The sequence below is a fragment of the Pseudopodoces humilis genome, chromosome 11 (genome assembly GCF_049639895.1).
Source record: "Pseudopodoces humilis isolate 2021_Gansu_Grassland_sample_001 chromosome 11, ASM4963989v1, whole genome shotgun sequence".
Taxonomy (NCBI): domain Eukaryota; kingdom Metazoa; phylum Chordata; class Aves; order Passeriformes; family Paridae; genus Pseudopodoces; species Pseudopodoces humilis.
In genome coordinates, this window is record NC_142210.1 from 20,460,547 (window position 1) to 20,517,107 (window position 56,561).

The 56,561-nt window shown below is 40.8% G+C and overlaps 2 protein-coding genes across 9 annotated transcripts; one reads left to right on the plus strand and one right to left on the minus strand.

Annotated features, from left to right (window-relative positions):
- Window positions 1-4,403: 4,403 nt before the first annotated feature.
- On the minus strand, window positions 4,404-31,015 carry ECT2 (epithelial cell transforming 2). 8 transcript variants are annotated; one of them, XM_088061164.1, is made up of 26 exons: window positions 30,974-31,015; window positions 28,433-28,590; window positions 27,347-27,429; window positions 27,153-27,245; window positions 26,056-26,238; window positions 25,421-25,510; window positions 24,433-24,540; window positions 23,251-23,324; window positions 23,000-23,130; window positions 22,745-22,860; window positions 22,509-22,571; window positions 21,914-22,136; window positions 20,255-20,391; window positions 19,460-19,579; window positions 18,346-18,414; window positions 17,336-17,446; window positions 16,287-16,383; window positions 15,509-15,590; window positions 14,589-14,667; window positions 14,283-14,402; window positions 12,900-13,038; window positions 11,776-11,930; window positions 9,754-9,861; window positions 9,006-9,152; window positions 7,097-7,403; window positions 4,404-5,761 (listed from the first exon to the last, which is right to left on the minus strand). In XM_088061164.1, the coding sequence occupies exons 2-25, from the start codon at window positions 28,560-28,562 to the stop codon at window positions 7,116-7,118; spliced, it is 2,946 nt and encodes a 981-aa protein (XP_087917290.1). In that variant the 5' UTR covers window positions 28,563-28,590; window positions 30,974-31,015; the 3' UTR covers window positions 4,404-5,761; window positions 7,097-7,115. The 8 variants fall into 8 exon arrangements, with proteins under 8 accessions (XP_087917290.1, XP_087917289.1, XP_087917292.1 ...); XM_088061163.1 differs by having other exon boundaries at window positions 7,074-7,403; XM_088061166.1 differs by lacking the exon at window positions 27,153-27,245 and having other exon boundaries at window positions 7,074-7,403; window positions 27,347-27,426.
- Window positions 31,016-35,394: 4,379 nt separating this feature from the next.
- Window positions 35,395-54,181, plus strand: NCEH1 (neutral cholesterol ester hydrolase 1). The gene is made up of 5 exons (XM_005525082.3): window positions 35,395-35,572; window positions 43,738-43,966; window positions 45,818-45,887; window positions 47,820-47,991; window positions 49,345-54,181. The coding sequence occupies exons 1-5, from the start codon at window positions 35,435-35,437 to the stop codon at window positions 49,960-49,962; spliced, it is 1,227 nt and encodes a 408-aa protein (XP_005525139.2). The 5' UTR covers window positions 35,395-35,434; the 3' UTR covers window positions 49,963-54,181.
- The last annotated feature ends 2,380 nt before the right edge of the window (window positions 54,182-56,561 follow it).

Sequence of the window (56,561 nt, forward strand, 5' to 3'; positions counted from 1 at the left end):
ACAGCTGATCTCTACCAATCACTATCACAAATTAAAACATATCACAAATTAGGAGAGTACTGATCTTGTCAAATTCTGGGTATATTGAATAGGAAAGGCAAAGAGAAAGGAAGTCAATCCATTCCTGCATTTGTTCAGCTGTCTGGATGACCTGGGCAGTCCCCTCCTGCAGATAAAGGATTAAAACTCTTTGTTCTGTGTGTGCATTTAAGGAGGGCTGAGGTGACCCACAAGGGAATGAGAGTGGCAGGAACCATGGAATGGTTGTGCTGCTGTCGTGGTTTAACTCAGCCCCACGCAGCCGCTCGCTCGCTCTCCCGGGTGGGAGGAGAGCGAATCAGAAGAGCAAAAGTGAGAAAACTTGTGGGCTGAGATGAAGACAGTTTAATAAGGGAAGGAAAAGCCATGCACACAAGCAAAGCCAAACAAGGAATTCATTCCCCACTTCCCATGGGCGGGCAGGTGCTCAGGAAAGCCGTAACAGTGACTTTCCATCACACGGAACACTGACTTGGGATGATAAAAGCCATCGCTCTGAACATTCCCACTTCCTCCTTCTTCCTCAGTTTTATGCTGAGCATGACATCATACAATCTGGAATATCCCTTGGGTCATTTGGGTCAGCTGTCCTGGCTCTGTCCCCTCCCAAATCCTTGTGCATCTCCCACCCCCTCGCTGCTGGGGGAGAGGTGAGGAGCAGAAAAGGCCTTGGCTCTACATAAGCCCTGCTCAGCCATAACCAAAATATCCCTGAGCTGTCCACACTGTTTCCAGCACAAATCCAAACCAAAACCAGCACAGCTGCCTTGAAACTTTCTCTCCAAAGCCTCATTTATAGCAGTGCAGCAGTAACTTTATTTTGAAATGTATTTATCAACTGCTCTTGTTAAATATGCCCAAAGCACTTTTATTTTCCAAAGGGATGATAATACCAGCTTTTACACATCAACAAACAAGCAGAGAAAAAGCTTTTTTCTTAAGATGTGGAATGTCACTTTTTGTGGGGGTAATAGCTGGAGGTGCATAAAATCAAATTCTGTCATTTAATTTGTAATCAGCAGTGATCTGTTAGCCAGAGTTACTGTATTTCATGAACTGTTAAGTCAAAGCAAAAATGGCAAGTAATTAGACTGTATCCATTAGAGCTTCTCTAGCACACACTCATAGAGCCAGAGTTTCAATTGGAGGCAGAAGTGGAAGTATGAAACTCCCTAATATATTCTGCTTTTTAATTAGCAATCAGTGCTGATTTGCTGATGGTAGAGCCATACCAACTCTAATGCATAAGCCATTGAAACACAGAAAAAAAAGCACACTTTCAAAACCGTTTATGCTTATATTTACAGTCCCTCCAGGCTGAAACATTGGAGAAACCACTGAAATGCCATCAGAGAGCAGCAGAAAGGGTGCAGGAGCTCGCAATCCAACACAACCAGTGCATCAATGATGGTTTGGGTAAAGACACAAGTTGAGTATTTACAGGAGGCAGTTGGCATATCCAGACACAGAAAAATAAACATTAATAAGCATTACCTTTGTTAACTGTACACAGCCCAAAATCTCCAAGAGCTCAGGCAGTACTGCTCATATTCCACTCAATTCCATTTCAAAGAATCCATTATTAAGCTGATAGCATACTTACCAGGTTATTGCATTTTGGATGGAGAAGGAAGTGAGAGAAGTGTAAAAAATCCTCATTTACCTGGTCTTCAGAGCTGCCAGAGAAACCTGAGCAGGAGCAGCAGAACACAGCCTGCTTCTGGGCTTCGGTAGGTGCAAGGTTTGTTTCCCCAAGCCAGGATGGGCTCTAGAGCACTCCTTAAGCTGAGCAGCAAAACTGAGCACTCCAGCATCAGGGCAAGAGCCACTTCCTTCTTCTTTAGCCCTTAAAAGAAATTGAAGAGCTGGAGGAAGAGGGGCAATGAGGTGCAGAGGTCGTTCTCTTTTTACCCATGTTAGAATAAATATCAGAACTTTAATTCCTTAATTTCACTCATATAAAGCACCTGCACTAGGCCTCCCTACAGAGGTTAAAAATAAAAGGCTGCTTCATATACCTTTGTAAGAACCTTTTGTTTATCTAAATACACAAACACACATGTATATATTTTATATATAATAACTTACTTCAAAAACAGAGGGAAGCTCCCAAAATAATCAGGCTCTGTACTTGAAGTCATTGTCAGTATATGGATCAGCTGATAAAGGCACCAACACAGCTTAAACTAATTACAATTCGCAGGTAGGGTGGTAATTGCACTTCTAACTGCCTAAATTAAGTATACAAAGGCCTGGTTGCATTTGTGTAGAGGCTGACAGGGTACTCTGTGCCAGCTGAAAATTCTGCCCTCAGTAGTGGTAATGTTCTTAACAAAAAATTGCTGCTGTTTGCCTAACATCTGACAGAGTGACATCTATTTCACTACATGTTTAATTAGTTTGTTTTCATGGTGTTCCCGTTTCCATTTCAGCTTTCCTTAGCGGTGGGAGTGAGCAAGTTTCTGGCTCTGCATTTAAAACCGGGTCCCAAGGCAAAGAGCGTGGCACCAGTTTGCCTTCCAATCTCAGCTGTGCGGAGCATTTTCAGCTTTCAACAGCTTTTGTGTTTTTAAAGTGCATTCTAGCTGCCCCTTTTGTCTCTGATGGCTGGCTTTCAGGGCTCTAAACATCCATCTCGAGGAGGAGTTTGTAGCTCCTGCGTTTGAAACAGCAACTATTCCTCCACAAAGCACAGGTCAAGCTGTCCTGTTGAATCTAGCAGATTTGCAAACAGGTGCTCATGAGCAGCTGTGAGATCTCCACCTTTTCCCTCTGCACAAGAACCTATAAAAGATTAATCGTGTTAGGCCATTAATGCTTTAATAGTTTGTGAGTGTACATTTATGAGTTCTAGGCATGTGAATTGCTCCAACCTCTATTCCAGGATTCCTCTGCTCTCTTCTTGATTATCTCATTGGGGATCTTCTAATTTTTTTAAATAAGCAAACAAGCCCTTGATTACTTAAACATCACCCCACCAAACACCCACCCAAAATAAGAGCTTTTCCTTTGACAGCTGTCCATCAATTACCAATTTAGAGCAATGGTTAAGAGGATTTTTGCAGCAGAGAGCAGCTCATTAAACTGTTTTTGTACAGCCCATGAGAAAAGGTTGTTTTAAACAAAGACCATCTTTTGACCTCCTCCTCAGAATTCTAGTTTTTCTGAATGAAAAAAATCTGTATGCTGAACATGTGCTGGCTGACTCTGTAGTACAGAGATGTTAGAAAGGAATGTCCTTTTTATCTCAGTTTTTTTTCCTTAAAGGAGTTGCAGAACATATCTTACAGTTTTACAATTCAGAAATCTCAAGATAAAGACTTAGGAAATTATACTGAATTCTACTAAACCGTCCAAATTGAAGTTTAAAAAATTATTCATGAGATGTGAATTGTCTGTATGCTGACTGAAGCTAGGTGTTGTACAAACCAAACTTACTGCTACTCAATAAATCACATCCCGTGAGATGAGATGTTAAAAGTAATAAAATTACTTTTTGTAATTACAATGTTTGAAATTCTGTTTTGGGGAAGCAGTCTTACCTCAGACTTCAAAGAACACCAGCCAAGCTACCCTCCTGAAATTATGTACTTATTCCAGTGCTACAAGTACTGCAATATTGGAAATGGAAAATGCGGAGCAAACTTCTCATTTGTAAAAATTCCTTATTTTCACTTGTTTCTGTTATTCTGGATCACCTTTTTAAGTCAGAAAGCTCATTTCCACCTCCCAGCCTATTCTGTCATCTTAACTCAAGACTGTGCTGCTGTGTGACAGCTGTAACACACTCTGCCCTTCCCTTCCCACTCCATCAAGAGAAAGACTGAGCAGACCCTTCTAAATCCTAACACTTGTTAACAGTACATCTATTTTTTCCATAAAAGTAGAAGCAGCTCCTGCTGAAACTTGACATAACAGGTTAAGATAATGCATCTACAATGTAGGAGTGGATAAAGTCACACCAAAAGCTGGTATAAGCCTTCCTCCTCCAAGAGTTAGCAAGACTGGGCAGAACCAGTTCCTCCATTACCATGTGCAACAGCTGAAGGGCAGGAGGGCTCAGCACTGGAATTGACAGGCTGAGAGTGCTCTAACTTTGCACACAACTTACCAGGTTGAAGATGCCCTTCCAAAAATAAAAAAAAAAAAACCAGAAAATGAGAACTGTTGTTGGATTTTTAGCATAGTATTTATTGAATAGTTTATTTTCTAGAACCACTTCATGATAGAAGTGTCAGTGCATATTCAGCTAGGATGCTTATTCTGAATGGACAAGGACAAAAAAAAAAAAAGAAACAAACCATGGACTGGACATGTAGATCCAGGGGAGATTCATGAATATATTAAGAAAAAACAAAAAAATATTCAGGCCTATCAAGTGGTATACTTTATTAGGAATAACTACATAGATAATCAGAATACAGTTGTAGGCTGAAGCCCAACAATGTCTTTTTTTCCACATAAAAAAGTAAACTTTCATAAAAGCTTGTTTAGCAAAGGCAGAAGCAGTGTTATTTTAAACAGTTTATTTACATTGCTCAGATTGGCAAAAAGAGATATAAAAAACAGTGCAGTCTGACACATTCAAAAGCATCATTAGTTACATATAGATACAAGACAAAACACAGGTGGTTAAAAAGAAACCAGAAGTTGTGACTCCTGCTAATACCAACAGTTGAACTGTTAATGAAATGCAGAAATTTACATATTTAGATAGTTTGTGAGAGTGCATTTCAGAGTACAAACTGTTCAGAAGACAGAAGTAAACACAGAGTTTTAAAGAAAGACATAAATACATGAGAAAGCCCAAAAGCCTTACAAGTAGTTCACTGAAACTTGACACGCCAAAATTGGACCCCGTAGTTACAATGTCACACCAATAATCCCATGAATTAAATAATGATTTGTTAACCAACTATGGGGAATGTCTGGGAGTTTGGTTTTTTAACAACCCTACTAAACAGGAGTGTAATTCTTTTCCTCAGACTTCCACTTCAAAGCAAGACAAAGAATTCAATTGATCATTTTTGGTGGTCAAAGCTCCTCATACCACTGTGTTACAGTGAGGCTGCAGGAGATCATAATCACAAAACTCAATTCTATTTAATTATAAACAACTACATTTATAAAACATCTAGAGTAAGCAGCTGTACAACAGGTTAACTGTCATACTTGAAAGGTCAGGTACTTCATAATGTATCTCCATTTAGAGAAATACACAATTCAAATATTAGAGTGCTCTGCCAGTAGATGAAGTTAGGCAAGCATAAGAGTCATCCAAACTAGCAGTAAATTATGTGATCATCATCTTCATTTCAAGATCTGACAAACCAGTTTATTGCCTGGAGGGGACAATTTCCATAGAAGAAAATGTTTCAGTTATGCTGGTAAAGAAATAAATCTGTGCAAGGGAATACTGTGTTTAAATGAAAGCCAAGTTACTTATTCCACTGATTGGCTGGTCTGCTTCAACACAACTAAACCCCCCTTGTGATTACCTTAGAGTTATCTAACATTTTGCTAATCATTGCTAAGTGCTAATGACTAAGGTACCATTAATGTCAGTAACAGGTCACTGTCCAGCCACCTGCTTGTCAGTCACTCCCACAGAGCAGAGCCTTTCCCACCTGCCTCATATCAAGTGGGTTGTTGATCGGCTTAATGTGTGACTCCTCCTTTCAAAGATCGAGGGAAGGCTGATCAAGGAAGGAGAAGGAACACCCTGTTGGACAAAAAAAAAAAAAGGTACTGATTATTTATGAACCAGTCTCAACAGTGCAGCAGTCATTTCTCAACCTTGACATATCACATAAGGAATGAGTGAGAGCAGAAGATCTCCAAGACTGGCAGCTTTTGAAATTAATGATTCAGCATTTCTAGAGTTTGAACAGGAAACTTAACACATTCCAAAAACCGCCAAAGAAAAATTTTTTTTTTCCTTTTCACCAGCCTTGAAAGATTTGGAATGCAGGAGCATGTTTTTGAAGAGTAGCTGTTAACAAGTATTAGTATACATCTTGCATCACTTTTTGCAGTAATAATCTCCCTCCAAAACGAAGGCAAGATACACTATGATAATCTCTTAGAGAAATAGAGCTCCCTCTCCAATCCTACAACTTTCTGTGTTATCATCAGCTCTGAGCCCCAAATGAGATGCTGAACACATGTCTCCTTGGCTGCAGGAGGCAACAGACATCCCAATGATTTGTCAGAGCTTGCTTTAGCTGTGCCTGGATGGGCACACACTAGGCAAGAAGCTGACTTTTCTGATGCCTGGAGAATAAGCTGCTTCTGAGACTTAATTACAGTGAAACCAACACATCAATATGTAGCACTAAAAGTAAACCTCTTTGGATTAGCTGAGATTTTATATTCTTTTCACATTAGACCTCAAGATACTTTCACAAGCAATTCTCTGTTGCTCTTAACAGCCAGCCAAGCTTCTCAGCACATCAACAGGTCACGGTAGTTAGGCAGCTTGTGCACCTGCATGCTTCAAGAATCTTTTCAGTAGGAATATTTTGGGCAGGTAAGGATATACACTATTCATTATGAATAAGCCCTATGCCTGTTTATGGCATGTCCTCCATTTGCAGTCATTGGCAATATCTGAAAATTTAACCCTAAACTCCTCTTCAGAGAGCAACTCTTATTGGACTCAAGTATTTTATACCAGCTATTTTTTTATTTACAGATAGAGAACAAAAAACTAAAACCACACGTAAAATGAGCTGCTGAGGATTTTCTTGCAAACAAGTTATTAAGGTCCTCAGAACTCTGGCCAGTGAGCTACACGGCCATTTGAACAACTGAACTGAAACAGTGAGGAATTCAACTGTATAACAATTAAGAAAAAAAATCTCAAAAAAAATTACATTTAAAAGTTTGTGAAAAATAAATTTTCACCCAGAACCAGAAATAGAACCACATGTGAGTGCCGACTCCAACCCTGTGCATTAGAGGATACTAAAGGACCCAACACCACTTAATGTACCCTTTGTGGACTAGAGCTGTACTCTGCTCTCTCAGCTTACAGAACTCAGCATTTCTTGCTCACTTCAGTCAGGATCTGATGCTCAGAATTTCCCAGCACCACGCTGGTTGTCATCTCCAGCATCGGCACAAATGGCAGCAGTAACAGGGAAAGCACATGATCTGTCCAAGGCATGACCATTTAAGCCTTCCAAGTTGGAAGAGGCTTCTGCTTCTACAGCATTTGAAAGATGAGTATTTGGAGAGCCAGGACACAGCACAGGTCGAGGCTTGGAATTTTGAGAGCTCCAATCAACAGAACTGGAGCTATGGACATTAACAGCACATTTGACAGATCCACTTAGGCTGTAGGTGGAAGAGGAACGAGCAATCTACAATTAGAAAGGGTTTAAGAGTTAGTTAGAAAAAAAGAGTTAGTTAATAAAAAAACCCCCAAGCATCCAAGCTTTATTGATATTTTACTCTATGTTTTTTTTTTTTCTGCACCAAAAAATTCCTACATAAGCATAGGCTAGGATTTAATTTAAATAAAACAATATGTCTGAATAAGAGCTTTGACTCTTAATGGACTCAGACAGGTTTCCTGCAGTTTTAGTTTCCTATCAACAACGGCACTGGTTTTCCAACTTGAAGGGCTGGAATCCAAACCTCTTTTCCCCTCAACCCTATAATTGAGCCAAAAAGGCTTTATGCAAGTTCAGTGGTGTGTGGCATTGGTTTAAAAAAACACAACACATGATCTGCTGCCAAGCTGCAGTTTATTACCACAGAGGTGCAAGAGCTCTGGGAAGAATCTGAAACTGGAACATGGTTTTGCAAGTCTCTAAGATTTTGTGGAAAACAAATGTTTTTGTCTGGGGTAGATTGTGCACAAAAAGAAAAGTAAACGACTTGCAAGTTCATGAGAAATGAGATACAGTGCTGTATCAAAATGAAGACAATTAGAAGGCAAAAACAATTGTTGCCATAATCATAACAGAAGGAAGCAAATCTCTACAAAAAACAGGGCTACAGCCCTGTTGGTAGATTTTTTTTTATTTCCTCTAAAGCAAGGCAGGAGTCTGCTGTGATACTTCCTCCCTTACTGGTTCATATTTTCCCATGTGGGAGAGCAGGGCTATATATTGTACAATTTAATGGCCACTCAAGCATATTGAATTACCTCAGTGTTAAAGTACCAACACATCAGTCAGTAGTAGAAAGATGAACAAGATTCCCTTTTCTTGGCCTTCTGTCCCACATACTACAGACTAGAAAGTACGTGTTACAAATTTACTCAAACACTATAATAAAAAGCAAAGATGATAAAAAAGATTCCTCCAAATCTAGTCTGCTTTACTAGACTGTATTAGGAAATTGAGTTTGGACTAATGTAGCAGAAGAAAGCTGTAACAGGCAGCCAGGCATAGCAGAAGAGTTGCAATATGTAGAACAATATTTTATTTTACCAAGTTTCTTAAACATTTACGAGGAGATAATTCCCTTGTTGTTTAAAAACTTGCAGGCTGCAGCATCTATGTTTCTCTACCCTTCCTTCCCAGTTTGTTTCACAGGATGTCTGTCATCTCACTACTCAGACTGAAACATTTACCATACTACTCAGGGTTGTACACCACATTTCTATTTAGTGCTCAAAATCAAAAGCATGAACCAATATAAGACTTATCTTGAAACTTTCTCACTCTCTCAGAAGAGGAAACATATTCCATCCTGAACAAAAGGGATTGGTGGGGTGTTTCAACTTAAATGTGTAAGGCAACTCCCAATTTCTAGTGCATCAAGATTCTTCTGCATTTTCAGCAAGTAAGGCTTCTCATTAAACAGCTCTTGAAAGTAATATCCCTATGAAAGCAGTTAAAATACTTTTTCTCCCACTGTGGATGTTGGAATTGTTAAAGTGAGAGCAGCAGCAGACCTGAAAGGAGTGTGACGCTAGGAAGGTGGTTTCCTCGGCCAGCACAGCAATCACTCACCGCTAGGGACGAGGTGCTCGTCAGGCGGCTGCCGATGTAACCCTCGTTAGCGGCGCTGGGGCTCCGCCCCTCCGTGGCGCTGTGGGACATCAGGGCCCTGCGGAGAGCTCGCTTGGGTGTCTTGGAGAACGAAAAGGCTCTCGTGACCTGAGGGGTTGGACAAGTGGTTAAACACTGACAAAAAACAGGCTGTAATAACTACTGTTATACAGGCTACCATTCTGAACATCTCTGGGATGTGTATCAAGTGTTGGTGGTTGGATCACAACCAGCCAAACACCCACACCCAACGTGATCTGACTTTTAAAGGTTCCCCATCATCCTTGCTCTTCTCATTCTTTCCAGATATGAGGACAACAGAGGAGGGAGAGAGGAGAAGTCAAAGCAAGGTCTGGTCACCAAGGCTTTCCCATATCCTTCAGTCCTGCCCAGTCAGCCCCACCCCCCTCTTTAAGTTGCTCTCAATTTTGCATTATATTTAAAAGACTCGAAGTATTAAACAGCCTAAGTTCCATAACAGACTCAAAAATGACTACATAATACTTATGACTGTAATACTTAAGACTATATATACAGATATTCCAAAACCTTAAACACCCCTCACCTTCTTTCTTTAAGGAGATTATATTTAAGAGTTTTAGTTCAGATTAAGTTTTTCCTGTCACTACTGTAAATACTACAAACCACCTGAAAAAGGAATCCCAGCACAATTCTCTGACTAAAAAGCACTAGCTTTATACTAGCTTACCTTTTTTGATGTTTTCTTTATTGCCCTGGATGCTCTGCTTAAAGTACTGTCCATATCTTTAGTATTTACTTCAACTGAATCAGGATCAGCAACATAAATGAGATTTTCCTGTAGATGAAAATAGTCTTAATAATGATCAAACATCAGTACTTGCCAAAATATAGTTTTCTAGTCCATTAGATCAGATTTAGAGGGTTTAATTGCCATATTCTTCCATATTTAACTCTTTATACAGTCCAGCAGCTACTTGTTTTCAGGCCATTTAATTAGATCAACAGCTGGTATAATCAGTTTGTGAAACCTCTCCATCAGTAGTTTTACATTCAGTTTGTCTGATTCAGTTTCAAGTCCAGGGCTGACCAAATTAAAGGCAGTAGTTCTGAGGCATCCCTAGGGAGTTTCCAAGATAAACATTGCTTTATTCCCCTGACACATTTCTGAAGTGAAATCTTGAGAGCTCCAGCTGTCAAACATTCAGACTAAAGACTCTCAGCTTAAGTGCAATACATGTTGCAGAATAGCCACGAGTTTTGGGAATTTTTCATGCCTCATTCTTAAACTCCAGCATGTGCAAAGCAATTTCTGGCTACCTACTTATAAAACCTGGGGGGCAGAGGGGGGGACACCTGGGAGTGGGAAGTTGCTGGGATATTGTTTTGCTGTTTATTGTCTGCATTTTGAGTAAAGACCTTTTACACTTGGAAAAAAAAATCTCAGAAGGACCCCAGTCAGCAACTTTATGGCCATTCACAGGGCCTAAGGAAGAGTAGTCAAAGCCTTTGCTGCCACCAGGTGGCAAAGTCAATGTTATTTCATTCACATGATGTTCAAGAAGTCTAAAACCAGACAAAAGTGCTTAAATTGAAGCTCAATTTGACATTTAAATCAGCAAGAAAGAAGTATTATATAGTTGGTACAAAGCAATAGGTACAGAAATTGTAACTAATGGGATTCGGCAAAGTAGGTTACAATTTGTCAGCATATGATACTGAATGTCTTGGGGCAAGAGGGAATGATACATTTGTTACTTAAAGGTTTAATTTCTAGTGAAATCCAAGTCACATGTGACATAAAATACTGAAGATAGGCAACATGCAGACTAAAGTAAATTAACACTTCCACATCAGCACTTTTCTTACTCAGAACCTAAAAGAGAAGAAAAACCAGAAGACCAAGTCTCTTATTCCTAAATCCCTAGATCACATGACATAGAAAATAAAACTAAGATGCTGTTTTCATTACTTAATTACCTCTCCTGTAACAAGCATGCCTTTAAAAATCACAGCCAAATATTGCACAGTAAGAACACACTGCAGAACATAAAGCATTTCTAGTTTACACCAAGTAGCTTCAGGTATATGTACTGCACGTATTTTCAGCAAATTGAGATGACTGATATGCACAGACTTTTACATAATTAAAACATCAGCGGAAAGCCTCTTGCTGTAATTGGAGAGGATCTACTTCTCAAATTAGTTGTTTTCTGACTATAGAAAGCCCTCATGCTGAATTTCTAGAAATGTGACAAAGCCAGTGCCTCCTTCATTTCACTGTTTTTCTAATTTCTGTGTTTTAAGGTTGTAGATTTCTGTCTATGGGAGGAAGATGCTTCATGTCTCTTGCATTATGGTGCAAATAAGGTATAGAACAAAGAACCCAACACAGTTAATCCAACAGTGATCAACAACACTGGGACTGTAAAATCAAAGACAGCTGTGAAAGAAGCAAGCTGAATACAACTCTTGTTAGAGCTACAGTGCAGAGTTGAATCATACCCTCTCACCATCACAAATTAATTACAAATAATTCTGATTTTTAAGCACTACTTAGCTTCTGCACAAACTAACTTCCAGGCTGTTTCCTTTTCTACCTTTTAACCACTCACTTGCAGGCATGTTAGCACAAATGTTTTCTGCTCTACTTTACCCCAGGCATGTCCACTATTAACTTCTTTAGCTTCAGGTGCTTAAAGCCAAAAAGAGGGCAATGTTTCAATCAGCAGCATGGTTCCAGAGTACTTACTGCATCTGCTTTACAAATGGTGTTGGCCACGTGCCGACACAATGTCTTCAGCCAGTCCTCCTTGCGAGGGTCTTCAGTTGTCATCTGGAAACTGAGCAGCTTGTTGTTCAGTTCTGTAGGTGGCCTTACAACTAAGGCAAAAGCTTTCTGGCAATCTAGAGTTTATTAAAAAAAAAAACAAAAAACAAGGAGTTAGTAAAAAGAATGATTTTTTTTTCATATAATTCAGGGGGAAAATTTCAGGAGGGTCAACCCTCTGTCTGCCAGGAGCTGGAGCTACAGACAACAAGATTTGGTGAAATTATTTCATCTTTTTTTTATTTTTTTTTTTTAAGTAGTTGTTTGTTGTATCTTGCAAGTTGTATCACTTGCAAGAGCAGAGTTCTGTACACAGCCATCATCAGGAGGCTGCAATCAGCTGTTCTGGCAATAACTGATTATTCATCAAATAATCTGCAGAGCAGTCAGCCTCACTACCCTCCTTGCCATTTCTCTTAATTGGGTTTCTGTGTTCAGGTGCTTCAGAGAACATAAAGCAGAACACATGATGTACATACCATCACTTACAGTGAAACACCAAATCTTTCCAGGATAGAAATCTGGAAACTGGTGTGACTGAATTCTTTATAAGTCTCTATCAAGGCTGGAGCAGTATGGCAAAGCAAGACAGAGAAATTAAGTCATCTTTTAAGATGCCAAGCACAGCTCCTCCTGAGCATTATTATCACCAGTTAGAAGAAAATTTGGTTTCACACCAACAGCACTTTTCTCTGGCTAGTCTAATACTCTGGGCTGAAGCTTGAGATTTGGTTTTTATTTTGTAAATCCAGAGCTGTCAAGTGTTTAACTATGTTTATTTCACTCTGCCAATTGGTTGGCTTATGCTAATGCCATCTAGTAGTTCTGCCAAATCCAGCATCCTGCTGCCATTCTTGAAAAGCCAAGAAGCATCAGTACAAGGAATTCTCAAGATTCAAACAGAAGCTTTTACTAAAATCACATATCTATAATATGCCATACAATAACTACCCCTTAGCACTCCATCCCACAACAGCAGAGCTTCCTCCTTCACGCTCTGAAACAGAGTTTAATTTAGCTACCACAGCACTTCAAAACACACAGACCTTCTGTCTCCCTGATGTCCAAGACTTTCTTGATCTGGGAGAGAGGCATGAGAACAACATGCTTGAGAGATGCAGGGGGCCTTGTGTGGCCATGGGGACTCTTGAAAGCTCCAATAACTTTATGCCGCTTCCTCGCAATCTGCAGTTAAATAGAATAGAAAGGGTCAGCTGGAAGATTTCTTGCCATTGTTTCTGTATTTTTTACATTCTACTATCCAGGAAGGCACACAAAATCTTGCTACTTTACCACATAAATCTTAAAGGGATTCATTTATCTCACTATTCACTGCCTGCAGCCCAAGTGGCCCAGCAATATTTGTTACTTGGCATCAAAACACTCAACTGAAAAATACAGTAATTTTTTAAAAAATACCTAGAGAGAAAGTAGTTCTGCATTACAGACCTCAATTCCACCCTGCATAACAAGGGTCCTTTGAAATCTACCACAAGGTAGCCTAGATTTAAACAGAAAAGACCACATCTATATGCATGAACCAGCTCAAGGTGGGGTGTGTTATGTCCTAGAAATATCACTTGCTGTTGCTTATGCATGCAGCCGTTGAGCAGGCTTTGCATAAAAAGCATGTACGGTACTTGTTTGTTAAAGCATCTTGTTGTCTCTTGTCCAAGAGACAAGCCAAGAAGCTCCATTAAAACTGGTTTTATTTTCCTTTCCTTCCTTTACATGAAGTGATGAAACTGAGTCAACTTGATTCCTGGGGAGAGTCCATCACTAGTCACAAGAACAGGCTTTTGTCTCTACATGCTGCTTAGGACAGCACTAATTTTGAATTATTTTAGAGTTGGTCTTCTATGAAGACAATGTTCTTCACTGCTGCAGACAGCAACAAGTATTTTATGAAAGCGTCCTATATAAATTCAGTTATTCTACATTTGTCTCCAGAACCCAGTTATTCTTCCCCTCTAGTTCTTCCTAATACATTTTTAGTTTAAGGCATTTATTATGATTTTGGTTTTTTGGTAGCCTAAGAAGAGACAGATCTATCAAGGCCCACTATTCATTCCCATGATACACAGCTAAACTTTAAAAGGAAAAACAACCTGATGAGCCAAGGACTCCACTTTTTCATCCATTGGTGCTATTCAGATAAACATTTTTTTGACATATTAAGCTGCTTTTATGTTTTTACTCCAGCTGAAAGACATTAAAAGCTACATTAACATGTCTCAGCCATGCAGACATGACTTACTATGTTGGCTTATATAGTAGTTAATGGAAACACCAGCATGTGTTGACCTATCAGCAATCTGTGACTTAGAATTCCGCCTCAAAAGTTCTTAGATTTTACTTATTTATACTCAAGTGTCGTGTCAAGCCTTTTACAATTCAGTTCATGAGATGTACTGGTATAGTCATCTTACCTCTAAGCAATCATTGAACAGAAAGAGTGTGACCTGCTCTCCCCTGTCACAGAGGTCATCACCAAGGGCTACAGTTTCCAGACGCTGAACCAAGCTGCGGTGAGAGGACAGGAGATTGGCCTAAATGACAGAAGCAAAAAGCTCATTAAGTACTTAGTTCAAGGGCTGGATTACTGCTTGCTTACAGCTTAACACTGGCAATCTTTTTAAACCAGCACCATTGCATTGTAACCTCATACACTTTCACAAAGGGAACAAAGTGGTGCAGTCATTTAATAGATCTGCAGCTCTGGAGGAATTACTTACTGGACATCCATCCACTTCATAGACGACATCAAAGAACTGCCTTTGTGCCTCTGTTTTCCTTTTGTCTTCATTAATGTGTCTAAGGAAAGCATATTACATTAATCTTCAATACCAAGCAACAGTAAATGGATGCACTGCATTTAAAATATACAAAAATAATAAAGCTAAACATTCAGGGATAGAATTTATATAGCAGCACTTGCCACATTTTCCTGAAAAAATAGCTAAATACCACATGAAATCACATAGGAAACTTCAGCTCTAGAACACAATTCTTGTTACATTACCAACACTTAACACACCAATCAGTTAAAATTCCCCTCCTGTGCCCTGCATGATTTTGAACCAGAGACTGACACAACTCAGTTCTTTACAGCCTGCATTTTGTTTCCCCCAAATCAGGAGTGGGGGGAGCTCACCCTTCACTGCAGCAGATGCAAGAATAATTACAATTTAAAAGTTGTTGTTAAAACTGGACAAATGTTTACCCAATTAATGCAGGAGTTCTCGTTGCTGGAGACATACGCTACACTTCAAAAGAGGTGAGACTTACAATCTAAACAACCTCAGCTTTCAGCTAATTAACTCATGGAACAGTGCCAAGAAGAGCTAATATAGGACCAGAAGAAAAACTAATCTCCCACCAAAGTCTGTCCTCTCAGTAGATATATGCACAGAAGTAAGATTTAAAGACAGAAAGGGAGTCAGCAGAGGTACAAGTGCTCAGTAACATCACAGACTCCTTTAGAGCTCTGGCACAGACACCAAAGTGACAACAGTCAAGAGGAGGCTGAAGAGCACCTACAGTTCTGTTTACTGACTGTTCCTTGTGGCAACATAACACTGAACATTTAGGAGGAACAGAGCGATCTAAATTTACTGTGTTTAACAGTAAGTTCCATAGAATCAACATGACTTACGTCATCACCTCCTTTAATGATTCAATAGCTCTCTCTAGAGTTACTTTGTCTGGGTTCTCTTCTGCTGTATGTTTCTTAATATCTACAATTAAAAAAACAAATAAATAAAAACTCCACATGTATTACAAGTGCCTGAAAAGAAACATGAAAAACTCAAATTTTAACTGAGTTAAGATAAGCTGACTGAAGAAATAAGATCTACCTTGGAGTCCAAGTAGCACTGATTAAGTGGGGAACTAGGCTGAACAGAAGTTGTCCAGACATCTCATTACAAAAAATGAAAACACAATACAATACAGAAACCAAACTCTTAAACTATTAATAAAAATTAAATTGAAGTGCAGCAACAAGCACACAAGTCTTTTTCTACCTGAAGCAAAGGATAATGTGGATTTTTTATTATTTTTATTAACAAAATCATTATTATATGATACCAGGTGGAACACATGAAACTGTGAGCCTTGTCAATATGAATTGCTCTCTAGTTTATATTAGTTTCATTCGAATCTCAATTATACTCTTGTTTGAAGAGACAGAATTATCAATGCAAACTGTTCCTCTATCTGTAGCCTGCATACAAATGTATGAACAAGTGGAATTTAGTCAGAATTTATGCTTTCTTCAGTAGTGGGTCTCGCTGACTGCCAGGAGTCATGGTTAACTCACATAATCAGGCTGGTTTTAGATGAGAAAAGCTGTTGCTAATGATGACAAAAAGTAGACATCATCTTTTAACATCTTCACAGACAAACTAATAAAAACTACATCACTAGGTTACCATTTAGTAGGAGGGCAACACTGGGCAGCCTTTGAACAGGACGGATGAGGAGCTCAGCAAGGCTTTGGCGGCCACATTCAGGTTTAGCTTGATTTATCTGGGGAAAGAAAATAATGGTTTGTTTTGTTGTTTTTTTTTTACACACATACACAAGAAAAGCACAAGATCAGAGAAAATTTGCCTTCCTTGAAATTAGCATTGCTATAAAAGTGTGAGAATCGTTTACCACGGTCATTAACAGAGCATGTTAAAAACCACATTATATTGAAAACTACAGTGATTTATGTTCTCAGAATGTCTAGTTTTAAAGGGTCCATATCAATCCTTCAGATCTTGTTCCAGTTGCTAATGTGGAATGGGACTGGGAACAGACTGTTCTCTTATTTGCTCCCCATCTTTTAGATATCAATACTTGGATGTAATTCCTAGTCCCTCAGAAAACATGAGCTGAAACTTGTCAAAGTGATTACCTGGCTATCTCAATATAGGAGTTAAAGCTACACTGCACTATTAACAGTACACACATATCTGAAGAGATCAGGAGTCCTAAGCTTCATCTTCAGATAACTTTCTTTGAAGATCATCTTCCTGTTAGATCTCCACTGTTAGGCTCCTATTCATTAGTCACAAGAATGCTGAGAAATTCTACCTCCCTGGAGCTTCACAGCTGCCCAAGTAAAGTTAAAAGCTGTTTCAGAAATACAAGTCTCACAAACACAGGGAGGGGACCACTCAAAGTAGCAGCTCCAGTTATCTTTACAGATAAGAAAAGACATTTATTGGGGAGGAACTTTTTCCCAGCAACAAATGCATATAATCAAACCACATTGACAGCTGTTTAACAGAGGAGGAACTCAGACTTTTTCTGAAAGTCTTACGAGGAGCTTGAGGGATTGAAGTTCAAATCCATTCTATTTCTGTCTCACCAAGAGAGACGTTTGCATTCCTTCAAGCTTTCAGAATTTCACATTCTTCCATCTACTGCATTCACTAGAACATGGTAACAGTCCCCATGTTCTACTCATAGACTTAGTTCTGCAGGCACTTACCTTTAGAAAGGCATGAAACCTTGGTTTCTGCTTTTCACATCTTGTAATCGTCTCCTTGCTCATTTCAAAGAAATTCACAAACGGAGGGTATGTTTTCAACAAGTCTTTTGACTGAAAGAAACAACTGTTAGGGCTCTGCTTTACATATAATATATCATTGTACATATGTTCATATGCCCTGAGCCACACAAAGCTGCTCAAAGGCACACTGCAATAAAGAATAATAAAAAATGTGTTGTAAACCCATACATGTTCTCAGAACAAGTTAAGACATTTTTGCATGCCAGATGCCCCAGACTGATGCTGCTAATTAAAAGCAGGCTGCTCTCAGCAGCATCAAGCAAACACATGACAATCTTAGAAGCTACTGAGCAGCTCAAGGGGGAGGCAGGCTCTCACCTAGCCAGAGGCTTTTGGTGAGAATTTCGGAAATTTCAGACAGGTTACTGCAATCACCTTTTAAACCACCGGAAGCAATACCTTAGACCGAACACTTTTGAATGACAAGCACTATTTGTCTCAAAACCATCATATCAGCAATATCACAAGATACCTAGCAGCCTATTTATGCTAAAACTTAGCTCTCTCCTGTTCCACATGGGACTCCTTATTCACTTACATGTTTCAAGTCTTGGAGAAAGAACATAAGTTTTTGTGAAAAGTTATTTTCCTAGATCTTTACTATTGATTAGAGGCAGCAGATGGCTAAGGACCCAGGAAGTGGCTTTTAATGTCTGAGTAAAAAGTGCATTTGTAGTGTTGCAAATTACGTTCTCAAACTGTAACTATTTGTAGTTTTAATCCTTCATACCTGTGAACAGACATACACACTAAAACTTGACATAGATTGTATCACCTAAGTCAACTGAAAAGTCTAAATATAACAGGCAATGATACAAGTGGGAGTTCCTTCTCAGCAGTGCTTTGCTTGTGTTTGCTATCTCCTAGAAGTGGATTGTTTGTAAGGCAAGATAATAGTTGTAAATCTAAAGAAAGAAACAGGAACTTACATATTTGAGAATGATATCACCAATACTTTTGCTTTCAGTCCAATTTATCATAAGATCTTCCAGGTCTTCCTAGAATACATGCAGGGACAGGGGGAGAAAACAAGCTGAGCATAGAGTGCATAAAGCCATTAAATGGGATCACTGTTTTGCCAAACACACATCATTAGGTGTGTTTTCATGCTGTCAAAACAGGCAATCCTAAAAGCTGTACAATTTCACATTCAGCCCCTCCAGTCAGAGGGCTGAAAACAAGAGATCCCTGGCTTACTGAATATGTATATATAGCTGTAAATCAATGCAAGTAGAGCCTGGCAGCATGTCAGGACTAGCCAACTCTGCAGCAAGATGACACTGCTGCATTCCACACAATACACAACACATCCCAAAGGAATATTGAAAAAGGATACAGAGAAGACACTTGAACCAATTCTAATTAAGACTGCACAACTTATCTAGGACTTAAGTCTCTAAAATGGGATTGAAATAGAACTAGGATAGATTCTACTTACTTGCTACACTAGGGTGTCAAGGAAAGTGAGATCAAGCCTGTTAAGCCTATATGAGCTTGATTAGCATCAAGCTCAATCACCATCAGATAATAAGAGAGACAGGAGGGCACAGCTGAAGGTTCAGGATTCATTTTAAGCGAAAAGGATTTATCACTAATATTGGTTTGCTGCTGCCACTGCTCATATCTTTATAACTGCAAAGATGAAGGAAAACACAACAACTACATCAAAGCAACTCTCACTGCACTGCATGCTGCAATTGGTGACTCCAATTTGACACAGGGACACACAGATCTACTTTCATCTCTCTCTGTGGGCACACATCAATAGCTGGTATGATTAACCAGACTGGACCCCACTGGCTGGAAAAAAACCAACAAAAAATGTACAAACAAATCACCAAGTTGCAGGTAGTCTGCAAGTCTCTCTATTATAAAAGCCTACAGTGAAATGCTGCCAGGAATAGGCAGATGCCACTATTTGAAAGAAAATGTATCAGTACCAGGAAGAGTTTATACCTATCCAGCAGACACAACTGAAAACATGCAGAAAAGGTTCAAAGTCTCTGTGAAAGCTTCCCCTGCAGGGGAGAAGATGCAACTTGCCTTGATTTTAATGTGCACATCAAGAATATCTGGAATGCTGCCAAATATGGTCTTGATCTCTTCCTGTGCAAGGATTGGTCCCCCAAGTTGTCCTTCCTTCTCCAATGGAACTTGAAATAACTGATGAATTAAGAGGAAAAAAAAAGTTAATGCACTCCAAATTGCCAACATTGTGTTAGAAATAGTTATGAAAGCAACAGTGTTTTCCTTCTAAATCATAGTTTCCTGCAGTCACAATCTTGAGTTGTCTCCATTCAGCAAGAGTGGGTTTTGGAGAGTGGTTTGAAGATACAAACACTTAGTTTGATACATCTCTACAGCATAACTCTGTTTCATCTCTTACTCACACACTTCTTGGCTCATTCTTTAAGTAGATAATCAGCTGCAATAGAAATAAACTTGCAAGAAATTAAGCTTTTCCTGTAAGTTGTTTGCTATTCTGATCTTCTTGGAATAATTGCAAAAGAAAGATTTTTCCCTCTTCCATCTCTCCCTATTCACTAATGTCTAAAATATTAGTCATGAAGACCCTATTTTTCTGACACTTCCAATTTCCATATATATTGCAATACCACTGCAGATCCCAGATTAGAAATTGTATTTTCCAACCTGAAACTGAGTACTTTTATATGTCAGTAAATTATATGAGACTGTTAATATTGTCATCTTCCTATGAAGGTTTGATGCACACCCATGCCCTCAAAAGCCTGCAGATCACAGACTGAAAATACTACTTGATGTAAACATTGGATATCTTATTACAATTGACCTGGACTGGCTTTAAAACCATCTTACCTGAATAATTGTTGTCAGAATATCAACATAGTTACTTTCTGTCTGATACAATTCCTTTGCAACCTGCCATCTTGCAGACTGCTTGACAGGAAGAGGAGTTGAGTTTTTGGAAGGTCTTGCACAGGATTTTGGTGTTTCTGATGAAGAGATATTCCCAAAAGAAAATAGAGTTTTATTACAATAGAGTCCCTAAAAAGAGCTCACCCTCAAAGAAAAAACAAACAAACAAGAAAACAACTTCAGAATTTTTAACCAAAGATAAGTTTGGAGGTTCTTTTAAAAGCCTATATTGTAGTTACCAGGTGGTTACTTGAAAGGGCTCTTTCAAGAAAATAGCTCTCTTTATTACAGTCTACTTATAGAACAATAGTAATATATTATTCCTCAAAATTAGACTGAAACTAATTAGCCATTTATGGGCTGGTCAATGACTTGACCTTATTATTAGTAGCTTATATAGCAGGAAGCAAGGATTAGGTGCTGAACATATACTCATTTATACACTAGTACAGAAGTGCTCTTCTACTTCCACTTCGCCATGTAAACAAATTCTCTCAGCTGCCCACCATCCTTGCATTAGGCGTGTAGCTCAAAACCATTTACTAAAATCAGCCCTTGCACACAACACCTACATTTCAACCTATAGGGGGAAGAGGAAAGGCTCAAGAAAGTCTTTTCTCTCAAAGCTAAAGCCAAGGTAGGCCTGGAACAATTCATGAGTTTTAAATACTTGTTCATGTATTGGATCTAGAGACCTACATTGACATTTTTGATAACAAAACTCATTGCTGCCATAGTTAATAATGAAATGAGTACCTTATCTGTTGTTTCCAAAATAGCTGAGATTGACTGCAGCTGCTGGATTAGAAGAAAATTCCCTACCAGGGGTAACAACAGCACTAGCATCATCTAAGAAGGCTGATCTTCCCTGAATTCCTTCTGAATTATCACTTAGTGGTTGTACCTCATTGGGAGCTCTTATGCGATTTGAGTTTGCCTTTTTAAAGCAGTAGCAGCTCCAGATACCTCCTCCATATGATATGATAAAAGAACCAGACCTTACTTGTGGTATCAGCTTTTGACTAAACCAAAATTTTGCAGTTCCTGTCTTCATAAGAATCATTCAAAGATATTTAAAACTTCCCATTCACTCAAAACCAATTGATGATTTATATTTTTGTGATGTTTTAGACATGACAGTTTGCTGGTACAAACAGTGTTGCCTCAACAGAACATTTCAAGACCTAAGAGTGGACCCTGCAGGAATTTTCCTTTTAACTCCTCTAGAATCTTTGTCTTCTTTCCTCCAAGTATCCTGTGGAGAGTATTTTAGATGATTTACTGTTGACTACGCTGCTAATTTGCTACAGACTTCCAGCTGAGTATTTGAAGCATTTTGGAGTAACACTCAACGGGTACCCCCTATTTATCACATCTCTATCTATTCCTTCAGATATGAACACACTCACTGTGATAACAAGAGGCAGCTTGGCCTGAACTCTTCACTCCAATTTTTCCCTCCACACTTTGAATAGGCAAAAGCCTGGAATTACTTTGCAAATCTGTAGCAGAACCTGACTTCCCTACCACCACCATTTCCACCTGCATGCAAGAGCTGTTAAACTCCAAGCGTGGCTGAACAGAAGGTTTTAGCTCTACCTCCACTGGCAGTGCTTGACTCAGGAGTGTTGGAAATATCCAGCAAGGAGCCAATAGAGAGGGAATGTTCAGCTGAGGGGCGTTTCCGAGGAGGGAATGGGGACATGTCTGTTTCCCTGGTCAGCTGGGCCAGAGTCTCTTTCAAGCGGCGCCGTTTGCGGTTGCTGTTGGGAGTGCTCAGGGAGAGCAGCGACACCGACTTCTTGAAGTCAGGACTCTCTGACTGCAGGGAAAGAAAACTTCATTCAGTGGGTTTATCCTCTGTGTCCAGTTCAACCCAGTGCAGAGATGAGTTAATTACAGAGATAAACAACACAGAAGGAAACTTCTTAGGGAAGCCAAGGCAAAATGGGTGAAGCTTTTTTCTTCCCTTTTTAAACCACAGTGGTGTTTTGCTTGACTAAAAGTAAAACCTTTGGGAAGCAGAAAAAAGTTTCTATTCCAAGTTAGTATTCTATGTATAAAATTTATAGTGGTTTATCTGGAACTTAAATGCTGCTGTGAACCATCTGATCTCTGGCCCCCCACACACACTATGTTGCATGCTAATTTTACCACCAAAATATGATGTGCATTGTGTGAGTGTTCAACATACCTTCTCAAATAAATACATGGATTCTCCAGCTCTGGCATCCATTTGAATGCTTCCCCAAAACCACTACAGGAAAAAAGAAAACACACATTACAAACACATTACAGAGCTTTGCCCAAAGTTAAAAATATTCAAAATAATCTGTAATAGTAACGCAGTTGGGATGGAATTTTCCAGAATAAGCCACGTGCCTGCATGTTCTACTTAGCAGTATTCTCTAAAGAATTTTCAGCACTAACCTCTTGCTTTACAACATAAAGTTTTTTTAAAGGTTCAAATGGAAGATCTTTTACTGTACTTTCTTCAACCACCAAGTGTGTACACCTTTCATCACCAACTGGCAAATAATGTCCTCCTAAACATGAAAAAAAAAGGCAAATTGTCAAGAGGAAAGAATGCTCTCATTAGAAATAAGTAGCTCATTTAGCAATTCTGTGACACCTATCATTATAAACTCCACCCCATTTTTCCCAGAGGTTTTCATAATCAACCACCTTGCATTTCTGTCATTTCTTCCATGTTAGCTTTCTCATCATCAGAGAATCCCAGGAAACTTAACATGCAGTCCTGAAAGGGAGGAACCTTGAACTGGTTTCTAAAGTCATCATCAGCTGCACAGAAATCACTGAAAGAAAGATGCACAAGAAGGTCACTAAATCAGTGACCTATGTCAGTATTTAAGCAGAAGCTCACACCATTTCAGGTGAATACAATGTGATGTGGAGGCTGAAGGAAAATAACCTACATTTCATTCCTTTTCTCCCACGCCTTATAAATCCACTCAGCTTTCACGATAGGAATACCAAGACTTACAGCAATCTACAAAACAGGAAAAGCATAAGTTGCACTAAATATTTCCATTTGAATCTTTCCCACATCAAGAAAAATTCATAACCTTAATTTTACTTTTTAAGACATATTGCAAAAAGTGAATGTATTCCTTCAAGAGTCATATCCAACTGCAGCTGCCCAGAGTTAGAATGTATTCAGTGACTAGGAGATCTGATCAATAGCTATTTTGACATTTCCTCAAAAGTGCACAATTTCGTTAGTCTGATATGCTTCATCACTCACAAAAACACAAAATCAAATCTCTGTTTCAGTGGAATATGGGATCCTTTTTCTGCTTTTGATATTTTGTATGAAGAAAAATACCCCATCCTGCTTTTATCAAAGAGAAAGTGACTATTTGAAAGGTAACTGCCATGACTGCTTGAGAGATTGTACAGTTTTTCTACATTTTCTCCTTTGAGTTGGCAGAAAGAACTGTTTGAACAGAAAGTAGGACTTCTACTCCAACTGCAAGAGTATAAAGACAAACAAGGGGGAAAAAAGCAACATTCTACCAACAATCCAAACAAGGGAGAGTCAAGGGGCATAGATATTGCTACATCATATTAAATAGTACAAAAACACTATAATCTGTTGCTTACTTCTAAGCTGAACATAAATGGCCTAAATGATTCCCTTTTAGAATCAGAAAAGAAAAAGTACACTAATGTCTATTTAGGCATAAAGCAATATTTGAATCCTCACCGATAACAAGATTAAAGTAATTTTTAGAAGATATGCACCAATTAAGGACTAAAGTTTTTTGCAAGTTACCTCAGTTTATTGATTGGACAAACAAAAGCAGACATTTGTTCATCACTGTCTTAACATTGGTAGCATCAATATTTAACCATTTTGAATCTTGTTATTTACTATACTTGTCTATTTCAAATTTATGTTACTTAGATGTCTCACAAAGACAAAAAACATGCCAAAGCTGAACACCAGAGATGAATTCACCATTACAAGTTATTGCTGTTAGTACTGAAAAAAACCAGCAGCTTCTGAGCTGAAGTATAATGAACAAGCAGTACACAGAGTCCACAAGAGCCAAATTCCAAAGGTTTCTATGAAACACCAACTTAAGCTTACATACTCTGAATTTGTCTCCATGTGTTGAGTTTGCCACCAGATGAGTAACTTTTGAGCTAAAGTCCCTTCGAATAATTCCACCCATATGATGAACCAACGTCACAAGCTTAACCTGAAAAATGAAAGATGAAAAGTTCAGTATCTTTTGAAAAGCAAGTTCAGTACAAAAGTGATTTACAAAGCAAGTTAGAGAAGGCTACATTAAATGTCTAGAAATAGAAATACTCTGATCTGTTCTTAAAACAACTTGTTCACATCGACAGAATAGCTTATACATCAAAAGAACTATTAAGATTTATTTTTATTTCAACATTTAATACAGCCTTGCTGTGTAGCCTGAAGACTATCCAAGCCACCAGTACGCTCACAATCATCATACATAATGTCTTCACCTTTTCACACATTAGATTTGACATTTTTCTTGCTGATTTAGTCAATTCTAGATCAAATCTAACTAACCCAAACACCAGGCAAATGCTTTTGGTTTGGCTTTTTTTTTCAGATGAAGATGTAGAGCCATATTGTTGATTCCCAGATGTCCAGTAGGGAAATTAGATTCCAACTGCCTACTGAAATGGGAAAGCAAAGTACTGGAGTATCAAACAAAAAGTAAAGTCCTGATAGCACAATATCATGACAAGATAACATGCCTGTACAAAAAAAGAGGACACTACTGGGTAAACATCTTATCTGAAATCTCAAGTTACAAATGAAGTTACAAATCTTTAAGCCCTATTGAATTAGAGCAGTATCATGTCACTCAACAAAAGAAGTGACCAAAAATGACGCAGATAAAATGACTTGAACAAATTTTTGTTTCCATTCTCAAATATCACTGCCTCTAGACTTGCAAAAAACCAAAAGAACAAACAATTTGTTCTCCCCATGCAAGCCTGAGCCATGGTTAAACACTATGGGTGACGGAACAGAAGAGTACCTTGAAAATATACTTAACATGGTTTTACCAATCCAAATAAGAATAAATTACTTACTAATTCATCTTTCTTTCTGAATCCTGTAAAGCACAGTACCAAGTTCAACATACTTGCACAGTACAGTGGACGGCAGGAGAAAGGTAAAGGCTGAAAACAAGAAGAAAGCTCAGAAGTCAACAACATACTGCTGCCATTAAAGTTCTCACATTACCTTTAATACAGTAGTGTTATTTCTAGTATTAAAAATGCATCAGACACTACTCCAGGTCTGTATATTCAGATATACCGTAGCTCCAGGCCTGCTGATAAAGTAACTAGAGTATCCCTAAGTTCTACAGATAGCACTCCATCCTTTTATTTCCTCCCCAGTCTATCTGCTCTACATTACAACTTTTGGAAATACAAAGTCATTACTGGAGAATCATTTGTATGCTGCCTTTCCAATGGCACAGTCCCAAAAGGTGATCAACAACTACCACAAATACAGCAGCAATTGTAGCCTTATCACTGTCTGCTTGTGCTCTCTCACTACATGCAATATTCTAACACAGCATTAGATACTTGCTTTTCTTAAAATTCTCTTGCTAGGAATGTTTATAACTGATTGCAAGAGCAAGAAAAATTTTACTGTGAACTCTTAGAACTCACTGCAGCAGGGAACTATTCATCTGATTTCAGCAGGAAGCACACACCTCTCCCTTCTGTGCACAGTGCAGCACGACTGGCGGCCCGATGACTCGGCAATCTGCCTTGCAGAGGTTGCTAAAGATGGGAGCTTGGAAGTCTGACACAACGAAGATCGTCTCTAATTCTGGGGAATCAGAATCTCCAAGCTCTTCGATCGTGTCTGTCTTTATGTAGGGCATTTTAATTTCCTTGATGCACAGGGATAAAAGGGAAAGCATTGCTCAGGCAACATACTTGCACAAGTGGAAAATTCAACTGATGTGTATTTTGGACCATTAGAAAAATGTGTGATTCATCCTTCAGAGAGAGAGTTAGGATTTGTGAAAGCTGAATTCAATGCACTGCTCTCTAGCATAAGAATAGCTATGAACTGCTGCATTATTTAATACTGAAAGTCAAAGTAATTCCTGCTTTTGAAGAATCAGAATTCTGGTTGCACTAGCAATTTACGTATCAGTTCATACTGATAAGGTAGCACTGGAAATAGCTAGATAAAAAAAAACACCCTAAGCTCAAAAGATAAGTGAAATTTCAGACTGTCAGAACAGCTTAGGGTACTTTGGGATGCTACTAAAAAGTAGCATCCAGTTTACAATAGCAAGCTCCATGCTGCAGAACAGCTACAGAACGGAAATCTATTTTGTTCATTGCTTGGTATTTTTAAGGGGTTAAAAAGTTTGGTCCATTCCAATTTCAAACATTAGTTCCAAACTTTATCTCTTATATCTTTCACATCAAGAAATGGAAAAGCATTTCTTGCACTTCAGTTTAAATGCAGCTTTCAATTGAAAGAGAAGTCCATTGACAATTACAAAGTCAGTTCATAGCACAAACTTATGTGTGACTGAATACAAGCATGCAGTTGGATGCCCCCATGGATATTGTGATGCCCCGTTAGAAAACACCACTAGGTAAAAACTGCCAGTATTACTCCAGATTTTTAAGAGGTGCTAATTTTGATGAGCTGTGACACCATCAGAACCATTAGTATATATTATAACCATTATGCCCAATTAATCCAAATTAAAGCGTGTGCACATTTCATTCCCAGTGAAGTGTAACATGCTGCATGCAATTACATGTGCTGAATTGCATGACATACCATATGAATAATACTTTTTATTAGTTTTTCTTCTGATTTATCAGGACTACTTTCCTTTATCTTTATAACAGGTACTTCCATTATCTTAATGGTCTGTGGAAGAGGAGAACTTTAGTACAGAAGCAAATTGGTTACCAGAAGGCTGAAGGCATAACATGTCCTTCCAGTGACTGTTTTATCTCAGGCCCACATACCTCCAAGGCTTTCAGAAGCTCCTCACGTTTCCCTGCTTCCTGAACCAAAACCAGTCTTGTTTCTATTTGAGGCATTTCTTCTGCTTAGAGAGAGGCAAGGATAATATTTGTATTTTAGCAGAAAAATCCATGTTATGTCTAAATCAAGCAATAATGTATAGAAGAATACAGGCAGACAGTAGCCTTTCAAGATTTCTTATCAGGAACAATCCTGAAAAAAATGTTACTTCAAGAGTGTCCTTTAATTAAGGCATACCCAATTGACTTAGAGCCCAAACTTTCTAGTATGAGGTGAAACAAGATTCTGCAATTCATGGCCAGTCAAAGTAAGAATGTAAATCAAGGGGTGGGGGGGAGGAAAGACAACAAGCAAATAAAAACGAAACAAAACAAAAATAGTCTTAATGCTTCTAGCAGAATTAGATACCAAGATTTGCTGGAAAATAGACAGCTGGTATATTTTCTAGTTTCTGTGTTCCTGGCTGACAAGGTTCATTACTTTCTTGGTAACTGAGCAGTTACCAGGAATATCAGAACTGAAATTAGATGCCTTGTTCTTTTTTTCCATGTATTAATAAGCCTTCAAAACATTAGGAGGAAGAACAAGTGCTGCCTCCACATCACTTGCATCAACAGACCACCAGCAGATTTTGGTTATTACCCTAGAGGGAAACATTGGTGGTTGTTTTTTAATCTCAATATTTGTTCTTGAATTAATTTTGGGTTCAAGACTATTAATCTCTCCACCTCTCTACCTTATACCTATTAATCTGTCCACCTGTGCACAACAGAGCAGCTGCGGTTTCCAAACACTGGTGTCAAAATGTCACCTGGAGTGATTTACTCCACATAAGAGGCATCAAATGGAACTGACAGCTTTCTGTACAAGAACCAGAAAATTCATTCAATTTGGGCTGTAACCCCAAATTTTCTTAATGAAAGGACTCCAGATCAACATCCTTTTCCCTACTCTACTTAAAATTTTGGACCTCAAAGTATTTTTGACTTTTCAAAATTACTAAATACTGACAAAGTAATCAGTCATTGCAAAATCCGAGTAGTCTTAAAATAAACTTCCCCCATTACCTTCAACATCCAGAACAGCTGCACGGAACACATTCTCTTTGGAGGTTTCTATAATTTTTGAATCCAGAACAGAAGAATCAGCCAAGAGGCTCCTCCCGGTTTCAGACACCAGAGTACTGTTGTCAGCCATGATTATGCCTTGTTTCTTTCATCAACAGCTGGAAGGCAGAGGGGCCAAACTTAGTTACAGGTGAAAAAAGCTCATTCATAACAGTCCTACAACCAAGGCTGTCAGAAGTGACTTCAGAAAACAAAACATTTAGGCTCTTACTGAACTCCCACTCACACTGATAGAGCATCAAGAGTAAAAAAGACTGACAACAAAGCTGTTCCAGAGATGGTTCTGTAATTCATCTGCACAGAGCTCCAGAGAGGGAACTTCAGCTCTGAGCACAGGCAAGCACAAACTCAAGTGCTCATTTAAAAAACAATAAACACAAAGCACCAAACCAAAAGTACTTGCTTCTTTCAATGACAAACTATTATAAGCTACAGCTGAGACTAAAATTAGCATTGTTGATTTGAAACACTAGCAGAAGAATTACAGTAGGCATAACATCTTGCTAAAATCTGATTTTTTAGGTGAATTGGCTGTGGTTAGAAATGAGCACCCAAAGAGCAGAGCCAGGATTATTTACTCTTAGAAAAATTAAAAAAGCTTGAGAGTGTCTGAGAAATTGATAAGCATATAGATGTCTAGCTGTATGGTCTGGTCTGTTCTCCTGCATTAACTATCATAGAGTAGAAGGACCCTTTCATGATCAGATAAAAAGACTTTCTCTCTTCTCAAACAGAATGGATCTTTGCTCTCCCTGCCCATCAGACCTGTCACGTACTAGAAAGGCAGAATCTTTAACCCTCTCATTTTCTGGGAGCTACCTACCCAAATCCTGCACCACAAACATTGTTCCAAGACACCTACCCAACATGCAGCACATTTTCTGCCACACACAAGTAGGGTGCAGTTCCTGTGATCCATCACACACCCAGATTTCAATGTTTGCACAGTGATATCAGAAGTTACCTAGAGCAGTAACTGCAGCTGAACTGCTGGCAGATAATTACCCTTTGTAGCACTTCAAGTGAAATTGTTCTTATGACTGTAAATGCTCTTTTAAAATAGCAGCTACTCAAATACAGCATTGTCTGAAAGAGGATTCCTGAGGTAGTAAAACCTCTACAGCACGTGCTATTTTTCAAATTGTGTAATGATCACCTTATTACACTGCAAAGTAAGTCAGAAGACAAAAAGCAATGGGCACTTTGGCATACCAGCAATACAGAAAAGGCTTTATCTTCCAGAGATCACACCTGGGACTTGTGGAAAGGATTCAACTCTTCATAATACACAAGTTCCTAATATGATGATGAGCAATAATCAACACTACAACTCTATCGTTATTCTAGACATATTCAGCTACCAGACTTGCCACCTTCGTTTCAATTTCCAGGTCACACACAGCTGTGCACATGCATGGGATTGAGTTTCCTAGACCTGTCCCAGTCACTCACCGCATTTTTCTCAGAGCAGCTTAAGAAAGAGCAAAAGAAGAGAGTAACCAGAATCATAAAGGCTCTTAGGGGAATCATCCGGCCACAATGTTACAATGTCACCACCAGGAACTGTTCTACAGTTACCAGGTTTTTTTGGCAGTGAGGACAGAGGGAAGTATAATCTTGGCAGATTCAAACCACATTGTTAATAATGCTTACCACAAGGGCAATTACAGGTAAATTCAGAAGAAAACAAGCCCTCCAGTTAAAGGCACAACTATACTTAAATCCTAGAGATTATTTCTTAGAAGTCTGAGACAGCAGTATGGTTATTATTATACCAAATAACATGTAGACAAACATATAAAGAACTTCACTTGAAGAAGCCCAGACTTTGGTCCAGGCTTTGATTTTCTTTATGGATTTTCTTATGGACTGAGGTTCCATCCTGGGTGTATTTAAAAATACTCCTTGTTTTACTAATCATATAATAATAACAGTATTTGTCACTAAACTTACGAACTGAAAGTGTCAGGATACAGAGGAGAGCAAACAGACACAGACACAAACACAACGGTTTTCCCTCACATGAAGAGGAAAAGTCAGAACACCATCACTACGGGCTCAGGCAGAGCTAATACCCCCACAGCCTCACACTCAGAAATGACCTCCCTGTAATCTCTGGAAAGCCTGAAGGACACAAAACACCCACAAACCAAAATACGTTTGTTAAAGCAAGGAAAGGACAGTAAACACCTCCCACGTTTCCCATTCCCCTCCCGAGGAAGCACCCAGGAAGGTTCCGGAGCCCTCTGCAGGGAGGCGGCCGGGGACAGGACAGGACAGGACAGGACGAGGGACCGCCGCAGCCTCTCGCCTCACGAGCCAGCAGGTGCCGGCGGGCCCGGGGCTCCGCCCCGCCCAAGGGACACGGCCGGCGGCCTGAGGAGCCCCGGAGCAGCGCTGGGGTCCGGAGGCCCCGCAGGTGCCCGACACAACGGCCCCACTCCGCGCCGCCCACGCCCCCCGGCCCCGATACCCCCTCACCGCCGGTACCACCCGCCGCCATCCGCCATCAGCGGCCGCCGCCAATTCAAAAAGCGAGCCGCCGCACTCACACCGCCGCCCATTGGCTGCTGGCCCCACCGCCCCTCTGTAAACCGCCCCCTCATTCGCCACGGCCGCGAGATGCCCCGCCCATTCTCCCTTCCTTTTCGGCCAACCCTGCGCCCTTGCCCCTCTCGGATTGGTCGCTGCACCTGCTACTCAAGCGCAGCGAGCTCCCATTGGCTGCGAGAGGTCTCCTGGGCAGACGCACAGCGCTTGTTGCGGTACCGAGCGCAGGTTGCTGAGTGGGCAGGGGAGGCGAGCTCTGCGCTGATTGGCTGCCGGGAGGGGCACTCTCTACGCTGATTGGCTGCCGCGGGGTTTGAACGCTCCCCAACGGCCGCGCCGATAGACCCGGATGGAGCGGGAGGGTGAATCGCCCTCCCCTCATCGCCCTCCACACCAACCCAGGGCACCGGGAGAAGGTCGCTGTGTCACCGCAAAAACATTAATGCTGCTAAAAAGTAGAAAAAGGATATCGGTGTGTATCTCTCAATATTGAGTTTCGGAATAATCAGTTCGTAGGAAACAGGAGCTGCCAGGAAAATACGACTGGTCAGTATAAAAAGCAACCAGCTGACTCCACGGCACCAGCCCCGAAATAAATTAATTACGCCAAATGCTTAAACCATCCTTTTATTTTTAATTTTCCCTAATGCTAAAACTTACTGGTACGGGAAGGAATTCTGTCGTAGGGGATCAGCATCCTGGAACCTGATTTAGCACAATGTTTCATTGCAAATGTAAACTCCCAATGTAAAAACAATGAGAGATATATTTTCTATTCTAGAATGTTGTATTATTGCCAAATTGAGTTCTTAGATCTTCCAAACTTTTTTATACAACAAATTTTTCATCAGCTCAGGTTTTTTCATTACAGATCCAACAGCTGTAAAAGTTCATTGACTTTTTATGATTTGGAAGAAAAATAGGAAAAAGTGTAAGAAAATGATAACAGATGTTGTTCATGTGGATGTAGATTTGCTGATGAGGTACACAGAAATTAGGACTGAGGGAAAGATTACAGAATCACAGCCTGGAAAACAGGTAATTTCAATGCTGACACTTGTCAAATTATTACACAATTACACAAGCCCTATAATTACTTTATTTCACACTGACTAATTTCAATAATAACTTACAGCCAAAACACACCCTTACCTGATTTTGTCACCTTTAAGTACCCACTTGGGCCATCATTTTGCAGTTCCAGGCCAGGCCAACTTCCATTGGCTTTTCCACTGCTCTCTGCTTTCTCTGCACTCTTAAAACAAAAGTTCTTTTCAGCCAGGTCTCCTCCACACCTGGAACCAGGGGCCAGGTTTCTCCTAGGTTTGCAACAAGTTCTGCAGTGCAGGAGTCAATATTATTTGTTTCTGGAAAAGACATTGGTGATTGCACATTTATTTTCACTTAATGTCAAGATCTTTAAAAACAAACAAAAAAAAGTGTATAAAATGTTGTGCCTGCAAAAACAGAACCATATTTATTTGGACAGGGGATTAAGAGGTGGTAAGATGTATAATTTCTCAGTTAAAGGTTTAAAAAAATAATATAATCAATACCCAAATGTTCGGTACATAAACAGAATGTACCTCTGCATTTGGGAGTGACTTGCATTAGCCAGTTTTTAATATACTTGAAAATCCAGAATTAGAAAGTGATAAAACAATTTGGTTATTCTGGTGAACATGGAGTTTCAGGAACAGTAATCACTTAAAAAAACATGGCTAAATTATTGGGATTTTTTAAAACAAGTGCATTTATCCTTACTAAAGATTAGCACGGGACTGATGACAAAATAATTACTATTTTTCATATGTGTGACATGTAAACATCAAAGTGCTTTTCTTATAAAAGGCTCTGAAATAGAAACACCCATTATTTTGTGTTCTGTAAAATCTAACATGCAGCTGACACGTGCCATTTCTTCCAGTTAAGTAGGCACCAGTAACCCAGGAGTACAACATTTATTTTGTAGTTCGTTTCCTCAAGTAGTGATACCCACAGGGAGAAAGTTTCAGGAGATTAAATCATTAAATAAATCCTGACACGACACCTGTGCGAAAGGAGGCATCTCATACCTGTGGCAAAAAGACAAGGAGAAATCAGAAAAGCTGATGGAATCCCAGGAGGCCCCGGGAGACCTTGGTGTTGTCCCGGGAAGCTGGGGTCCAGCACCTCTTTCTTGGCTTCACAGTGTGAGTTTACACAGGTAAACTGCCGGCTCCTAGATGTCTTGCAAGTATCCTGGGGTTTCATTTATCTCTTTTATACATTTTTAAACAAAGGGCTCTTTCTCAAACCACAGTGGTTTGTTGTTGGTTTGGTTTTTTGTTGTTTTTTTTTTTTTTTTCAATCAACTGACTTTTTTTAAGCACCTGGAAAACAACAGTTTCCTCAAAGAGCCATTGATTCAGTTTAGCCAGAGCAGCAGTTTCCAAAAGGTGAGGAAGGGGAGAGATTAAGCACCAGATGTATGTGGGGGGTCAATGGGAGCATGAGAAACCTCAGAAAAATCCCATCCAACCTTTTTTATCTCTGCTTTGAGGAGATAAGTAGCTGAAAGAGGAGGGGAGCTCAGTTTTGCCAGAGGATTGGGAACAATGAGTTTTGTTGGAAGAGCTGGGTACCAATTATTTTACTCAGGATGCTGGGTGTGTGTTTTAGGGGCAGGAGCTTGGGAAAGCAAAGGAACAGGGGTATGCAAAGCAAGGGAGGCAGGGGATCAGGGCAGAAGGTGAAAAAGAAGGTGTGAGCACAAAATAACCCAGAAAGGCACAACTTTGTATAAAAATCTGGAGACCTCAGGGACTTACCCTGTGCTGCTTTCTTGGCAAAGCTTGTTTCTTCCCTTCTGTAGTGTACCCAAACGGACTGTGAAAACCACAGAAAATCCATCTGCTGTTGTTAAGGTTAAAGATGCTTGAGGGTCTGATTTCCTCACTCATTCCAGAAACTTCCTTCTGCAACCTTTAGAATCAGCGAGGTGGTACTTCAGTTCCAGGAAAGTTAGAGTAAAAGCTGACCTTTTACTTCTTAAAAACGTATTTTTCTTATATTACGTTTTCATGTAAATTATTAAAGGAAACTTGTGCTTTCTGAGACTCTATTTATATTTCTATGTGACCTTTTAGTATTATGAATTCATCTTTAATTATTGTCATTGTTGAGTTTGGTGCTCATTCTTTTTGTTTGGTTTTTTTGTTCACTAGCATTATAATGTACATTAATCTATTTAAATCAATGTTTTAATTTGATGACAATAGGACTGTGACTAAGAAGTAATGACTTGTGTAAAGGCTGAACTCTTTAGCTTTTGGGATGAAAAAAATCTATGTAAAATTTTTTCCTGCCTTAGGTATAAGAAATATTCCTGTGTTAAACCAAAATTTATTACTGACCCATGGTAAAAAAAAATAAAAACCCCAACAAATTCCCAGTCCAAAACAAACTTACAAAATAAACGTACCTTAAACAAATAATCCTTCTGGATTCATTTTGTGATGTGTTAAATGGGAATCAGTATGGTTTGTTTAGGTAAAATAAGGGTGTCCCTGAGTTCCTGGAAATACCATGAATCTGAGATCCTCTCAAACTGACTTGAATTGATCCATGTTACAGCCTTCATCTCACCTCCTCAGCCTCTGGGCTCAGTGGAGAAGGACAAACCATACCTGAACATTCACATTCCTGTTCTCTGCTGGCAAGGAGCTGTCACCATGCACATCTGCTGCTGCTAAAACCCCAAAATATGAAAATCAAGGCCAGATTTGACAGGGCTTGGAGCAGCTTGGTCTAGTGGAACGTGTCCATGTCCATGGCAGGGAGTTTGGAATGGGATGATCTTTAATGTCCCTTGCAACCCAAACCATTCTGCGGTTCCATGAAACTGGTGGGGTTTGCTTGTGGCTCGGGCTGGCTGCTGCGAGATCAGACCCCACAGAACCACTCAGCCTGAGGGGGGCAAAGCGTTTGGGTGTGGGTACAGGGGTCAGGTATAAGCACGGAGTGTCAGCAGTGGATGCGGGGTGCCAGCAGTGGGTACAGGGTGCCAACAGTGGGTACGGGGCGCCAGGAGGCAGCACAGCAGATGTGAATGCTTTTGTTGGCCGAGCGCGATGGAGAAGCTCCGTCATCCCACGCCTCGTGTGTCTGCACAGCCCCTTCCCCCCGGGGCCCCCGCCCGGCCCGGGCAGCCGGGTGCTCCGGGGCGGCGATCGCGGGGCGCGGCGGGTCCGCGGGGCGGGCGGGGCGGGCTCTGGGCTCGGGCCGGGCCGGGCACAAGGCCGGCAGCCCGGGAGGAAGCGCCGGGACTTCCTCCAGGGGAGGCCGGCCCGGGGGCGGTGCGCGCCCCGCGGGGAGCGCGGCGGGGCGGCCGCACACGGCGCGGAGGAGGCGATGCGGGCCGCCTGGGTGCTGCTGCCGGCGCTGGCCGCCCTGTCCGCCTACTACGTGTACCTGCCGCTGCCCGGCGCCGTGTCCGACCCCTGGAAGCTGATGCTGCTGGATGCCACCTTCCGGGCGGTGCAGCAGACGGTAAGGCGGCCCCGCTCGGGGGAGGCGGGCGCACACCCCCCACACCGGTACCGCAGGCGGGCGGAAGCGCGGTAGCGGTGCCGGCCCGGGGCATCCGCGCAGCGGGAGCGGCCCCCGCGGAGCCCTCCCGGGCCGGCCCCCGGGGCTGCCTGCAGCTGGAGCCGAGCGGGGAGTCCCCGGGTCGGTGACATAAGCGGGCCGGAGCTGGGGCCGGTCCCGCGGCACCGGGCGGCCCCGCATGCGGGAGGAGAAGCGGGCTCGTGTCCCTCTGTAACACGATGGCTCCGCGGGACAGCCCCGGGGCTCAGCCCTGCCCGTCCGCCCGGCGAGCGCTGCCCGCGGCTCCCGGCACAGCCGCACCGCCCGCGGCTCGGTCTGCTGTGCGGCTTGCCGGCTCTTGGTCAGCAAAAAAGAATTAGTGGGTTTTAATCTGATCCGTTACGTATGCCTTAGGGAAAGAAGACGTACGAAACTCTTTCAAATTTTAAACTGTCTTGATTTTGAGTCTTATTACTAAAGAAAACTCTCCGAATGCTTGCTTTTTGTCACAAAGCAGTTGTCACTTAATGATTTATCCCTTATTTTCTGCCAGTATTTTTATGCTGACATGAAACATAATAAAGATGGCAAAAATTCTCATAATGGCTTTAGCTGTGAAATTTGCTTCCTTCCAATATATTATCCAGTTTCTCACAAGGACTGATAAGTCATGGGCAGGACTGATGTAAGGCACTATGTATGTGAAAATTGAAAGTTGTCTTGATTTTAATTTCAGTTTACTGAATTGCTTTGAAATATGCAAAAGCTTTTATTTTGAGCTGATTATGATCCCTTCAAAAAGGGACTAAATGAATTTGTGGAGAAAGGGCTCATAAATGGGCTAGCTGGGAATGTACCTGCTACGTTCTTCATGCAGTAACGGTGGGACAGTGTCCAAACTTGTATATTCTGCCTGAATAGCTTCTCTGGGTGTCACCTTTGGAGACAGAGGTTGGGACTAAATGGGTCACTCATCTGATCCTCTGGGACTTCAAACTGTCCAGTTGTATAACGGAATCAAAGCATGTCTCTAGGATGAAATGATAAAACCTGTTTGCTGTGCAGATAAAACCTGGTCACTTGTATATCCTCCTGTATGATAGGAAGAGTTCGCAATACAGTAGCTTAAATTCTGCAATAAAATCTATGACTTGACATTCACTTGCTCCATGTTTTTAACTCAAGTGACTGAACTGCAGGTGCTCAGCTTGCCCAAATTTATTGGTAGGTAGGGGCAGAAGGGCCATGGTTTGTTTATGTGGTTGGGTGTAGATGCATTCTGGTGCCTCTAGCTTGGAGGCTGAGGAGCATCTCCTTTGAGATATTCTAGAGGTCATAATCCCAGGACAAAGCCTGGTGGGTGCTAGCTGGAGCAGGCTGGTGGCAGGGCTGAGGTGCACACAACTGTCCCACTCTCTTGGGCAGGGAAGGCTTTCTTTTAGGGGAAAGTGGCAATTTCTTAGTTGTTTACATCTCTGGCCTTAGAAATAAAAACTTCAATAGTGAGAAAAAGTACTAAGCAAATAACATCACTTACAAACCAAAATGAGTTTTACATAGAAGCCTGAAGGAGGTGAGTTGTTAGAGGTGCCCCAGTCACACAACAAGTGAACCTTGGGGCATTGGTTTCTGGAGAGAAAGAGAAGGAGCTTTCCAAGTGTTCAGAAGTTTTTCTAACACTGAGGCAGCGCAGTTGCAGATAAATGACTGTCATTAGGAAGGAACTCTTGAGAGCCGAAGGCAGGATTGTAAAAGTTAAGCTTGTGTATTTGCTTTGTTAGACAGCTTTTGTGTGTGTATATCTATAATAGTATGTCCTTTTCTAGAGCTCAGCTTCCTCTTTCTTTTTCTGTCAGCTATTTCAAGGCCAAATGGTTTAACATTTCTCTGTGTGACTGTTGAACTTTCACCTACTTCTGAATGTATTTCAGCTTGTTGTTTATTACTTTCCTTTATAGGTCTGATAGCTGACAGGAATACCTTTCTAATTTTGAAATCTCTGAAAGGTACTTTTTCCCCACAAACTTCACATACTTCAAATAAATTAATTGTCTTTTGCTCATTTTGAAATGGATTTAAGACTCGGATAATTGAGTGTAACCATTTCTTGTTAGGGATAATATGTTTGTTTACTCAGTGCATTAATAATCACTGTGAATAAAACAGAATAGGGCTTTCACTGGCTTCCAGCATATTAATGGTAAGGTTTTTACACTTGCATGTAGAGTTTTGTCCCAGTCAGCCATAAATTTCTTTACAAGCTTGGGACTGAGTCAGTGTCCTGGCTCATTGTGAGACTCCAACAAACATTCAAATATAATCAGGTAGTTTAAAAAGTGTGTAATGCTTATAGGGCAGTTTGTTTAAATAGGTTTCAAAACATACTACAGGAGGGAGCTGATACTGTTATCCTACTCTTAAATTGGGGGCAACAGAGGTAGGAAGAGCTGGAGTGCTGATCTGATGTCACAAAAATTCCAGTGAAGGAGCTGAAAACTGAGATGACCTTTCAGAGCCTTGTTTCTGTGCCCTCTTTAATACCCTGTGCTGCCCTGGAAAGAAAATAAAGAAACTGAGACTTTAATGATATCAATGAATTGATGTGAAAATGCTTACCTGAGAAAGGGTAATTTGCCCATCACCTGTCTCAAAATGGGACATGGTAAAGTTTTTACATAAAACTGTGATATAACACAATTTGAGATTAGAAATTAAAAACTTTTTTATATACATTTATCTATACAGGTACATCAGAACTCAGCTTCACTGAAATTTGGGAAGCCACATAAAGTTAATTACAAGATTGAGCTATAGATTTAACCATTGTAATTTTTTCAGTTGATGTTTATTTAGAAGTGTCTAGAGCAACACTTGGCAATTCTGCTGTAACAGCAGTATTGATAACAGGCATTTTTCACTTCTTCCTCTAACCACTCTCCCTTAGATGAGGAAAGAGAGCAGCACATGTTTATTCAAGTCCTTTGAAATAAGTTATTTCTGAACATCACTGTCAAGACACTTGCTATTCTGGTGCATGGCAAGGAAAGAGGGATTTTTTTTGGAATCAGGGCAGCTGTTAGCAAAGGTTTGGAAGGATAAATGGGTTAACCCCCAACAGCTGGCCATCAGATAGATGTAGATGGAAGAAAGCAGGCAGCTGTACAGGGCAGAAAACTTCTCATCAGCCAAGTGTTTCCTTTGTGCTTCTTCTCCACTCACTTTTGGAATAAAATCAACCAAGGGATATCAACACTCAGGAGTAAAGAAAACAGTGTTTGTTCTTTCTAACATTTTAATTTCTCTCCACCCACATATTGCAGAGTGTGTGATTTCTGGACAGATGAAAGTCATAGTTGTAGGCAATGAAGTAAGTTGCTGATGGTTTTGGATGCAAGTTTTAGAACTGATTTACAGTAAAACAGGTTTTGAGTTATGGCAGGTAGGTCTCACAGCACTGGCACCCGAACAGAAACTGAACCACACCGTAAGTCCTTTTTGCAGGAACAGGTAATTTATATTGCTGTAAAAGCAGATCATCATGTCTGAATAGGTATGTGCACAAAACCTTACATTAAAATGTAATCTAGATTTTGCTTCCAATTAATAAACTGAAAAAGTCTTCCTGGTTTTTTTTCAGTTCTAAAGGAAATTCATAAAACTAAGAGCACTTGTCTTTGAAAACTGTCTTTCTCTAATAATATTAAAAAGACATGTTCTTTACTGGGAAACAAGATACTTGCATTGAGAAATCTTTTTGTAATATCACCCCTAAATAGGATAAATTGCCTGAAATGCACACAAAACAATATGTTCCACACACAGCTAAATGTGGAAATGATCCTGTTTATTTTTCACTAATGTTACTGCCTACAGACATTATCATTGGTGTTTAGCCTCTAATGTTTATAGAAGCATCCTTTTCAGAGCAATGCCAGAACTGACTGTAGTGTGTGTGTCTTTTAAGGTGGGAAGTTGAGTTTTAGGCAGTTCAGCCTGGCAGTTCCGGCATCATTACTCAGTTGAGTCATGAGTGAGATTTGGTTGGGTTCCAAGTAGTGCTGGGTGTAGAAGGAGCCTTAGCTGTTTGCCTGGTTCCTGATCCCCCCAAAGCCTGAAAGGTCAGTGCAGGACCTTGGCTCTGCCCGGCTGGGAGGGCACTGGAGGGAGCAGCTGATGGCTCTGGAGGGTGTTGCCTTTGTGTGCTGCAAGCGCGACCTGTCGCAATAATTCTGTGACTAAAGGGCAGAGCCAGGGTTAGCCAAGGAAGTCATCTGAGGACAGAGAGTCCCAAAGTGTTGACTAGTGCTAGAGGTTACTGGATATTTGCAACAAAAACTCCTGGGTTAGTTTTTTGCAATACAGAACACATGACAAGTATGGAATTCAAGTTCTTGAAGGATGTGAGTTTCTTCATTAAATTATCAGCCGAGGAGCCAATAGAAAAATCCATATAATTTAGGGACAGATATTGATGGTTAAAGGTGAAGTAATGGTGCAGTATTTGGTTCATTCTGCCCTGACTCCTTTCTTCATTTAGTGAAAAATTTCTCTTATATCAGTTAAATCTTTCAGTATTTGGCACCCCATATCAAAGATTTTACCAGAAGAAAAGTGTCAGTCTTAAACAGTTCAATCCCTAGGAAGTGCCTGCATAGTCCTTACCTGAAAATCTCACTCCTGGGAATGTCCTGGGAAAGAGAAGGAGATTTTGCTGTAGTGGGAAGACTTGCAGCTGTGACCCAGAGTGAGCGATGTGCTGTGCCTGTGGCTGGCACAGCAGCTCTGGGCCAGTTGCCCAGGCTTTTCATCTTTATACTAGCTCCTCTTTCTTTCCTGTGGTCTCTTTACTTCCCCCTTTTCCTTATGCTTTCTCCTCCTTTCTGCTAGCTTTAAGTATTATAGCACTGTCTGCTCTCCCTTTTCACCAGGGAAAGCAGGGAAATCTCCTTCTCCTTCTTCCTCTCTTTCTCCTTTCTCTTCCTTTCTCCTTGTTTCTTCTCCTTCTCCTCCTCTTCTCGCCACAGCCACACACACACATAATCCCCAAATATATTGTTCACATTTGATAGCCTACAGCAGCCCTGCAGGTTGTAACTGGAAGGGAGGTAAGAATCTCAGCTACCAGCAAAGATCAAACCCATTATTGCTCACAGGAGATGAGCAGTTCCAGTTTTATCCCAGATTTAAGGCAATCCAGCTGCTGCCAAAAGGGCTGGTCCTATCCTTTCCCCTGCCCCCTCTTTCCTGCCATGGGGTATCAGTAAGGCGGTGACATGACTGAAGTTCAGTGTTTCTTTGGCTCTGCTGGGTTTGTCTGCTTGGGTTTGCTCTGGGTTTGCTGGGTTTTGCAGCAAGATCATGCTCTGGGGCTTCCAGGGACACCACAAGAAAGGTGCCAGGGAAGAACAGGCATCAGGGTGGGCAGGGCTGTCCTTTGAGAGGCAAGGCACTCCTAGAGGTGAGTTGGCCAACCACATCTTCTGCCAGGAGTATTAGTACAGACTGCTAAGATAAATATAGGTATATATATTTTAACATTTAGAGAGAGGAAAAGAAAAAAATTTATTTGTGAGAACTTTGGACAGGACCGGCTCTTTGCTAGCAAAAAGTGCAGTCCTGATGCCTTGTAAGTAACAAGCCAATAGGCTGATTAGGCAGATCGACTAACAAGGAATCTATCTGATAAATGCTTGGCAAAAAACCTGCTCATGTCTGATAAATAATTAGGGCTGTTGCATTTGTGCCCTGATGTAGAAAGCGCTTGGATTCTTGGAAAGATGGCCTATTACAGGAGGAATAGACATGAAAGAGCATGGTAGGCTGCAGATGGCCAGGGTGCTCTGTGGTTTGAAGAACAGGGCAAAACATTTCTTGGTAAACACCACTAACTAGCCTTGAAAACAAAACATTCCTGATTCCACGGAACATGTGGTAATCTTGTCTACAAAGATTGCAAACTAAAGTGGGAGAAAACAAAAATGAGATGTCTATTGCAGCGCAGGCTAAATAAAATCTACAAAAACATTATTTTCTTTAGCAGGCTTTCTAAAACTGCTTCCCAGTGCTTACCTCCCCTGGGAACTTCCACAGGGCACAGAGAGGAGCAGACCTTTATGTGGTTACATCGGTGGCAGCCCAATCATTTGTGTGCCAGATTATTAATAGATGCATTGCTCTTCAGATTCCAAACTGGTCCTGGGATTTCCTGTGGGAATTTTAAGTAATGGTGGGAGAAAAACACGGGCTGAGACTCAGAGATACAAACAGCCTTGTGAAATCAGCATTTCTTCCTGCCGCGTGGGTATTTTGTGTTTCTTCTCCCAGAGAGAAGACTTGCAGTATGAAGAAATTATATCCCATCCAAAAAGCAGCAAGCATTTTAAATTTTGGATTCCTACCAAATCATCTCAGCAGGGTGATGTTACCACAAGGCAAGAAAATAAAGTAATTTTTTTTTAAAATTCTTGTTTTGAAAGTGGATTCCTCTCCCAGGTCACATAACAACCCGCTGTGTTTGGTGTAAATTTTGGGGTTTATTTTAAGATCAAACTTTTTTCTACAGCAGTCTGCAGTGGGAACTGTGCAGGGCCTTTTCTGTACAGAACCTGGATGAAAGCAAATATTTTCTTTTTTTTAACTTTCAAACTAATTAGGACAGTGAGAAAAATTACATGTGGCTGTAAGATCTTCTTTGGAAGAGAGGCTGCTGAGTGCTTCAAAGCTTGCTTTTATTCTGGAGGGGGCGGTGTGCAGATTTTGTACAGATTAAACTGGGAACTATCTCTTCTTTAGCAGGTGAATGTGGTTAGACCAGTACTTGGGTGAGTCTGCTCACTCTGTGTCAGTATCCTGAATTCTTTGTAGCAGGTTGCACTGCACTAATGGGACTGGCAGAATTCACACTGCAAAGTGAGCATGTGTAGAAAAGCCCTATACAACAGGACACCTCTTGTTCCAAGTATTTGGTATCTGGAGATAAAAGGTCCCAGCTGACAGCTTTCCTAGTGGTAATGTTCCTACAGGTATATGTTAAGTTTATGTGTTAATTTTGCCTCCCAACGCCATTGCCTTGACTGAGAAAGTTGTACAAAAGGCTTTGCTGGTCATCCAGTTTCTGAGCTTAAAGGGGAAAGACCTCCTCTACTTTTTCTTTTAAATGGTCAGTCTGGACACTGTAGTCCCTGTGGTCCTTTGGCTGCCCTTTTGCCACCCCTGGTGCACCATGCAGGGCATGGGAACAGGTATGCACTACAAATAGTGAGCAGGTCATGTGTGGGGAGCAGGTCATGACCATTGCAAGTGGAGGAGTGCCTTGAATCCCAGCAGTGTTTGCTAAGAGAAGCAGGCTTCTAATCGAGTCAGGGCAGAATTTTTAAAATAAACATGAAAATAAAAGTCCTGGATAGCTAAAGGGGATAAAATCTGTCTCCTTCTACCATAAGGTGACAGAAGAATCATCATTCTTCAATTTCATAGTGTTTAAATCACACAAAAAAGTGTCTTGAGTCTCTTGAGTCTCTGGGGTTGGAAAAAAGTGTCATCAACCTACTGTTGTTCTTGACTAGCGTTTCAGATCCTTCCCAATTCAGCAGGTAAACACAGGATAAGCCAAAAAACACCATTATATTCCTTTTAAGACTATTCCTCTTTTCAAATTTCTTTGCAGTCCTTGGAATCTTTTCTTAATTTGGAAATAGAAAGGCTTATGCTTTGCGGTGGAACAGGAGAGATAATCTGCATTTTTGATACTTTTCCACCAAAAAACGTTGCCTGTGTAGTATTGCCCTCTGCTGGCACCAGTCTGAGGAGCTTCATAAGTCCCCTAGTGGAACAAGAGGTTTGTCCCCTTCCGAGGTGTCTTTCAGAGGATTCGGGTGCTCGTTCATGGTTGTGATCCATGAGGCGCTCACAGTTTAATTTTATTTTTCCACAGAAAATCTTCTACGAGCAGCGATTTTTTATAACACAGCTTTAAAAACATTAGAGGCTCCTGATAAAATTTCATTTTCCAGTGAATACTGTCATGTAGGACCTGCCCTTTGAAGGCAGTTGTATTACACATCAATGTGGTAGCGTATGATATGCTCTGAAGTAACAGAAATTTCTTCTTCTTTTCCCCCCACTAGTGTCACCTGATTCACTATCTGAGACTCAGCCATCACTTGATAGTTCTGAATTATTTGATTTGCACCTTTGACAAGCTGAAGTCTGTCTCCTCTGAAGACATTAAAATCACGGATGCTGTTTTTGATGGCGTGGAAGTGAGAGTGTTTGAACCTCCTGCGAAGGGAGATGAAAGCCTCAAGCGCAGCGTTGTTTACATCCACGGAGGGGGCTGGGCCTTGGCTAGTGCAAGTAGGTGTCTGTCAGTAATTAAATGGGATTCCAGTCTGCTTTTCTCCTAGCAGGAAAAGCCAAAAGCTCTTTTTCCTGCCAGGAATGGCAGTTTTGCTAAGATGTACCTGAATTCAGTAGTGACTGGCTTCACTCTGGTGGATCAAGTCTAAGGAGAGAGGGAGAAAAATACCATTAACACACATCAGAAGTGCATATCTTATCTGCATGTGAGCTGTAAAAGGTCTAAAAGGTTAATTTTGTTACATCCTGAGAGGGAAAAACAGCTTATTGATTCAATTTCTGTGATGCCTGGGTAGGCTGCTTGGGCCAGTCCCCCACTTTCTGAGGTAATGTGCAAAAGTCAGTCCTTGGTGATCAGGTTCCAGTGGCTACATATAAAGAAATTACATGGGTTTACCCCATTTTCAGAGGATAATTAGCAGAAGACTGAGCTGATCTACATGGCATGCAACAACCTTGCTAATGTTTGGTTCTTAAGTAGCACCTGCCTGGGAATGCACCCTGCTCAGCACAGACAGGAGGAGTGTGAAGGAAACAGGTAGAGGTTGGTTCCTCTATGGGTTGCTCCTTAGGGACTACAACCACCATTAGCATAATTACCTTGAAATTTAATGCTGTTTACTCCATTCATTTGGAAACCACAAACATGATCAGAGGAAGTGAGGTGCAGCTATAGGCAGTGATAAGGTAACCACTGATTCCTTCCACATTCTACAGGAGGAAAACAGCCTTGGCAGAGAAAGGGCATGTGGTTCCTGTGGCTGCTCTGAGATCCAGATCTGAGAAGTCTTCTCCCTTTTCCTTCCCCATTGTTCCCATGACATCCTGAAGTCCATACAGCCCTAATGCATTCTACATCTTCCTCTACAGAAAAAGAACAGCAGTAGATTTTTACAAAATGATACAAAACATGGACTGTATTGATTGCATTTGGACTCTGCATATAGAAGTCATTTAGACCATGATTTGAGTGAGATTTAGGTTCCTAAATAACTTTAAAATTTGGTCTTCACATGCCTTTGGAAATTCCAATCTCTTTGTCCTGTAGCAGTTAAATATTTTACTCTTCTTCCTACAGAGGAATTGTGCTTTGAGTTGGTTTTCTTAGAACTGCCTAAGGGATATCCTGCCTGCATCATTTGTTCTGTAATAGTTTGCATATGACTCTTGTGCAAAAGTTTATATCAAATTGCTGCAGTTTGTCAGGATGATTATAGCTTGGTGTTGTCAGATGTATCCCTGAGTCCAGGGTGCAGAAGTTAATGACACAATTGCTACACCTAAATGTTAACTTCTAAGATTGGGTGCTTTAGAAAATGTTTAGTGTCCTAGTGTATTTTATAGTACTGGGAACCAACAATTAAGTAACTGGAAAGGAACAAAATTAAAGATAATCAGTCCTCTGATAAATAGGATAGCTGTGATTAATCCTCCCTTAAATGAGTAGCTGAGCTGACATTAATAGGGCAACTCATTTGAATCAAAGCAATGCATGCTATAATAAAATGAACCACAGGCAGTGACTCATACAGCACTCTCCCTGGATGTTAATGCCCCCAAACCACTGGGTGCCTTAGATTTTGGCCAATTGAGAAAATTGTGATAGGTGGGTGAAATTACATGTCTGGAGTCACCAAGAAACAGATGAGGAAGGAGGCATTAGACTGCAGGATTCTGAAGGCATGAGGTATGTTCCTTCTGCTGAACTATGGATTTGGCACTTGATAGTTGCAGGCTGATCTCATTTACTTTGCTTGTATCTGTGATGGCTGTATGTTTTCTGAGGCTTTTGGACAGTTTTGTGACTATTGACTCACATGTCCCTAACACCATGTCCTTCCCTTCCAGGAACAAGCCTTTACAACAATCTCTGCAGAATCATAGCTGAATCTCTCAACGCTGTTGTTGTCTCCGTTGAGTGAGTAATCTAAAATTGATCAAGTAGTTTTAAGGTATTGGAAATATGTAACATCATTCTTTTACCTTCTCCTTCACTAGTGGCTTCTCTCTAAGGCTTTAACTTGGACAGTCATTTTCTATACCAGTCTGATACCTTTATCCTTTTAAAATTACAACCAATCGGAATGTTATCAGAAATTCATTTGGGTTTCTGATTACTTTAGAATACACTGTGGGGTCTAGCCCTGCTGCTCTCACAATGTCCCACTGTTCCAGACCTCTCTTTTAAGCCTTGTGCTTCCATCAAGAGCAGAAGACTGCCAGACAACAGAGAAGTGGGGCTGCTTTTTTAACATGTTGAACAATTACAAGGCAAACAAACCTCTTGACTAGCTAAATACATTATCTAAACGACTCCAACTTGATTGGTACTGTTCCCATCTTTATTATCAACTTCAATATTTTCTTCTGCAAACCCAACCACTTGATAAAATTATTCAGTTTTCCCACCTGCAGTTCATTACATACCAAGCTTTGGGATCTAATTGCAACTTAATTACATGGAGTTGATGTTACTCATTTAATGCTTATTGTAGTGTACTTTAAAGGGTCGGGGGGATTGGTTTTTGGTTTTTTTTTACTGCTTTGGTTTTCATTATTAGAAACAAGGAAAACTACAAAAGCAGCTGTTGGTTATTCCAGACAAGCAGCAATCACAATATTGAAAAGTTCCTTATTATTCCTTTTCTGATTAATGCTGATATCATTCTGCCTATTGTTCTAAGTTACTATTACTTCTTCTCCTTAATCATTATATCCTTCAATCAAGGTGTTTGTATTCAATTAGTCAAGTCTCATTGGTCTAATTGCACATCTCACTTTCACAACTTATACACAGTTTACTGTTAGGCTGTTTTGCAAGGAGCTCCCAAAGGACACTCCCAGATTCCTATATATACAAAATATAGATTGGTTTATGACAGCAGGTCATGATTGGAGTTTGAAAGTTGTAATCTTAAGTTTAAAATTTATCCTGCATATGAAACTTCTTTAGCTCACAGTCTAAAGATGTTTTGAGTCAGAGAGCTGAATTTTGGTTCACTAGGCTCTACTGAGAAAGTCTAAAATCTGTGGTTTGAAATGCTGAAAACTTTGCTTTGTACCATGAGGCCCAGTAACAATTCTTGGATGTCAAATTATTCAGAAAATACAAACAGGTTTCTCCTGCACTGTTATTTAGAAGCTGAGAAAGCCTCATGTCTAGGATTCAGCTGCTGGTTCTTCCTGGCAGACTGTTTGCTCTCTTTGTGCCTCCATCCCCCACCTGCCCAATGGGTTTATTTCTGCTCCTCTACTTGATAAAGGAAAGGAATTAGTGTATCCTTTGCACTGGAGGAAATTTGCATTACTTAATTTCTTGGTTATTGTTCATTTCATGGCACAGAGGGATAGCAAGGTTTATTCTCTCCTGACATCACTAAAAATTTGGGAAGCAGAAGTGCTTAGGTGTTTGGCTCAGCCAAACAGGAGCGTGTTGGGTGTGTATGATTTAATCTCCCTCCTACTTCTTAAGGTGGGACTTTGGATCAAAACCAGGCAGAGTGGCCTGACTCCCTTGCCATGGGTGTTTTAACTACTGATTTTCATAATGCATGATGAAATCCTCCATTGGGTAATCCTAGGAAAGTGCTGCACAATTTTACACTGTCTTGGTATAATTCATGTCTAGTAGGTTCATTTTAATTTTTCCAAATTAGAACGATAATGATAAGATTAAGTCTTACATACGTATTACACACCTCCTACTTTTTCTGTACTATTTATCCTAATGAAATACTGATTTCCAGTAAGGGTTATCAGATATCACCTGTAAATCCTAAAGGAGAGGTACAATAACATCAGTACAATAAAGCAGAGGTAAGAATTGTTTCTCATCCGTTTTCTTTTGCAGATACAGGCTGGTGCCTGAGGTGTGCTTCCCCGAGCAGTACCATGATGCTCTTCGTGCAACAAAGCATTTCCTGCAGCCTGATGTCTTAGCTGAGTATTCAGTGGACCCCAGTCGAATTGCAATCTCTGGGGACAGTGCAGGAGGGAATCTGGCAGCTGCTGTGTGTCAGCAGGTATCATCCACTGAGAGTTCTGTATTGCACTAGAGCAGTCCAGCCCAGAGAGGCTGGCAGGTTCTTTGTGCTGCACCATCACAAGGCGATGTGCCATCCCTAAAAACAGAATGGTAGAAAGCCAGAATCTGCTCATGTTTCTTCTGTAAAGTGACACAGTCACTATATGAATCACATAGGTTGTGATGTGTTGTTACATTCACAAGTTGTTATGGACTGCAGTTCAAGAGTAAGGAGCTAAATGACTTTTTTTTTACCTATTTTTCTGGTGAACTCCTTATTTTTTCCAAGTAGGCATAATTTCTTAATATGGTTGCCTATTTTTAGATAATTGTCTCTGGAAATATGCTTTTATTTCTTTCAAAACAAGTGAAGGACAAAATACACAGTAAATGGAGCTTAATTCTTCTGTTGAATTGTCTTTCTGTAGCATTTTTCAATTTTAAAGAAATTTCTTTTGTGTATCTGCAGTTTAAATGTAATCTGAATTTGATCTAGTAAAGAGTTTAAAGGAAACCCGAGGCAAGATATATTTTTCATGGTTGAATGAAATATTATTATTACTAACTTATTCCTGTTTCCTTAACCATTAGTGATAAGAAAGCAGATACCATGTCCAGACAACTAATTATCATGACACCCTTGCAATATTGAATTAGGGTGGAAAAATTAATAAGAGGCAGTTACAATAAAAGCTTCAGTACTGAGGACTGATAAACATGATAGTAGCACGTTTTGGGAAATTCAATTTCCTGATGCATAATTCTTTTTAAACAAGATGAGACACGATAGGGCACTGTGCGTCTCATAGGATGGAACAAAGTTTGCTGACTCTTCCAGTAAGGCAGTCAGGGGGCACCAAATTAATGGACTCAAATCAAATGCAGATTGAGTCAGACAGAGGGAGATGCTTCTGTACCAGGTGAGTCTTTGCTAGAAGAAATTGTGGATGCCAGCAATCTGCATTGGCTGAAAACAAACCAATTAGATCAATTAATGGAAGAAAAATCCATTAAAAGCTCTTAAAAGCAAGAGTAGCTCCTTTGATTCAGGAAATCCTTCTGTTGCCACTTGTTCAACTGGGCACTGTGTTAGAGAAATGCCACTTCACATGTTTTATTGTTCATACTCCCTTCAATAAGCTTAGGTCACTGATTTCTGTTGGGAACAGCCACCTTACAAGAGGAGAAAAAGATCAGACTGCTGATACTTCAGACAAAAAGGCCACATTACCTGTATAAGAGCAGAATTCACTCAAAAACTGTGAAATGAATGTTTGCTTTTCTGCAGTCCCACATTGATACGTGTTTATCTTCTTTATAATCTTAATTCTGTCCTGCATTTTTCGCACAGCTTAGCAAAGATGAGGATTTGACCGTCAGACCGAAACTGCAGGCCTTGATTTATCCAGTCCTCCAGGCGTTTGACTTCAACACCCCTTCCTACCAGCAGAACATGAACATGCCCGTGCTGCCTCGCTACATCATGATCAACTACTGGATCGATTACATCAACGGCAACTACGACTTGGCTCACGAGCTGCTGGTCAACAACCACACGGCCCTCAACGTCGGCCGGGCGCTCTCCTTCCGCGCGCGCCTCAACTGGACGTCGCTGCTGCCTCCCTCCTTCAAGAAGAACTACAAGCCGGTGGTGCAGACCACGGGCACGGCGGCCATCGTGGAGCGGCTGCCGGCGCTGCTGGACGTGCGGGCGGTGCCGCTGCTGGCGGGCGACGCCACGCTGGCGCGGCAGCCCCGCACCTACGTGCTGACCTGCGAGAACGACGTGCTGCGCGACGACGGCGCCATGTACGCCTCGCGCCTGGAGCGCGCCGGCGTGCCCGTCACCCTCGACCACTTCCACGACTGCTTCCACGGCTGCATGATCTTCACCGTGTGGCCCACGGATTTCTCCGCCGGCGTGCAGACCAGGAACAGCTACATCAAGTGGCTGGATGAGAACCTCTGAAGGTTCCGGCCCCGCCGGAAGGCGCAGGGTGGGCGTGTGGCTCCGGTGTCTGTGCTGGCAAAAGAGCAAACAATCAAAAAAGTGCACTTTTCCCAATTCTGACTTCGCTGTTCAGTGCAGCTGCTGGGGGTACAGACCACTAACTGCAGCATTTTCTAGCTCCATTTGCCTTGCCCAGTAAAGAATTTTTAGAAGTATTTTTTTCAAAGCAATTTTTTTTCCACTTTCTCCCAGATGATATTGCCAAACATAAACACGTATTGAGCAGGGAGATCAGGATTCCTGCAGGATTCTTACCTGGCTGCAACTTTTGAGCTTTGACTCTTAATTAGGTACAAAGGCCCTGGCTTTCAAGTGCTGTGGAATAAATCCCAACCACCTACATCTACTTCTGAATATGTAAAAATGTGAGCTAGTTTACAGCAGTGTTGAGCATCTGATGTCACAGTGAGAACACTCACCTTGGGCAGCAGGGCCATGCATTGGAATGACAAGCACAGATTTAGGTGTTGGCTTTTTGCCACAGACAAACCGCTCATTTAAAATTTTTAAGATATTTTTTACAAAAGCTCTTCTAGACAGTTAAAATGATGCTGGATGAGTGTCTTAGCCAAACTTGTAATTCAGCTTTGGAATTTGGTCTTTACCGCCTTTTAATTATTTATATTTTAAGAAGGTACAGGACTGAATATATTTTCAATAAAAAGTATGATAGCATAAACACAAATAGGTAAGATCAAATATCAGGTGTAGCAGGAGAATCCAGTTTTCCTGTGTGGGTGACCTTCAAAGCTGACTACTTATTTGGCTAAAGAATGTGACTTCACCTATGTTGAAAACCTTAGCTGTATGACCTCCTTAGAGAAAATACTGACCTTACTACAAATAGTCTGCTGTGTGGTTTGCACTAATGTTAGTAATTAATAGAAGTTTTTGTTCATTGACTTTTCTTTTGTGTTTGTAGTTTTTACTGTATTTCCTGCTTCATGAAAGGAGGAAAGCAAGTGAATGGAGGTGGGTTCCAATCTGTACAGATATTTAATTCTGTACAATATTTAATTCTGAGCTTTGCAGCTGAACTTTGTCTCAATCTTGTAGACTGCTGCAGGCAAGGTGATCTCGCTATTGGGCAGCAAATCTGTGCAGTTTGAGCCGGTCTGTAAAGTTTGGATGGGCAGGACAGGGGAGTGAAACCACTTTGTGACTATCTATTGTCCAGGCTGCTCACAGCTTGCAGAAATGAAGGTGGTGTCAAAAGCCCAGAAGCACAAAGGAGAGAGTAGGAGATTAAATTTAGCTTTACCACAGACCCTGTGAGTCCCCAGGAGAACAATGTAATCTCCTTACACCCCACTTCTGCAAGGGAGGGAGGAATGTCCTACCTCACAAAGGAGCTGTGAAGCTGAATTCTCAGGCATGGGTGAAGCACACAGATGTGAATGTGACTGCAGGAACTCTGCAACTCCCATGGCTTTTGACTTTCCATCCTTCTCCAGCAGCTGGCTCAGAGCAGCCACATCAGCCACATCAGGGATGCTACTGGGCTCATGTCCTGCTGAGCAGTTTGTTCCCCTCTGTCCTGGTTCCTGTCAGGAACCCTAAGGTGAGGCTTCTTAGCCCTTAGCCTTGGAGATCATGAGAAAGGCAATTTCATTAAAGCATTCCTTATATGAAATTTCCTTATGAAAGTTCTTCAAAAAACCCCATCAGGTACTGATCAAACTGCCTTCTGACATTTAAAACATGCACAGAACAGTCCCCTTTCACTGGGATTTAAATTAAATAGGAGAATGGCTTTGCTGAATCACTGCTTCCTGGAAACACCAGGTTGTTAACGTGGTCGTGTGTATTAAGAAAAACCATTAACGAGACAAGGCCTGGATGTCAGCTCAGTCATGCAGGCCAAAATTCATTCGCAGCACAGTTCACACGAAGATCACAAGGCAAAGCTTTTTCAACAGTGGCCCAGATTCTTCCATTTAGCATTTACAAAGACTTGGTGGAATTAGAGCAACCAAGTGACAATCTCAATCAGAATAAATTTTGATCACGAAACCCAATTAGCACTGCAGAGGAATTCAAACTTTTTATCTGGACTTAAACCCTTTCCTCCTTTTCCCCATAAACACAGCTTCATAGATTGTGTTTTAAACAGACAGCAAGAGAAGTTACATCCATTCAAAAGACAAGTTACTAATCTGCTCCAGAGTCCTTTCTCTTTATATGGAGACAGCTACATTTACCTGACTTTAGACTATGACTTAAATAGTAAAAAAAAAATAAAAAAATCACTATACTGAGTTACAACAAAAGGCTTCTTCCTGAATTTCCTGCTGAAAGAATAAACCCATATCAGAAAAGATATCATTTATATCTATTCACTGTCATTAGTATAATATGTGGCTATACTATGATTGTATGTCATAGTATAACTGTAGTACTGGAAGAAAATAGTTAATATTCCTATAGATCTTATAATAATGAAGTTTTCCTGAGAGCTTTCTGCAAAGCTTTAGGTCAGCATTTGTTTATAGCTAAGTTATAAATATCTGTTATGAACCTAAAATATAATTGCTGCTGTTTTTTTGGTTTTTTTAACTGAAATGAAAGGGAGAGCTGGAATATATACACATATATATATTCATGGAGTTGGTTGTAAATTTCCTTCATGCACTGAAGCACATTAAAGTCTTGGCACAAGAGATGGTAGTAAGTTTATAACTGGAGTGGATGTGTTTACGAAGCTGCCAGCAGCCTGGTGATAGCTGAGAAAGATCACAGCACCACGTGGATGTGATGTACAGTATTAACTACTTCTGTCAAAGCATCTGGACTGCTTTGATCTTGCAGCCATGTGGTTTAATACCTGATAGCTGCAGAGATACCTGAGGGATCCTACAACATTGAAAAAAAAGAGGTCTGAGTTCCAGCTCTAAAAAGACCTTTAGTTCACAGCCGCACAAGACACTGATCAAATTCAGTGTAAACCTTCGAGTGAGTGTTAGTCCCAACCCAGCTTTCCTCCTCCTGTGCTTTGTTCTCCTTTGCACACAGTCCCCATTTCCCATATTGCAAGTTTAGGGTTGTTTCCTGCTGTGTTGCTGCAAACTCCTAGGAACTGACTCAGGGTTACAGAACACAGATGCCTGATAGCAAGGGATTAAGATTAATCCATGTTACAACACCTGGATTTGTTCCTGCATTTTCCTACTTCTCCAAGTGTGTCCTCAGGCACATCTTGCACCTTCATCCCTTTTCACAAAGGTTATTTCACAAAGCAGTTTAGGGCACTTGCACGATGTAGGATCAGAGCAAGTGTTTGTAGCAATATTCCACCTGTGCATGGTAGAGTCTTTTCAGAGAAGATGTTCAGTAAGTTTGTTTTCTTATCATGATTTGGCTAGGTACCTTTTGTAGGTAGCTTTTCTTCCCTTCTACAATTAGACTCTATCCTTCTATTGCAAAAATCTCTTTTTCCTGATGGCTATCAAAGCATTCAGATGAAAGCTTTAAAAAAAAGTACAACAACATCAATGAGCATAACAGAACCTGTAGTCACTCTTATCCTGCTTCATAGACCTCAGAACTATGTTAGTGGGTCTCTAGTATTTTGGCTAATGCTTGCAGGAATAGGTGGAGATTTTGTCTCCCTAGCTGAGGACCTCTTAAAGGATGGGTGTTCAACATTTCTGAAAGCCCAGACCTCTTTAAAGAGGTTTCATGACGCATAAAAATCACAAATAAGTTGAGTTTCCTAACCTTCATGTAAGTAATGCCAGAACTGCGTTCCCAGTCAAAGCAGAAAGGCCATTGTGAGTTTTAAGCCCTACAAACTAGATAGAAATACTTCATCTTTAAAACATTATTTTGTAGTATTTGGGCCTCTATATTTTTAATCTCTTACCAAACTTTACAAGAAACTTTTAAAAATAAAAATACTGTAAGCAGGTAAACTTGAGTTAAACCTTTTAAGCTGCTATGATCTCTAACAGTGATATTGTTAAAAAAAAAATAAATCTAAAACCAGCTGGTTTAATGTTCTCATATTTATGATGTTCAAAAGCCCAACATACAACATACTTGATGTGAATGCATTCAGTACCTTATGCATGACTGGTTTTTGCTTTGTCCCAGAGCAGGGGAAAGATTTGTAAGATCTCATTACCAAGTGTGATTTGAGATGTGCTATCAAAATGAAGAATAAACAAATAAAGTGAAATATACCTGTGATTTATTTTATTTTTCCCAAGACCACTGGTTTTGTATTTCTGAGCATTTCCAATCTGATTTTTGATTGTTTTCAAGGCAGGAGACTTCTGTATGTCCATGGGCTGTGAGGGTCACCTCCTTGTACTTCATTTCTGCCAAATGGTGACCACATCTGCTGGTGCTGAAGAGTGGACAAACCTGCACTGGGGCTATTACTCTTCTTCAAGATAAACAGCAGAACTTACATTCTCCATTCCAATGTATAAACACATTTTTATGTGTCTATAGGTTATGTATATGTTTGAAATTTGGTTTAGCCATCAAAAGTCCAGGTTCCCTTTTCATTCCAGACCTGTAACCCGTTTTCTGCCTCTGCTCTCTCATTTATTGATCACAGCAGCATTGCTTTTGAGATACCCTAACGTGGTGGGTTTCCCATTTTGTCCAGCAGGCTCCTGTGCCTTTCACAGAATACAAAGCTTTTCTCCTGCTGAAAAAACATGGTGGAGAAAAAATGCTTCACAGGACTTAGAACCCTATTTTTCAAACCAGCAAAAGTCATATTCCTACTTGCATGAAATTGAATGCATGAAATTGAATGCATTAAAACCAGTCTGGATCACACAGAACATTTTTTTCCAGAGATGTTTTCTCATGTCATAAAACAGCTGACTGTGCAGGGCTTGGCAAGGCAGGGCAGTGCCTTCCTCTGCCACATCCCGTGCCTGGCTGGGGCTGGAGCTGCTCTCCCTGTGCCACATTTCCCACCTGCAGCTGGAGCAGCAGCCAGTGCCCCATGGGGCTGTGCCTGACACAGCTGGATCCCAAAATCCTGCACCCTGCCTTGTTCTGCCCCTTGCCTCACACGTAGAAAACTCTTTGGAGCTGGGCCATGTTTTATTTTGTTTATCCTCAGGGGAGACACACGTTTTCTCCTTGCTCTTACTTCCAGTTCTTCTGGCACTAATCCAATGGCATTTACTTATTTTATAAATGTCATCTAAATAGATAGCAGCACATCATTAATATGAGACTAAATTCACCCCTAAGGTAAATCTAATATTTTTTCCAAATTATTTTCTACAGCATTTCAAAGGGTTTATCAGCTATTCAGCAAGAACACAGTCAAAACCAAAAAAGAAACCCTGCAATGGCTCCTTTAAAGCTCTTTTTACAGAAACAATATTTTAAATAACTTTTTCTGATTTTATAAAATGTAGAGAACACTAAATACTTCCATTACAACAGCTATTTTATTTCTGAAGCACAATCTCAAACCACAACACTTCCCATCATGTGGCAGTCTAGGGGTATAAGAGAGGCAAAATTTGTTAAAGGAGAGAATAAATGTGATATTAAGAGACTTAAATCAGCGATAATAATTGGTGTTATAGAAAAGTCCCTCTGCCACAAACGCTGTGCCAGTGTCAGGACAGGTGCAGGACACTCAGTGCCACCGAGGGGTGGGATTCAGGGCGTGGTGAAGGAATAAAGGGAATTAGTAATTTCACAACAATGTAATTCCGGTCTGAGGTTTTTAGGTAGAAGACAAATCATTTGCAGTGCAGCCAGCAGAGGGAGCGTTTAAAGCAAGGTCTGCTGCAGGAATTTCTGAAGCCACACTGTCAAACAGGAGGTGTTACTGTGGGAACTGCACCAGAACTGTTGGGGCAGCCCAGCCTTGACTCGTGAATTCATGCACAGACAAGGCAGGAGAGTCATGCCAAGGGGGAATTACTCAGAGTCCTTGCAAAAAAAAAACCAAAAAAACCAAAAAAAAAAAACCAAACAAACAAGCACCTCATACCCATTCCATCCCAGGGATACCCCATCCCTGGAAGTGTCCAAGGCCACGTTGCACAAGGCTTTGAGAAAGCCGATGCAGTGGAAGGTGGAACGGGACGAGCTCTATTGTCCCTTCCAACCCAAACATTCTGTGGTTCCTCGGCATGAATCACGCAGGCCTTGGCAGGCTGTGAGGGTGTTTTTCAGGTGATCTGGCCCTTAGTTCAGACCCTGGGACAGGCTGGGGTGTGTGCAGTGACCCGGGCTCGCTGTAGCTGCCCGAGCATGTCTGCAGAGCCAGAAGGGCGAGGAGTGCAGCCAGGGGAAATTTGCTTCTCTGTGCCCAGGGCATGGGGCGTGCTCATGGAGAGCTGCATTGCCAGGGCTGCCTGCTTCTATCTGTGTCAGTGGGGGCTGCAAGGAGACATAAACAGCATCTCCAAAAACCTACAGAGAGCTGGGAGTGCCCTGGAAACGGTGCAGGGTGATACCTGGGGCTATTTCTGCCCTCGCTCTGTGGCAACTCTGCTCTGGTGCATAAGGCAACTTATTGTAAGGAAAAGGCAACTTTTACAGCCCTTGCACACCCTGCTCCTGATGCTGGC

Coding starts and splice junctions, on each gene's coding strand:
- ECT2 (XM_088061164.1), bottom strand. CDS start 28,562: ATGGCTGACAACAGTACTCTGGTGTCTGAAACCGGGAGGAGCCTCTTG. Junction 22,572..22,744: donor TTTATGTTGTAAAGCAAGAG/GTTAGTGCTGAA, acceptor TTTTTCCTGTAG/TGGTTTTGGGGAAGCATTCA. Junction 13,039..14,282: donor TGTTCAATGATTGCTTAGAG/GTAAGATGACTA, acceptor ATTTAACTGCAG/ATTGCGAGGAAGCGGCATAA.
- NCEH1 (XM_005525082.3), top strand. CDS start 35,435: ATGCGGGCCGCCTGGGTGCTGCTGCCGGCGCTGGCCGCCCTGTCCGCC. Junction 43,967..45,817: donor CTGGGCCTTGGCTAGTGCAA/GTAGGTGTCTGT, acceptor CTTCCCTTCCAG/GAACAAGCCTTTACAACAAT. Junction 45,888..47,819: donor GCTGTTGTTGTCTCCGTTGA/GTGAGTAATCTA, acceptor TTTCTTTTGCAG/ATACAGGCTGGTGCCTGAGG.